General features: G+C 37.7%; 1 protein-coding gene across 2 annotated transcripts; it reads left to right on the forward strand.

The window, feature by feature from the left end:
* The first annotated feature begins 9,635 nt into the window (after positions 1 to 9,635).
* Positions 9,636 to 43,307, forward strand: GNAI1 (G protein subunit alpha i1). Of its 2 annotated transcripts, XM_053942845.1 has the most exons (9): positions 9,636 to 10,076; positions 29,242 to 29,284; positions 29,361 to 29,502; positions 33,917 to 34,074; positions 35,579 to 35,707; positions 38,742 to 38,871; positions 40,080 to 40,233; positions 41,194 to 41,408; positions 41,510 to 43,307. In XM_053942845.1, exons 1-8 carry the CDS (start codon positions 9,959 to 9,961, stop codon positions 41,382 to 41,384), a joined length of 1,065 nt encoding a protein of 354 aa, XP_053798820.1. In that variant the 5' UTR covers positions 9,636 to 9,958; the 3' UTR covers positions 41,385 to 41,408; positions 41,510 to 43,307. The 2 variants fall into 2 exon arrangements, with proteins under 2 accessions (XP_053798820.1, XP_053798818.1); XM_053942843.1 differs by having other exon boundaries at positions 9,637 to 10,076; positions 41,194 to 43,307.
* The last annotated feature ends 28,782 nt before the right edge of the window (positions 43,308 to 72,089 follow it).

Here is a 72,089-nt window from a genome sequence, read left to right on the forward strand (position 1 = left end):
TGCAGAAGACAAACCATTCTGAGTGCCAGCACTGTACCTGCTTGTATCTCCATTTGTATCTCCATTTGTACTGCTTGTATCTCCAGACCAGCTCTGGATTACTCTCTCTGTACTCGAACACTCAGCTCCAGCTGGAGCTCACTGCTTGTCTGGTTCCCTCAGTTTGCCTCTGACTTCTCTGACCTCAGCTACAAGACTGTGCTTTTTTAGCATGCCCGAGATCTTTTTTCTGGTCGTAATTCTTGTTTGCAGCTTGGTCCTGTTAATTTAGGGGATAGTTGGATGCCTGACTCCCTTGACTCTAATTCCATTTTAAGCTTTTTTAACCCATGAAGCACCTTGTGAACAACTTTGCACTATTGATCTGGACTGCCTATCCTTGGATAGAGTATCTGTCAAAGCTCTCATAGTCAGGGCAATGGTCATTCTGCACACAGCATTAGCATTCTGCAGTAACAAACAGTACTCAGCCTTTCCTGTTTAAATTCCTGATAGTTCTTTCTCATCTAAAAACATTTCCTGTTTTTGTTCCCTTAGACAGTTTTATCAATACATAGTTTTCTTAATCTGGGTTCTCCAAATTCTTTATGCAGAGGCTCACAACTCAATTTTATAGTTCTGGTCAGCCAGGGAAATATCTGGATCCTCCAAATATCCCTTGTGAGAGAAGCCTGAAAACATCATCTATTTTCTTGGAAATGAATCCTAGATGTATTAGCCAGAACTCAACATGATGGAGTAAACTGTGTGGAGTAGTTTGCCAGATTATTCAATCAGGTGATCTTGTGACAGACAAGGAAGAATTATTTTTGCATACTGGAGAGAAGAATCTATTTTGTTACAATTTATTTTATTTGTAGCTTCTTTTACCATTGTCTCCAACATTGTGTAATGCAAAGCTACAACCAAGTCTTATGGATCACTGATGTCAGTGATCCTTACAATAGACCTGGGATTTGATATTAATAATGTTGACAGTGTTTAGCTAATGCATTTTATTTCTATTGTTAATAATAATACTTTTAAGACAAAAAAATTCTGAACATATTTTAATGGTTTTTACATATAGATGTCATGACTGCTTTACCTTTGCGTTTTTATAAAAAAAAAATGCTTTTGTTTCTTGATTTCATTTTGTTCACACAATTGATTCTACAAACTTTACTCAAGAAAAGAAAACCTTCCTTCAGGATCCTCCTCTAGCACATTAAGGTTTTTTGGGGGGTGGAGGGGTGAGATTTAAACTGATAACAGAATACTCCAACGTAAATATTATGTTCAAACTGCAATTTGTAATACCAGGAACCATTAGACATAATGTATTATTCAGATGAACGGCATAATGGTATCCAATTCACAATAAAAATTAAAAATTAATAACTTTGCAACCATTGATTTTCTGTATTCAGCATAGATATGAGAAAAGTGAACTATAGTCTACTTGAGGAAAAAAAGTAACACCCCATGATTTCTACAAGCTTTAAGGACATTGGACATGTAAACAAACAATAGAACGAAAAACATTTCCCAGGCAACTTCTACTAATTTATATAAAAGCAAAGCAAATGCCAAAACAAACAAAGGGGCACTGGAATATAACCAAATATGTGCTGGGTTTACGTGTTCCTGTTTGCAAGACAAAGGAAGTAACATTTGAAACCGCTATTTCCTGCAGTAAGGCTCATACCTGCTTTGCTCTGAGAAATTACTTTCAGACAAATAAACAAGATATAACCAGTCTTGTCACTGCATTAGAGAATACCCTGCATATTTATTCAGGTCTTTGTGATGATATGAAGTGTTTTGCCTTTTTGAGGTCATTTAAGGAGAATTAAATGAGAAAATTACTCAGTCAACAAAACCACAACATTTTGAATGGAAATAAACTTAAATGTTACTATTTCAAGTTATAAACTTGAATTGCATCTTTCCTACCAAATAACCTGGGATTGAATTTTAGATAAAAAGTATAGTAACCTTTTTCATTCACCCAGTAAAAACAGTGTTTTTGCATCACAGTGTCAGCATAATTTTTGTAACTACAAAACCATTTCGAAAGATGCTGAAGAGTCTGGCTGTAGATCAGGAATGCACTTAAACACATGTGTAACTTGAAGCACTTGAGCAGCTCCAAGAGAGAAATTCTGGCTGTATTTACATACAGTAATTTACATAAAGTAATAGTAATAGTCACATTTCCATTGACTCCAGTGTACCCAGAACCACGAACTTCATTACTTCTAACAAAGTGCCTAAAACTAAGGCTTGTTGGTTTATTTAGATTAACTGGTGTAGCTAAGGAAAAAAGAAAATATTTGGGGTACACAAGCCCTTCTTCAAAAGCTGCAGAATTCAGAGCTAATTACAAGCTGAGAGTAAAAGAATGTATAGGTGTAAGTATAACTCTGGATTGAATCTAGGACTTGGTATGACTGAGAATGAAGAGGAATATTTTGAAGAGTCAGCAAACATGTAAACACAAAACCACAGCAAAGGCCTTCCTTCAGACCTGCTTCATGCCATTGCTTCACAAGAATCACAGAAGGTGGCAGGCAGTTTTAGCACTTTGCTTCTTCTTAATCTTTTGTAATCAGGAGACTCTTTTGGAGTTATAAAATAAAAATCTCAAGGTCCGGTATTAGGGTCTCTGTCATTGTGCCTAGGGAGAAGGACAAACCCACTTTGATAAATATTTCAAAGTTATTTTACTTAGTATTTATAGATCAGCACTCACAGTTGTTCAGCATTCTAAAATGGAAAGACTACTGTCATAGCCAACACATAAAGAGTTGCAAAAATAAAAAGGACTACATATTAAAAAAGCACTTCTCATTTCCATGTAAATATTGTTCAACTTTCATTTGAAACAAAACAAAAAATACTTATTGGATAACATGGTCAAAATCTATTCCTTTCAATCAATACACTTTACCTACAAATTATTTTAAAATTGCAATTATTGGAAAACTCTCTGAATTTCTGTAAGTAATGAGTCCTGTTCTTTGGTTTGTTGATATGCCTTGTCAGCAAAATCATTGCTGAATTTATACTATATTTATAACTGGAATTAAATGCTTGTATTAATACATTATAGAATTCATTTATCATAATAGGTAATATTTTCATATGCAGTAAAAGAAAACTGACTATTCAAGGTATCTACTGATATGAGCTACCTTTCAGAGCATGTGTGAAGGCACTTAGAAATGACAGTCAAAAAGGTGCTGTATTGTCTTATAGCTATGTTGTGCTTATGTGAGACAAAAATTTACCATTCCTGCAGCAATTTTCCTGAATATCTCATTTAGTATAACATCTTATGCAGTTGTTTCATTTACTGTACTTTTACGAATCTTAAATAAATATACATTATTGTAAAATCATTTAAAAAGACATGAATTTATGAAGATCTAGCATTGTAATAGGAAATATTATACTGGTTGATAGTTTTGCTTATATATGCTGATGTTTACTTCCTACAATTCAAAAATGATACAGGCACTATAAAAAGAGTTTACAGGAGTTAAATTATTTCAACGTCACAATTTTAATTTTTGCTGGTGTGACAATTGTGCATGAATGTACCTATTTATGTATCTAATTTTTATTAACATGCAATAACGTTCACAAATACAACACTTAGTGTTTCACTGCTGTTTCACACTAACTGGGAAATAATTTCAATTTACTAATACATACAAAGGAACAAAACATAACGTAACCTCCTGGATCACATCCCCAAAAGCCATGTATTTCATAATATTACAGGTTTACCTGATTTTTTGTGATTTAATTTATGTATAATCCATTTCTGCTATGGATAAACTAAAGACATTATGTCCTGAAATTTTAATTCTGGATTTTGTGCTGGCCTTTTAGCACTATGGAGACACATTATCAGTCTCTTTCTCTTATAGATTAATACAATCTTCATAATAAAGTGCTCAGTTTTTCAATGAGTTTTTCCTTTATTTATACTATGAAGTCTGTACCGTGATTAGTTCATTTGTAGGTCAGGGGTAGAACAGACAGTAGATTACGCAGTTTCTTCTGCTATAACTACTCAAAATTAAATCTAACACAGTAATATTTCAAAAACATGCTGACTGCACAAAAAGAAATCTCCTTTGCTGAGCATTTACTCCTGATTCTGTCATATTCTAGGAGAGGCCCTATCTACAGTGTTTTGAACATTGAAATCATGAACTTAGATACTTGCACAATTCATTGGAAACCTGGTCTCTTGGAAAGCTTAACATAAAATGAATGAAGAGTCAAATTCCTCTCTTCCCCATTGCTCAGCCTTCTCCTAGTAAAAGGACATGCAGTCCACCTCTAAGGACCTCTGGATTATACACAAAGCTGATTTTCTTCCTGTATCACTGTAATTACACTGCCTTCATTAAAATTAATAGAATTCTCACTGTTTATTTCAAGGCAACAGTGAGTACTAGGATGTGCATAGCACTCAGTGGCATACACAGCACACGTCTCATCTCCCTACCAACAGCACCTCCTGCACACAATATACACCTTGGAATCTCCCAAGGTGCTGACAATAATTATTTGCATCCATATTAACAAGCACTATGGGTGTTAGCATGCTACCGAGCTACAGCTTAATCAATTCAGTATTGCTCATCTACAGCATCAGGAAATGTTAAAGCCAAACTTGTTTTGTGGTTCCAAGAAAAATTTCATTTTGAACTAAGCGTATAAAAACTCTTAGTCAGAAAGGCCCTTCACAGAGGCGTTGCATGAGCTCTGCCCTGTCATTACTGACATTGCTGAACAGGGACATTATCCTAGCTAATTAATATCTAAAGTATCCACTATCCATTAATTAATCACAGTAACGTGAGAGAAGAATCAGCGTTGTGTATGCATACAGTGTAATCCAGAGGTTCTTGAAGGTGGACTGCAAGCACTGTGCCAGAAGACTCAGCAGTGGGGCAGAGGGGCCTTTGACATTTAATTCACATGGAGGGCTTGTATTTGCTCTGTTTAATTATTTTTTCACCTGTTTAAGTGTCAAATGGTGAAGTACAGCTGTTGTTTTAGATTCAGAAAGCCAGCCGTGTCCTGGGAGGCATTGGAGCACCACAGGCAGCAGGTCAGGAGGGAATTCTGCCCCACTGCGAGCACTGCATCCAGATCTGGGGTCCCCAGCACAGGAAGATCAATGCACCTGTTGGATCAATTTCAGAGGAGGAATACCAAGGTGATCGGATGGATGGAACACTGCTCCTATGAGGAAATGGTGAGAGAACTGGATTTGTTCAGCCAGGAAAAGGGAAGGCTTTGGGGTGAGCTCATTGTGGCCTTTCAGTAGCTGAAGGGAGCCTACAAGGAAGACAGAGAGGGACTTTCCTCAAGAGCGTGTAGTGACAGGACAAGGGTGAATGGATTCCAACTGACAGAGAGTAGGTTTAGATTAGATATTGGGAAGAAATTCTTTACTTTGAGGGTGGTGAAGCACTGGAGCAACATGCCCAGGGAACCTGTGAAGGTCCCATCCCTGGCAGTGTTCAAGGTCAGGCTGGATGGGACTTTGAGCAGCCCGGTCTAGTGGAAGCTGTCCCTGCCCATGGCAGAAGGGTTGGAATAAGCAGTATGGAAGAAGATACCTTGCATCATACTTTGGGAACATTTTATTTTCTTAGCACAAAAGGAAATTAAATAACTTAAGTAAAAAATATTGTAGTTCAGGTACTGAGATATAATTATGCATATAGTTACATGCTTTATTCAGAAAGAATTTTACCTTGCTCTATTTACTTTTTCAAAGGCATAAATTCAAATTCTTGCCCACTTTCCTCTATTTCTTTTGTAACAACTGTATTCAATTTCTCATATATGTTTTTGTGTACTGTCTCTGGTTAAAGACAAGAGCAAATAAGATTACTAAATTAGATAATTTAAATTAAAATCTGAAAAACAGCAAAATAGAAGGCTGAAGGCTGATCATTATCCCCATAAAACACTGTGCATTCCATACCAAACACAAGAAATTTATCTATTAAGCCCATGCTACAGCAGCTAAAGATAATCTTACAGAAAAATGAGCCCAGGAGCTGATGATGCAGACTCAAAAGGAGGTCATATCAAACAACAGCTATTTGTTGTTAAAGCAAAACAACAAAATCTCTTGAAATAATCGCCTCTCAGGAATGAGGCCATGAAACACACAGCTCCTGAGCGATCTCCCAACTTGTCAGATGAAGGTAAAAGCTGTACAGTTCTGAACTCCAGGGATGAAATACGCTGTCTCACATAACCATATTGCTGTGAGGCAATGCTAATCAATGAGTTAGAGCTTACACATTCCCTATGTTTTGGAATAAAATATAGGAATCAGTGGTGTACTGTCCAAATACAGACTAGATTTATCTACTTAACTATAGTTTCTTTCACTGTCTAGTAGACTATTTTATCTTAGAAGAAAATCCTTTCAGACATCAGGTACAGATTTGTGGTAGCTCCAGGTAGTGATTCAGGACTACACTGCTCCACAGCACCATGTAAGACATTTGTTATAAAGCACTGCACTGACAACCTTTGTTCTGAATATAGGGAGTTTCCTGGCCACAACAGAGTTAGCACAATCATTCCTCAGCCCTCTTGGGCATTGTAAAAAGAGTTTCTCCTATTCCATGATCCTGAGAGCTGCTATGTGTGTGAAGTAACTAGAATACAATAATTTATCCCCTGCACCATTATTGCATAAGTAGAAGTAAACAACTGACATTGCTGAACACTGTTGAAAAGATCTGTTATCATTTCAAAGAAGACTGCATAAGGAAATATTGGTGAACCTGTTCCACTTCTGAAAAATTAAAAATCTATACCAATTGGCTTCAAATTTCAAAGGAATGCACGTTAGAATTCTTAGGAGTTGCCCTGTTTTTTTGTAATACTGTCCATGTACAACCAGGTAAAATTTATCCATAGGGTTGTAATAGGAAAAGGTAGTAGAAAAGTCCTAATTATGAAATAAAGTGGGTTTGGGTTAAATAGAACTAAAAAGACCACTCAACCTTTATTTTTAAGACTAAGCTATATGTGCAAAAGAGGAGATACCATACAGTTGTGTTTTCCAGATACAGGGTGATAAAAAGAACAGGAACTTGGGTCTGTTTCATGCTTTTTGCCTATGAATATAGTGACAGTGTTAAAGGGGAAAAGGAGACAGAGAGAACAGCCTAACAAATACTCCTGGTGAAAAGTATAGAAAAGTGTGCTCTATACACATGATTAATTGAAACAAAATCCATGCAAAGTTGAGGCGTCCTACTTGTAGTATCTCCATTTCTGTAACATCTGCTGCTCTCATTATCACATTGTTTCCACCTACCATAATCTCTGTTTACTACTTTCTTATCCCTTAATCTGTACTTTCACTTACAAATATCCTAACCACGTGTTGCTTATCTCAGAAATCATCCTTTATCCTTGATTTCCAAATCAGAAAAGTATCCCTAAGCTTATTCATTTTCATCTCCGCTAACTCTGTTCTTTCCTGAGCAGCAGTTGACTTTGCTCCCTCTACCACAGGAGAGGTCAGGAACCCTAAAACAAGACTAGGTTTCCGTAAGTGAGAAGAATTGTTTTGTAAAAGCTTTTATCCCATGCAGTACCAGTGTGGAAGTCTGCCCAAAAGAACACAAAATGTACTACACACCTCAACAAGTCAGGAGGGCAGAGAAGCAACAAACACCTCTCAGGTGCCCTGGCATTCTCCATAGTAGTAGGACAATGAAGATGGCCAAATAAATTGTCTCAGAGGTCTTATAAAGTCTTGAGAACTGATGTACTTTGGGGCTTCTTTAAGAAAGAATCTATACCATCCTTTGCTAGGGGTGAGAGCATGCCTACCAATCAGAAGATGTGAGAAATATAGTTATAGTCTGAGTGTTATCTACTTCATTTTTTACACCATTACTTATGGTTTATTCATTGTCAGCATCCAAAGACCCCTGCAAATAAGAAAATCCAACACATCCAATAAAAATAGAACGTTTGATACTATAACTTTTCCATTGAGTATTACAGGAAAAAAGCTTTTTAATTTGCTAAGTATAGTAATAGCTGAATCTGAATTAAAGTCTTTGCACTCTAATGCTAAAACACCTTCTGTGCTGTAAAATGCTGCTCTTTTTGAGCTCATTCTGGGGGCAGAAGTTCTTGAGATTCTATAGAAACAAAAAATCCTAAGGACTCATTGGAATGATGAATCTTAATTTGATCAGATTTGCCTTGTCAGCTTTTGCGCCTTGTTTTGACTGAAGTTTTTCCTGACATTCACAAAGTTTTATCCGTTGTGCACAGTTCTATCCATGAATTTCAGTGAAATCACTGCTTCACCCTATCAGTGCTCACCAGATGGAGTTGTGGGTCCCAGTCACACTGCAGCTCAACTGGATTATCCCGAGATCCTTTCAACCCCATTTGTTCTGTGATCTTATTATTGGGTAACGGGATCTTTCTTTTGCAATCCAAACAGCGCAACATGTGCATGGTGGGGAAAGACTCGTAAACATTGCATAGTTTCCTTTGGGTTTATATAATAAAGAAAAAAACCAAGTCATTAAACAACCCCTGACAGGTCACAGAGGTGCAGACAGCCCCATGCCTGGACTCTGAGATAGGGCAGAGAATCACAGAGTGGGTCAGGCTGAGGGGACCACAGTGGGGCATCTGTTCCAACCTCCCTGCTCTAGCAGGGTCATCCCAGAACACATGGCCCGGGATTGCATCCAAATAGTTCTGGAGTATCTCCAGTGGGGAAGGCTCCACAGCCTCTCTGGGCAACCTGTTCCATCGCCCGGCCACTGCTCAGTGAAGCTCTCTCTCATGTTCAGGTAGAACTATGCGTGCGCTAATTTCTCTGTTACCTCTCGTCCTCCTGCTTGGTACCACCGGGAACAGCCCGGCTCCTCCTGGCACCCTCTCCCCCAGTTAAATATATACATGGATGAAGGAAGGTCCATCAGAAAAGAGAGCGGGATGAGCAGCTCTGAGCCGTGAGGTGGAACGGCTCGTTTGGCTTTGGGTTCGTGGGGTAAAGTACTGCTGACCGATGAGTCCAGGTAAGAGCCAGCCCTGCTACTGCTCCTCCCGAGGGCCGTCTGCCAGCGCCGAGCGCCGGCGGGGCTGGACCCCGAGGTGCTTCCCTGGATCCCGACAGCAGAAACAGCAGGACAGGGGGACAGGGCGGGACAGGGGGACAACGAGCTCGACTCCAGCACCCCCCCGGGGTACCCATTGGTACAGCCCAGCCCGGCGCTCCCCCGCCCCGCCGAGCAATGGAACCTCCAGCGCGCGAGCAGTTTAAATTCGAGCCCCTCCCCAGCAAATGCCTGGGGCACGCGCGCGGGGGCGTTGCGGGCCGCGCAGCTGCCAGCCCCGTTCCGCTCCCGCTGTTTCCCCGCTTCCAGCCCCGCTCGCGTTCCGCTCCCGCTGCGCTCCCCCCATCCCGCCCAAAACGCCTCGCCACCGCCGTGCGCACGCGCGGCCGCGCCCGCCCTCTTCCCGCCGTGCACGCGCGCCCCTCCTCTCTGCCCTCCCGGCGTGGGCGGTGCGCGCGCGGTCGCGCGCCTCCGGCGGGGCGGGGGCGGTGCCGCGCGCGCAGCAGCCCCAGGGCCGGCGGCGGGAGCGGCGGCCCCGGTGCGAGGCCTCGGTCCGCCCGTCCGCAGCCCCGCTGTCCTCGCTCCCCGCTCCCCCCTCCCCCGGCCGAGCCTCCCCACGCCCCTCCCGCTCGCTGCCTCCCGTCTTGGCCGTGAGCCGAACCCGGCGCGCGGTACCCGCGACGCCGCTGCGCCTCAGGTGAGGGAGCGGGGGAAGGAGAGAGCGAGCGGGGAGCACTCACTCCCCCTCCCTCCTCAGCGCCTCCCCGCCGCCGAACCCCGCCGCTCCCTGGTTCACTTCTCGCGGCGGAGCCACACAGCGCCTTGCCAAGATGGGCTGCACGCTGAGCGCCGAGGACAAGGCGGCGGTGGAGAGGAGCAAGATGATCGACAGGAACCTGCGGGAGGACGGCGAGAAGGCGGCCAGGGAGGTCAAGCTGCTCCTCTTAGGTAAGGGATGCCGTGAGGGGAGGCTCCTCTTGAGGCAGCCGCTCCCCGAAACTCCCTCGCCTACCGAGTGGTATAGTTTTATAGGAGCCCTCCGGGCTGGGCGGGGGGCGGTGCTGCCCTCGGACCCCGGGGTACGTGCTCGGGGCCCCTCAGAAGTTTTGGGGTCGCGGGAGGCACAGCAGCTTCTTGGAGCAGGTGGGCGCCTCGGCTGCCTGAAGGATTAGAGGCAGCGCCGCGGGGAAGCGGCACGGCGTGGGCTGCCCGGGCCCTGACTATCCTAGGAAAGGGATAACGCCTGAAACTTTTGACCTGGATTCTCTGTTCCTCTGTTGAAAGGAAGGAAACGTTACGTTGGGGGGATATTTACCCTTCATGTTTCTTTTAGACCCGAACGACTCCTAAACTGTTGCTACAGAGTAAAGTAGAGAAAAGTGCCAAAAGAACAAAAGGCAAAGCACCATTTAACTTTTGGGTGGATTTTTTTTTTTTTTTTTTTTTTTTTGTGGGGTTTTTTGTGTGGGTTTTTTTTTTTGTGTTTGTTTTTTAAATTTTGTGGAACTTGGTTGTGTTTCTGGGATCTTACAACGGGAAATACCACCTTGATGTAGGTACTTACGTGTGTAATATAATGACTTACAGCGTGCCATCGTGTGTTCTTCGGTTTTGCTCACAACTACTTGAAGCTTGCCTTTTTGTGTATTTTAAGATATTCTTGTGTGTAAATATAAGGTTATTTTTAAAATAACAAGAAAAAAGGAAGTGAGAATTTTAAATAGAGTAAATTTGTTCAGGACTAAAACTACTGGAGGTTGGGGACAACTGAATGCTGCAAGATTTGCATTGAATTAATGTTGTAGGAAGTTTCGCAGTATATTCTGTATAGCGAAACCAGACTGGATCTAATAGCAAGTTAAAATAGCTGTTGAGTTGCAGCTTCCCTCTCAGAGGTGACGTTTCAGGCAAACTTTTTAAATGATGCACAATATCTCACTCCCTTCGACGCTGATTTTGCTTTCCTGTAGTGCTCTATTCACTACAAACATAGTAGATCTCTTAAATAACTTTCCGTTGCTAAATTCTAAGATGGCTCCAGAAAGGGACAAAAGACTGAGCAAATTTTATTGTAGATGAAAAAATGAAACAAATCTAGAATAGGAAAAACAAAGATCCTAAAATTATTTTCTAGATTTAAAATATAACTTGTGAGATAAGCCAGAAACAAAAGCTTGAATTGTTCTCCAGGAAATGGAAGAGGAAGCCTATTGGTGGAAACCTAAATCTGTTAGGTTTTGGGCTGGTACTGTGCCTAGTCCTGAACACCTTTGGAATCCTCAGATTGCTGTGTGGAAAGGTTTTCCTGTATGTGATAATAGCAATACTGTAGATGTTACTGCCTTTTTAAAAAGTGGTAAGGTAACACTTTGTGTCATCTGGCAAGCCATTTGAAATTAATTTTCAGTTTTTTGCTGTTCTGTATGGAATTTGTAGTGCCTGTATTTGTTTTCCTATTTTGCATCATAATTCTTAGATATAGATGACGTCTGTTTAAAGATGCTTTAAACTTAAGAATGGATTTTGTCACTATTTTAATGCTGTTATGTACTAAGTCCTATGTTATGAGCTTAATTTTTTTAAATTCTCTGTTTCTAATGCTGGAAAGCCTTTCTGCTGGGCTCTCACAAGAGCTAAGAACATGGAACAAATGGTCAAATTACTTGTGGGTTCTCAGGGTGCTCTGAGCAGCAGTTCTCTTGGGTTAGCATTTCCCTCTCCCCTGTTTAAAAAGAGGTGTGAAGGCTGGCAGCCTGGCTTCTCCTGGGACTAGTGCTGGGATTGTTGTTTTAACAACGATTGCCTAAATGTTTAGTGAACTCTGGATGAGGCTTTGTGTATACGCCCATGGATGCGCATATGTATTTCACATGTTTAGGAATGAAAGTTTTTTCCCTGCCTCTTCCTTGCAAGTCTGTCAGGTGTCTTGAATGTGATGTGAATGCTTTATCTGGTGGCAAAAGTATTTAAAGTTATTTCCACTAGAGTCACTTTCTTCTCACCACTCACTTTCCCAATTGCTTGTTCAGCCCACATGTCATAGTTTATCATCCAGTCGGTTGTACTCCTACATCTATTTATGGGTTTGTTCTGCTAAAAAAGTACTAAAATAAAAGGAAAAGTAAAAACTGTGGTCTGCTGCCAGGAAAATGCAATGAGTGAGTGGCATCTGAAACACCTTGTTTATGTAGAAAAAGGTCATGTAGCTGTACACCTATTATTATTATAATTGACCTATTAAATTGGATTTATTCCAGCATATATAAAAAAAATATTTTTGCATGGTGATTAGAGAATCCTACTGAAGTTTGAACTAGAATGTTCAATTGAGGGAAGATGTGTTCATAAAATTAATCGATTTCTAGATTGGAAATTAATTTATTCCATCATATGCTTTTCTAAGTTTTTTTTTCTAAAACAGGAAATTGCAGGGATTTAATTGAGAGAGATGTGACATTGCTGTACTGAACTCTCACTGTGAACAATAACACTGATCCATGTTAAGTTTATATTTTGTTGTCCTGCCTCTAGGAATAAGCAGATATATTTAATCTACCCAAAATATTATTGAACTGGATTGTCAAAGTTTTTTGTAATATATGTAAATTGGTTCATCACTTCCTAAAATTTTGAATGCAGGTATTAGGAATAAAAATACTGGATTCTAAACATTATCCATTTATAGCTATTTTAACCTTGTAATTCTATGCACTTCAATGTGCTATCCCAAGAGCAGGAGAGCCTTTCCTGGAAAATTTCTGAGAACCATCGTTCTTAGAAGTAAGCTGAATTTGACCTTGTAGTTGGTAAGCCAGATGGAAAATGCTTGTTTATACATGAGATTTGATGATTTTATCTTTTGAAACCATTACATAAACAAGCTTATTTACTTTAATACTTTTTTCAATCGATGTGTAACAAATATGTAACTTAAATTTCATGAGAACTGAACAAAAAATATAATATTGGCTAATAGTTCAACATACAAAAATATATACTTTTTGTTAAGCAGTTTATTTATGACAGGTTGACAGTTCCTAAACTTCGTGTTCTAATTGAAATAATATCTTCTATTTTTTTTTAAGAGATAAACTCATATACTTGGTGTAAGGTTTTTGAAAAGCAGTTTAGATTTTGGCTGGCTTCCAGGCAGAGAAAGTAGTAGATCCAAGTTGTTTTTTTCTTCCACAGTTTCTCATCTTAACTTTCAATATTCAACAAATAAAAGTTCTAGTGATGCTTGCAGAATGAATGTAATTCTACTCATTTTGGGAGGTGGTGATTGCATGACCAGTCTGTGGGCTGCATTAATAGACATGTGATCCTGGTCAGGTGTGCATCCCTAAGCACATTTCTGTTGAATTAGAGCACAAAAGACTGAATTTATGCCAACTGCAGAACAGGCAGTACCTCATTTAGGAGAATGCCTTCTGGTATGAGGTTAAACTCATCAGGTTTTATGAATACATTCAAATTGGCACCATGAGTTTATAGGATTAGCACTTTGTCTTTTGAATTATCACATCCTTCACCTAGCATAGCAAATTGGCTGTTAAGGTTCTTTGTATCTTGGATGAAAAAGGCAATAGATATGTCCTAAACATTCTTTAGGAGTGGGTTCTGGGATCCAGGAAGTCACAGGCCATGTGTTTGACAGCTGTCATTGTGTGTCTCCTTTCTGGATAATCACAGTTGTAGATGTAAGTTCAGTGGATACCTTCATCCTCATGACTAGCAGAGCCACTTTTCTGTTCCTGAATAGATCATTGTGATTCATACTGGAATGTGTGCATATCGTGTTCTTAAAGATAAGTGACATTTAGCAGGCAGTGCTGCATTTAATCTTTTCCATTGCGGCTTCCTGATTCTTAAGATGGTAACTAGAACAATTCTAATTTTCTAGTTTTTCACATGTCAGGCATCTTTTTGTCTCCTTTTCTTTTGTTCCAGACCTATATCTTTGTCTGCTCAGCCAAACTGACTCCTGCTGCATACTCATCTTTTCAGCAGCATGATCCTCACAGTACTTGGCAGTGCCTGGTTTCTTCCAGACCCCATTGCACATTGGACTGAAAAAATACATTTATGCTGCTTGTACCATTACTTCTCTTGCCTTTCCTCCAGAAAATTTTTTCCACACTTGCAGACAAGAAAGACTTTAGGAGTCTGTACTTAAGGGAGCACTCAAAGAAGTCTTACTCTCACAAATAAGCATTGCACATTTCAGAGTTGTTGACCTTATCTTTGTAAATTATGCCAGCCTAGTCTAAAACATTTCTAACAAACTATTTCCTGTCATGCCTTCAGAGATAAGATCTACAGATGCTTACGAAGTTAATCTCTTATTTAAAAGCTGATTTCTGATACCTAAAAGTGTTTAGTGCTTGGGTTTGGTTTTTTGCTTCTTGGTCTTGTCTGTGTTAGTGTGAACACCTCTGCCCCCCCATTCCTGCCTGCCTCCTTAGATTTAGCAGGAGTTCTGAACTAGGCACTCTTGGATTTTAATATGGTACAATTGGACTCTGCCAGTCAGGATGTTACTTATGTGGAGTGACTAGATTTTCATAGTGTGATAATCCCTCTTGCTTTTGTGAAAGGAGACTCAGGGATGTGCAGAAAGCATACCCATTTAGTTATGGTTGTGTTTGTACTACTGCAGTGTGAGATCTTTTATGCTTGTCTCCATCTATTTGAATGTTGGTGTAAAAGTTCACAACATCATAATATCGGTCTTTAATGTGTATATAGATTTCAATACAAATTATCTTTAGTGATTTCAGGTCTTCTGTTGCGTTATTTCTTCTTTTTGGAAGTTACTTTATAAAATCACTGTTCATGATTATATTGTGATTTAAGTTCTTTAGTATTCTTAAGACAAAATTTACTTCAGTACCTATTATTTTAGAAAGGGTTATAGAGAAACTATGCATTATGTGCTATCTTGAGATACCAGTAGCAGTATACTTTGCTTTTATTAAATCTTGGTTAAAAAATCTAGTCATGTATACATAAAAATTAGTTGTATTGTACCAGGTATTAAGGATTTTTTAAAAATATTTTAAGAGTTAGAAAACGTTTTAAGCTTGAGAAATGTTTTTTTTTTTCAACTTTTTATTCAAAAACAGTGCTGCTGGTTGTTTATTTCTTTCTCAGTTGGAGGCTCTAATAAGGTACTTTTTGATAAGCTGTCCACTCCTAGCAGCAGTGGTACCTCAAGGCCACTCATAAATTTTGTAATACACTATGATGTAATTAGTGTCTCACTTTTTTCTGCAGCACACTTTATTGTATCGTCATTGTCATATATGACAGTTTATTCTATCCTGTGGATTATATTACCAAAGTTGTTGTGTATTTTAGCTAGCCCCCTTTTAAGTTATTTTTAACTCACATCAGAACTAGACTTTACAATGCAGCTCCCAGCATAGTTGTGTTGGCACAACTTGAACGTGGGTCTTTGTTCTGTAGTTAGGCTGTAGTGATTTATATACTCATACTGCCAAAGTAGGTTGTTCTTTTGCTGCCGTGTTTTACCCTTTAGTTGTTTTGGTCCTCTGAGAAGGAATAATTGAGTAGCCAGCACATCATAAAGTCTGGCTAAATAATTTGAAACCAAGCCATGAGTGTGGCTCAGAGGGCATAAAATTTTGAAGTCAGTTTTGCTGTTTAGCTGATGGATGTTTGCAGTGTTTCCTGTAACATGCTATCTGGCAAATGTTGTGGTACAGCAAAACTGGATGACGAAAATAGATATTTAAGATGTACTGTTAAGTGTGAGGGTGTTTTTTTTTTGGGGGGGGGGTTTCTTTTTTTTTTCTTTTTCTTTTTTTTTTTTTCTTTTTTGCCATGGAAACACTGAAGTAAAGATCATAACTGACATGATAATTTGCTATTAAAAGTTTGTGGTTTTTTTTTTCCCAAGACATGTATAGGAGAACCTGTATTAATAAAAACTTCCAATTCTGAATCTTAGTCATTGTCCAGCTTTTACCTAGGTTTGCTGTTCTATTTATTCCCCTTCTTTGCTTAGTGCCCTACTGTTACCTCAGGCTGTGTGTAAATTACACAATTATTCTGTAAATGGAACTCAGTTGGCTTTACCTGAGAGATTCTGTATCTGCAAAGTATAGAAGCTGGTAAGGTATATAGAGTAGTTGGAAAAATCAGAACTTTGGATTTTTCTCACTCAAAACTTTTCACTCTTAGAAGTCCAGTTTTTTTAAGTGACTTAATTTAGTGACATTTCTGAGTGGAAGGGTAACTCAGATTTTGAAATGAGACCATTAGGACAAAAATAAACTGGTTTTGCTGGGACACTTGTGTACCAGGACTGTATGCTTCTTCAGTAAGAGATTTGAACTCTTATTAATGCTAAACATTTTGTTCTTCTTGACCATTAAGTAGGAGCAGACAAGCTAAAATAAGATTTCTTAATAAGGATGGGAAGTAAAGGATTTTTTAGACTAATTACCCACATTTATGACTGCTTATAGTCTTTTTACAGTACAGGTGTAAGAAGTGTTTGAGTTGGGGTTTTGGAAGATACTTCCCATCATCACAGCTTAGCCCTTAGAGTTTGCAAAGCTATGGAGCCAGCTTCAAGGTCTCTGGAGTTATCTATAGCTTAAAGCTTATAGGCTGAAGTATCACCTCGAGTCACAGATGCCCATATGCACTAATCCATGATTTGAAAGTGTGTTACCTGTTGAGGTTAGATTTTGACTTTGTTTCAATTTGGTTCAGCTGCTGACTACCCCTTCCTTTGAAACATATTTCTGTTATTTTTTAAAGTTACTTTTGGTATAATTCTTTCAGCTGATGGGGCTAATTGACATAAAGCAGTTAAGAACCAGTTCTTTAAATAAAAGACTTGTTAAATATGTGATAAGCAAGTAAATTCCTGTTAAATATTTGATAGGCAAGTAAATTGAATTTCTGGCTTTGATAATTGAAGGGTCATTGAAGCTTGAAATAAGATCACCTCTTGTATGTTTTGGTAACAACTTGATAATCAAGTCATATAGATGTATGCTTATGTGCATACTTGGTATTTATACTTACCAATACATGTAAACTTCAATATTGTATGTACCTATAAAATTGATATTGATATTAGAATTTTTTTTTTTGTGAAGCAACTTATTTAAATGAATCAACACCATTCATGTATACTGTGCTTCAACTTCTGAAATAGACCGGACCTCATTACTTTTTCAAATATACTAATTAGAAATGTAGTGTTGCCTTTGTAGTGAGTAATGTACTTAGCAAAGGTAACTGATTAAATCTTTAGTGAAATATAACAATATCTGGTCAACCAGAATGAACGGGAAGTCATTACAATCATTGCTCTAAGCAGATTGTTTTTATAGAAGTAATCAATGTACTGTAATGAAAATTCCCGTGGATACTGTGAAGTGGGTTTATAATTAATAGTCTAGAATTTAATATAACCTGTTTCTTGAATTGACGTTATTGGTGCAATCAAATGGCTACCTGTAGTTCCATCTTCCTTTTGCTAAGTTGATAAAATAATTTTTTGCATATGACTTTGAGCTTTTTACATGGACGAAGCTGTTGTAGTTGTTTGAATCATACTACAAGTTTTTTTATTGATCGCTGTTGTAAGGACATTCTGAATCTCTGGGGGTTTTTAATAATTTCCAATAAAACTAAAGAAGTTCTTGCCTACTTTCTAAATCTGTATTGGAATGCCGGAAATAAGCAGTGGATGTTGCCTTACAAGCAGCAGAGCTATTCTTGAGGTTCTGCCTTGCTAAAAAGGAAAGCACTCTTGCAGCATCTGGCTGAATAGCTTTGCCCTCTCCCTGTCACTTTTAAATGTTTAATTCACTTTTTTTGCTGGTTGAGTAGTCAAACCGGCTGTCCTGATTAGACTTAGTTTGCTGCTAGAGTGGTCAATTCAACTGGTATTTCATAATGGCCTGATGAGGACCTGACTAAAAGCATAATGAGGAGCAGAGATGTGTGCTGAATCCAGATGGAGTGCTGGAAATGCAGAGTAGCAGGTGGAGGGGAAAATGGACGCAGAATAGGATGCTTTCAATTTCTGTATTTCTGTGTCACAGTTCACTGTAGAACGGGATTAGGAATAATATGAAATTTTCAGGAACCACAAGGTCCACTTGGTAGACATGTTAAACTCTAATCAAAACCGACTTTTTTAAGGCTTCTTTGCTACAATAGGAGCTAGAGACAGGCCCCGTTACGGAATGTGCTGATTGCCAGTTAGAGGTAGGAGTTTCTTTTCATTCCAAATCCAGGGATCATCAGATCTGTGCTTCTTCATACTTTTCTATTTTGTAGGTTGTAGGCTTGACTAGGAAGAATCCTCTTCTACCTAGCACTTCTTGGTGAAGAATGCAAGATGGTAGTGGGCAAGAAGTGAAGAAGTAGTGGTAGTGAAGAACTGCCAGCCCAGTTTCCAAACAGTAGAGAAGAGAATGGAGGCAACAGCGAAGTCGTAGTAATATTAAAATAGAATACAGTGTGAATGCAGTATTGGAATGTAATTTTACAACTTGCTATTACTGGAGATATGGGTCTTGTAATAAACAAATTAGGAGTAAGCCAGACAATTGTTTCTGAGTATTTATAGATTTTATTTAAAGAAATGTTATTTTGAATCTTGTTGATTTCATGTCTGCTAGTAATGTTTTATACAGTAATAATAAGTTGAAAGTGAAATAAGTTGTGAAGTCTCATTGAAGTCTTGACTGTATTCTTGATGCATTAAATTTTTCTTCAAGCCTTTTGAAAGTGGATTTCTCAGCTTTATGCAGATCCTTAATAAATCTGGTAAACTCTTGGCAAAACAGTTATATTCTTTCTAAAGCATATAAATGCTTAAGTGTAAAGCTCTTAAATCATTGACATGGATCCCTTCTAATATGCTTTAGGGCTGTAGTGTTGGCTGGCAAAGCTGTCATCTAATTCCTAGATGAGGGTCTATATAATTTTCTCTATCTGCTGTTCTGGAACATAGAAGCATTTGGGGTTAGGTTAGATCAGCCTTTGATTACGTACTTGTTTGAAGACTAACACCTATTTATGTAGGGGTCGGTCTTAGTCCTTGCTTCTGGGATTATTGGGTGCAACTTTGTCTTGGAGGGGGTTGAAATTTTTATGTACTTCAAAGCTGTCTGAGTTTAATATGAGACCGGTTAAATACAAATTCTGTTTAAACAACAACAAAACCCCAAAAAACCTGTATTTTGAAAGTATTGTTCACCCTACATCAGGGCAGTTTTATGTGCAAAATGCATGTGCATGTAACAAAAAATAAGGTGCACTGTGCTCCTGAATTTTCTTTCTTGCTTCAAAAATAAATAGGAGTTATGAAAATGTTTGTATTTGAGAGAAATTGTTCACTGATATCTAGGATGTTTTTGCATTTTAATCTCTGTCACTTCAAGTCCATCCAAGTGCTGGTGGAGTTGGTGACATTGAAGTGAATTTAGGTCAACTGTCAATATGCTTATTCTCCTTATTTTTGTACATCTTAGTCCTTGAGCTACAGGATGAAAAACTCCTTACTTAGGTGTGGGTGAATACTGAAAATTTACATGAACTGAAGTTTATTGCTTTGTTTCTACAATAATGGGACAGCTTTTAGTGTAATTGCATTATCCCTGGTATAAACTTTGACAGTACCCATTTATCACATTTGCAATGAATGCCTTGGTGTTATGTAACCAGTAGAGCTTTGAATAAAATCAGCTGAGATTTACGTGAGAGATCTTTTTCCTGTTTTGCTAGAAATGCACACAGTTTTCTGATTGTCCCAACTCTGTGAAGTTACATAGTTATATGAGGTAGCTGGGACAGTAGGTTCTGTCAAAACTGTAGATAGATCAGTAGTGTTATTTTGAATTGGAAGTGGGGCCTGCAATGAAAATATGTTGTTATTCCAAGTTCTTTTGTTGTATCTCTCTGTCAGAACAACCTCCATAAAGTATGCCTTGGTTGCAGAGGAGAATTTTTTATAAAGCATTTTTGGTTGTGATTAATGATAGCCTGTTTGGTAAGTTTGCTCTGGTGTCTCTGAACCTGCCATCTTTGCACACTGTATTTATAGCAGGGTGCACTGTAAAAGGCCATGAAAGCCAACCACACTGTGGAGAGCAATGTCAAGGCACTGTGGATTTTTGGAACGTTTATTAGATATATATCTGAAAGTCTGGATGAGGCATGCTGTACTCTGTTGACAGGAATTGATGGATTCTTGATCGACATTGTAAGAGTAAAGGACTTGGTTCTTTCTGTTGGAGCAGTCAGCATTTATCTCCTAGATTGGGCTTACATACAACAATCACTGAAGCTCATGTTCAAGAAGGTGTTTAATCATATTCTTTCATGCAGTGATTTTAAATCATGTATTAATTGTTTCTGAGCATACTACTTTGTATGGAAGAAGCCACTTGATTTTTTTTAAGTAGCAAATTTAAATGTTACTTCAGTTTTGTAGAGCAGATAGTTATTTGCTATATTGAAGTTCCATTCAAAATATTAACAAGTTTTTGGGCTTTGAATTTTGAAGAGATTTCCAAGTATTTTAGATGACAGTAGTGTGGATGCTGGCCTTTGATACATTTAAGTAGCCAACTGCAAATCTTACCAAGCTGGTGTCAGTATTGACATCTTATATAAACCTGATGCCACAAATGTTTAGCTGCTGGTGATATGCCATGTAGTTGTCAGGCAGCAAGCATGATTACCAAGTGGTTTTCACCACCAAAGGTGCATTAGCACCTGTATTTAATTTCTGGCATAAGTGAGAAGTTTATTTCCAAGCCTTTGATTCTCAGCTTGTTGTGGTCCTGCTGGGTTTGGCACTTCGTACGAAGGAAGCTATGCCTCTGTCTTAAGCGAAGGAAAAACGTCAATGGCACTGTCCCTGTCTAAGGCGGTGATACTGGTGTTTAAGAGATCTCCTGTACATTCTGAGCAGATACATCTTTTTAAAGTAGCTTCAATTCCAAGGTACCACATTTCCTTTTGAATGTTTCACAAAGTTTCTGAAATATGACACTTGGCATTGTAGTAGTGCTCTCCTTTAGAGTGAGATGACTCCCCAGTGCAGTTATAAGTGATGCACATAATGATAAAAGGGTTCCTACTATGTAGCAGTAGCTACTAATTTGAAACAGCTAAGTAATATAGAAATGTTTTTGAAGAGCTAGGTAGAATTTGTATTCAAAAGCTGTACACATTTAATTTTGTATGGTACATAAAATTGCATGTAATTTCTGCTAGATGTCTGCTTATCACATGATTGAATTTTAAGCAAAAAGAACACTTCATAACACTTTGTCATAAAAAGATATGAAGCACTAATTGAAGATTGCAAGTAGCTCAAAACTCAATTCATACTTCTAAAGGTGTGAATAGACGTTACCTTAAGGTTTGCAAAATGGAGTCTGTGCCCTCCTTGTTTCACCATAAGATTTATTTTTAGAATCCATTGAGTTCCAGGGGTTATATTGAATGTAAACCCATATTCTTTCCTTGTTGTTTCAATACTAAACTAATTAACACTGTCTTTATCATTTGCTTATGTGTTTGCTCTAGTAACAGTCTAAATACCAATTTAAGAAATTCAGAGCAATCTATTAGATATCTAGACCTGAATAAACATACGGGATGCTACCATGAGTTTATTTCTTCTTGAGATGACATTTTATCTTAACAGTTTTCTTAAATTATGTTTTATGTATAATAGATTGGTTATTTTATTATATACAGTTGATTTTGAACATCTAATAAGAGCAATACTGAAGACCTAGGAAAGAAATAATTAGTTGTAATTAATTTTTGATTTCTTAGGAATTTACAGAAGTGACAGTGGCGTATGGGTGTAAATGGTATTGCTTCTGTAGGACTAAGCATGCAGCTACTGAAACCTTGAGAATTATCTCAGTTCTTTTATCTGAGTCAGTGCCATAATTTTAGAATCTGGTTTAAATCAGTGATGTAATCTGGGATTCACTCTATTATTACGTGGCTAATTTACTGAAATATTTTCTGCCAGATACTAATCATACAGATTCTTAATTCATTGAAAGATTCCTGGCATGTTCAAATTACAGTAGCTGTGGAAATTCCAAGACTAATTCCACCTTAGAAGTAATGAGTACTATCTACCTTTGGTTGATTGTATGAAAACAGTTGGGAAGGGGAAAAGAGACATAAACTGTGAGGGCTAGCTGGTAGATACCTGTTGCTGTTGGGTGACTTCAAAAAGGGAGAGTGGACAAAATAGGAAAAATCAGGCAGAGCAGTGTGGGTTTTGGAGAATGTTTCATTTGGTGTTCGACCTGTCCAGAGTGTGTTGTAGCAAAGTTTCCACTGTGGGTTTCTTGTACTAGCATTGATATATTTTGAGTATAGTAACACTGATTAGCAGCTTGCATTCTAATTTTGATCTCATGTCTGATGATGTGTCATGAAGTGATAAGTTTAAGAGATTATACTTCCAAGCTACAAAGGCACATGATTTTGTAAGAGATTACTGACCCCATAGCAGGAAGAGTAGAAATCACTGGGTATTTAGCAGGCAGCTGAGTGGCAGCTGAGAAACAGGCGCCATTCAGCTTGTGCTTTCTACTATGAAATTCAAGTGTCTGACAGAATTGGATAGGAAAGTTGTGGAGAGAGAACTTTGCAGAACCTGAATCCAAAAATTTACAAGTCTGTGTATTTTATTTTAAATTTCACATGTTTCTTTATTCTTAAGTCAATCTGGTCTGAGTGTCCTATTCTACAGGCTGAAAAGCTGGCAAACATCTGTTGAAAGTTTTAAATTAATTGCTCTTGTCCATACTTGAACTTTCTTCTGGCAACATACAAGGCTGTTCTACTTTTTTTTGTGGGTTCTGCTCCCTAGTCTGACTTATTTGGTGTTATTTCAAAGCTGGCCCAATTTTTCTCTTTAGTTTTTATCTAATGCTTAAGTTATTTTAATTTAGTCTGCATTTTTTTCTCTGTTAGTATTATGAGGACTATATTTATTCTATTAGAAATGGTTGTACTTGAGAGTTGATTTTGTTCAAAGAGGGATACTGTGAGCTTGAAGTTTACCTTGCTTTTTACTTTTCTTCAGCAACCAATTAGCAAATGTGTCGCAAGTTAGAAATGTTACTGTTAAGATTTCAGCCCCTCCTTTTGGTACACGGGTGCATAAAACATTTGTTCCAGAAATTAGTAGTTCTGGAATGCTTCCTATGTAGGCAGTGTGTGGGATAATAAGTCATGAGACATTCTAAGTAGTTTAAAGTAACATTTTTGCTTACCTGTTATTTTTAATCAAATTATTAAATGTTTCAATTCATTTTAAACACAGATTTGCTCCATTTGGAAAGAATATTCAATTTAAGATGGTGTTTGCTACAATTTCATAGTAATGAGTCATAGGGTGATAAAATCATTTAGGTTGGAAAAGAACCTTAAGATCAAGTCCAACCCAGTCTTTTTAATTTTTTTTTTTAATTCTTTTTGGAATTGACCAATTCACAGCTTGGAGAATCAAATAATGCTTTAGCTATTTCTTAAATTTGTTTGAGCTCTGCTTGTCTTACTTGGTTCCTTCAAGGGGAAGATTCATTGAGACTGATCTGTTAAATGGTTTTTTGATTGTTTGGGTTTTTTTTTTTTAACATGAAGATGCTTTGATTTTTTTCCATTTCCAAAGTACAGAGCTGGCCTTAAAAAAAAAATCATAATATGAGCTTAGTCCCTCTTCTTTAGCTGAGTGTCAGCTTCCCTGTACTGCAGGTGGTACGGTAGGGTTGGTCACAGGCCTGGGTTTATGTGCTGGCTCTGAATTCATGGAGTGCTATCAGAATTCATGCTGGATCCAGGCACATACTGCTTTGGATAGCACAGTACCAGCTGGGAAATAATGGCATGTGAAGGTAGAGCCTGAGTATTAAACTTTGATGCAGATGACCCTTCAGATTACAGTAGAATCTATGGGGATAATGTGAAATTTTGCTATTTAAGTTGCATGTGCTTTGCTCCCATACTTTGGCAGTCTGCATAATGAAACATAAGGATCTACCTGCTTTCTGGCAAGCAGGTGTAAGAAGAGTATTAGGTTTAATTCAAGTTATATTCTTACTCAAATATATGAACAAAAGTTTTAAAATTCTTTAAATTAGATTTTTGTAGATTGTATTGCCCTCTTTTTGAGGAGTGCATGAAGGACATAAAGTGTGCAAGAGGAAGAAAGGACTAATCAGTTATTAAAACTTTCATTAATGTAATGACCTAACAGTTAACTTAAATTTCCATTCGAAAGTAAACAAACACAAAATGCCCACTACTCTTTTAAATTCAGCAATAGCGTGCTGCTGTTCTTCTAGTCTAAGCAGAACTGTCATGTCTTTTAAATAATATTTTTGTTATAAATAAATAGTAACAGAGCCAGTAAGACTGTTCAAATTATTGACAGTAGTGATCTAAAATCAAGTATCACACTTAAATAGCAAGCAATAAATAGCACCATTTACTAGATGCTTGAGGAATATTCAATCAAGTCTGTCTAAATTTAGGTAGTGTTTTGTTGTGACAGTATAGCTAGCTCTGACATTTTACACGCAGCTGTCACATGTAATATTTAATACTGCTTGCTTCTGTCTAAAACTTTCTAAACCAGAGTTAGTTCTCATTTTGCTGTATGGGCAACTTATTTATGCTGAGATAAAGGGGGGAATTTTACAAAGTATATCTGTCAGAAAACCTGGCTGAGTTCTGCATTCAGGAGTGCAAAAATAATTAATTTCCTTTCAGTACGGTACAATGAGTAAGGTGAAATTTTCCTGTCTACTTTGCAAAGATTATTAGGAATGCTGCAGTCATTTCATTGTGCAGTTAAAGGAAAAACCCAAACCAAACAACCATTTCTGTTTCCCATTAAATAGCATAGAGGAATGCACCTTCCGGGAACTCACTGCTGATGTTAGGTACTCTGTAATAAATGACTTAATTATTCTTTACATGTATTATGGATATTTGTGGTTATTTTACTGAGAAAGCTTTTATGATAATTGTAGGTATTTGGTACATGTGAATTCTAACACCATAGAGAAACATACATATCTGACTCAAAAAATGGAGTACAAAGAGTATGACAAAAATGGAGTACAAAGTGTATGACAAAAATAATTTTTTATACTGTAACTAGCCCTGATACTGACATTCTTGGTTAGTCAAGTGTGATACATTTTTAACAAAACATTTTATGAGGTTCTGTAAATTAAATGCTGTAGTATATTTCTTAGTATCTCCAATTGCTTTTGAATGTAAGGAATATACCATCTTCAAATTATTTGAATAAAAATATTAATCCAAAGCAAATGATAGTAATTTCATTAATAAAGCTAATCTTGGAACTTGTCACCTTTTGTGCTTAAGTACATAATTAGCTATTTTGAGATTATTTGGCTTATAAATGCTTCAGATGTCTAAATAACAGCTGACTTTTGTACTGGTGTCTGATTTCGGTTTATATTAATGTACTTCCATGACCAGATTCTCATATTCTTGAGAACTATTGCTGCTTTATAAAGCAACTTGCAGATTTATAAAGAACTAAGTCTTTTGCTTTGACATGAGCTAAAGATGGCATTAAGCAATCTAGATTGATGCTGACAGGCCTGCTCTATTCCTCTGAGCTCAATGTCTCCTCTAGGTTCCAGCACTCATTCTGTGGTATTGGAGGCAGAGAGGTGTAACTACATCAGTAGCAGTGGGAGAAGGTGGGACGACCTTTGGCAGCCAATCTTGAATTGGGCTGAGCCAGTCCTGAAGCTACATATTTGGTTTAATAAGAGGAATATCCTAAAAGGATCAATTTATAGTATTTAAGCATAGAAATACTCTGTTCTACAGCAATGAAATACTTGAGTTGGAAGAAACCTCTTAGAGGCCATTTAGTTTAAGCCTTGGTCATCTAGTTTAGACCTATCAAAATAGATAAGGTTGCTCAGAGCCTTGTCCAGTTGAATCTTGAAGATCTCCAAGGCTGAGTTTCTACTTCTTCTGTGGACAGTACAACCTCTTCATTGAACAGGTTCCCTCCACCTCCTTCTCCTATCTCTGAAATTGGCTGTGCTAAAGGTTCTTAATTGCCTCACATCTCTTTGTTGTGTAGATCTGACAGGTTTACTTCTGCTTTAAGCTGTCTTAAGTGGGTGTTATGGAAAGGACAGAAATACACAGACATCCAGCCTTCTTCTCCCCACACCAATCTTTCTAGGATTAAAATGCCCAGTTCCTTGTAGTTTTTCCTTGAATGTCATGTGCCCTCTAAAAATCGAAGTGACCTTCAACTGTTTTTTTTTTTTTTTTTTTGTCTATCTCCTTTATTGAGTGCTGAGGGGGAGAATTGTATACAGTACTTGGATACAGTGTAACAAATGCTGACTGCTGGGGAAGAACAGCATGCTTTGACTTGTCTACACAGCAGTGCGAGCTGTTAGGAAGGGTCAACCCAAACACCCACACAGCTGTGTGATCACTCTCCTCTCCCTTGGGATAAGGAAAAAATAGAAGATACATGGATCAAAATGATGTTTTAAGAGGGAAGGCAATGGCTTGTACACACTAGCAGAGGAAAGAGCAGAATGAATTCCTTCCTTCTCACTGGGAGGCAGGTGTTCGGCAGCTTCCTGGAAAGCAGGGCCTTGGCATACATAATGGTTGTGTGGAAAGAATTATAGAATCGTTTAGTTTGGAAAAAGCTTATAATGTCATCATGTCCAGCCATTAACCCAGCACTGCCAAGCCCACCACTAAACCATGTCCCCAGGTTCCTGAGATAGCTTTTGAATACCTCCAGGGGTGGTGACTCCACCACTTCCTTGGGCAGCCTGTTTCAATGCTTGATAATTCTTCTGATGAAGACATTTTTCTTAATAGCCAGTCTTAGCCTCTCCTTGTGCAACCTGAGGCCATTTACTATTGTCCTATCACTTGTTACCTGTGAGAAGAGACTGACCCTACCTGGCTAAAACCTCCTTTAAGGTGGTTATAGAGAGTGTTGAGGTCTCCCCTGAGCCTCTTGTTCTGCAGGCTAAAAAAGCCCAGTTCCCTCAGCTGCTTCTTGTATGAATTATGTCCCAGACCCTTTGCTATAACCACACTTGCAAAGGTTATAACAAAAAAAGCTTCAGACAAACACTGTAACAAGAAATTACTATCCTTCTTCCTTCCTTCTCTGAGTTTTTACTGCTGAACATGGCATTCTTGTATGGAATATGCCTTTGGTTGATTCAGGTCAGCTGTCCTGGCTGTGTCTCTTGTCAAGGTCTTGTCCACACCCAGCCAACTCACTAAGGCTGGGGACATGGTGGAAAAGAGAAGATGCCTTAGTGCTGTGCATGCATTTTTCAGCTATAAGAGAACCATCACTTTCTCGTACTAATGAGTGTTACCAGAACTGGTTTAGTTACAAACCTGAAGTGCAGCACCATAAGGACTGTTGTGAAGAGAATTTGTCCCAGACAGACCCAGTGCAGCAGCCTGGAATGCGATTGACCTTAACCCTAACCCACAAGGCCCCACTGCTGACTCTTCAATTTCTTGAGCCCCACAGTTTCCCAACACATTAGTCCCAAATCCAATGTGTTATGCTGTGCCACTTGCAGGACTCCACAATTGTCTATGTTCTGAGATTCCTCAGCTCAGTCCTCTAGTGTGTTGAGGAGACCCTCTGAGTAGCACTTCTGTTATCTAACACTGACAATCACTTCCTGGCCTCCTGGGCTCATGTCAGCTGCAACCTTGATGTCAATGCATTTACTTTTGGGTAATTGGTGAAGATGCTAAAACTGTGCTAGCCCAGTGTTGTCTCCTGGAGACTGCCTAAACACCTTCCAGTTAGATTTTTGAACCAATGAACAAGCCTTTAAGTGTGCCTGTCTAGGCAGATTTTCAGACACCCTGGAGTTGGTGCTTGTCCAGCTTGGTACAAGGGCTGCCATGGAAGGTGGCATTGGAAGCCTTAATAGAGTCAAAGTAAATTACCTTTGTTAGTGTCCTTCACCCTGAAACCCACCTGTTTACTCATGAAAACTTACTAAGGGCAGTTTGTACTTTGGAAACCTGTGTTGGCAGGGCTCAATAACCTTTACTTTGTCTAAGATGAGGTTGATTGTCATGCATCAGGTTCTTGCCCTTCTTTTGGAGACAAATAAGTACAGCCTTTATCAGTACCTTTCTGTGGTCAGAGTTTTCTTTGGTTATACTGGAATTGGACAGTGGGTGATCTCTTTGCATTAGAAATACCTGTAGACTGTATGAAGATTGTACTCACTTCTGCAAAGCTATATTGAGAAGAGAGGGAGAATTCAGCACAAATCACAGAAAAACTGGGAGTTTGCTATGTAAGGGGATTAGACTGCAGCTGTAAGAGTTCCATATATTTTTTAGAGTAAGAAGCAGGCTAAAGATAGATTGTTGAGACAGCAAAAACTGCATCTTTTTCCCTGTCTGTTGACAGATACTGTTTTTCTAAGCTTTGCATTTTAACATAGCTTTTTGTTTTGTTGTTGTTAAGCACTTAAAATGATATCAGGTTGACTGGCAAACCTCATGCCATCTGTTCTAACAAAAAGTAGGCTGATGGTTGGTTTATTCATGCAAGGGTCAAAAGACAGTTACAAGGACTAAAGCCTTGAAGAATTTTAAGGTGTTCATTTGCAACTTTGGAAGACCACTAATACAGTGTGAAGGATGGATTTTGATTAAGTTTTGATTGAAAAGATGGAGGAATTAAGCTTTAGATCCCTTTGAAGTTGAGCAACTTACTGCCTGTTTGCATTAGAAGGACCAGCAAACTGTGTAAAGATTATGCTCACTTCTGTAAAAGAAAAGACTTTTTAGAACTGAGATTTTGTACTTAAAATGGCTTGATTTTGAAATTTCCAGATGAAGGTGCATTTTGTATTAAAAATCAATTTGTAACATGTTCAGCATGTTGTAACCTGTTGGAGGTTTTTATATTGGTTAGATACATGAAGCGTAGAATCAAAATGTATTTTCAAAGATTAGTAAAAGCCTAATGGTGAATTTTCACACATTTATTTTTCAGGAGCTGGTGAATCGGGGAAAAGCACAATTGTCAAGCAAATGAAGTAAGTGTGGTGAAATACTGTGATAGAGAAATATTTTTTAATTTGAATAGAGAATTTATTTTTTTTTCTTCCATAGGATTATCCATGAAGCTGGTTATTCAGAAGAAGAATGTAAACAGTACAAAGCTGTTGTCTACAGTAACACCATTCAGTCCATTATTGCTATCATTAGAGCAATGGGGAGGTTGAAGATAGACTTTGGTGATCCAATCAGGGCTGTGAGTATTGAAGTACACACACAGACATACAGCTGAAATATCCATACTATTTCCTTCAGAAAGCTTTGTGAGATACAGTGTTTGATAACTAAATGCCTTTGGTCTTTACACACAAGGTGACCTGTAGAGCAGTCAGCACTGGGTTGATTCAAAACAACTATTTGGTTTAGATACTATTTTCTGAATTCTGTCTAAATTTGGAGAACTAAACATCTGAATCGTAAGGAGTCCACAGTCATGTCTCTATTTGTATAGACTGGTGTGCTACTAGGTAATTTAAGTTAGCTTAAAAAATACTGCTTAAATAGGGAGGCATCTAGCTACTTCTGCACTGTACTGCCTACACTGTACTGCCTGCACTTCTCTATTAGATCATAGACATAGCAGTGCCTGAAACATTGCCAGCCTCTGAGCTGGACCCTGTTTCATTCTGATTTCCAGTGTTGAGGGTCTTTATTTTGCTCAAAGAAATGTGGGTATGGACCTGCTGCTGGAATCCTATTTTTTAATGATACTAATACTAGGATTTTTCCCAAGAAACAAGACCTTTTCTGGTCTCAGCTTTTTCAAATGTACAGCTTTTCTGTACATTTTCCATCTTATTTCATCTAATGTCCCACATGCAAATCTCTGATGAGTTTATTTGCCATCCCACCTATTGGTATCTCCAGTCCTGATCTTGTGCTCTTACCTATGGTGACCCTGATTACATCCACATCTGGTCAGGCAGGAAGATGTTGGTAATATCTCTGTAAAGTGCTCAGTTTATGGTTTTTTGCTTGTCTTCTCATTACAAGACTCTATACAGTCTGTTCTGCAGTGCTGAAATTGATCCCCAGAGTTGTTAGTCTGAACAGTAGTTAAAGTTGGTTCAGGATGTATGCTTTTATCTCCTCTCCACGGAAATCAGTCACAGTGCAGAATGCTCTCCAGTACTGCTTTGGAAGCCAGAACTTGCCACATTGTGGCTGTCTCACAGGAAAGGTGGAGGAAGGATTTTGTTGCTCATGAATATGTTCATAAGTATATGTAATGTAGTCAGGAATATTTTGTCATAAGTTCTTTCCATCACTTTAAGGTGGAATTACAGTTTGGGAGGAAAGGAGGGTTTTTAAAAGTAAGAAACAGTATGCAGATACTTCATTCTCAACAGTCTTCAAGATTTTATTGGTTGTTTGAAAATCAATTTATAAATGTTAGATACTATTCATTCAGTAACCTTGTGAAATGCTGTATGCATGGTTGTTATAAGAAAGATGTTTGTAAAATTATGTATAGTGAGTCATAAAGTTGTATCTGAAGTCTAAATCTGATTGACAGCCAATTATGGCCATTATTTTATGTACATATGTTAAATTCTACCTGATGTCTCTTCAGTTGTAAGCATAACTAGTAAAAGCTTCCATTTCTCTCGTTATTCCTCTCTACACTTGCTCTCATGTTTGCTGTAGTCTGCCCTTGAGACCTAAGTTTTCCAAAGCGACACTATTTCAGTACTTGTTAGTTCAGTGTTTGTGCAGTCTTCTCTGGAGTCTGGCAGTTGATGCTGGAAAGAGGCAGATGGTAGACTTATGTTACTGAATGCGTAGTAAGAGAAAACGGAGGAGGAGTAAATTTAGGTGTTAGCACATAAAATGACTAACAAGAAGATTTTGAGGGCTATGTTATATGTGATGTCAGTTTTAAGTCATCTGAGTTTCTCGACTTCAGAGAGCTGTATAAATGATGAGGCAAACTTGTGTCAGGATCAATCTTAAAATAGCTGTCCATCCCTTTGTACTTAGTCAAGTCTTGGTGATCTAAATATTTTTTTTTTCAGAGGAACATTGCTGAGGAACATTAGCATTAGATGTTAGTAGTAGTATGTTCATACCTTAATTCTTTCAATTTTGTTTTAATTTTGTGGTCTTTTGCAGAAAAATAGCTCAAAATTGTAACTCTTGGTGTAAACTTTACATTCAGATTATTTTTCTTAAATTTCTGAGTCGAATTTCTGATGGTTTTGCTATAAATGGGGTAAGGTTCCTTTGAAAATTACATACTCTTATTTCTGTCATAAGACTAATGGTAGAGCAGTGAGTTGAATGTTCTCTTTTTTCAAGTTATTGAATCAAGGGAGCACAGATAACACCACCAAATAATTTGTAAATCTGATCTATCTTCCTTTGTGCTGCAGAACAGTTTAAGTAGAAACTGTGTTTTGAGAAGCATTTAGTGAATGTGCTTCAAATGACTGGACCACTTTCTGAATGTGAGATTTGCACTAGTTATTAAATTATTAAAGAGATTATTAAATTGGTTATTTTACATTACCTTATCTATGGAATCTGGTTAAAAAAGTGACACCTGTAGAGGAAGTTGCCCTATTTCAGTATAACTAAAGGAAAGTATCTAGCATTGATGAATAATTAAAATAGAACTTGATCATTGCATACTGCCTCACTTGTGGTGTCTCTGGTAGTTGCCATTTTAGCAAAAGGAAGATGGGGTAACAGAGACCATTTTTCATTTTAATGTTTGGCCTTTTAAAAAGCTGAAATCAATTCTCTTATTCTACCTTCCCTTTCCCCACTCCCCTGTTTGAGAGCATATAGAGATACATGACAGTCAAACCATCTTAGGTATAAAATGTCATCATCTTTTGTGACAAAACTATCAGTTTCTAAGCTGTTTCCATCATGTGTCTTAATAGATTGTCTCTTCTTAAAGATTGACTGCTTTTGTGAGTTGTAGGTCCTTGCATTTGCATCCACAAACAGTATTCAAGATCAGAACTGTCATTCAGGTTTCTTTTATGCAGGCATAGTGTTCAAATTAAAGCCCCTGAAATCCAACCCTTTGATCTTTACAGCTCTGGGTTTTATATGTAATTATTGGTACAACGTGTTAAATGTTTATTGTTTGTCCACAGTTTGTTCTTTTTATGTATAGTAACCAGTATTTTTGTTTGACAAATGCTCTTTTAAATTTCTACCTACTCTAGCTTTTAAAAGACACTTTCAACTATACATCAACAACCTGTTCTTCATATGTATACCTAAAAATCTTTTCAAGTTTGGCTTGAGTTCACTGAACTGCCAGCCTTTCATTTTCAGCCTCTGAAATTCAGTATTACCCAATCCATCCAAACAATTTCCCTGTTAGCTCACACAATCTTTGATTATTTAAGTACCTTTAGAACAATCACTACTTTCTGTGCTTATCCTGCAAATAGGTTTTTTTTTTCCTACAGCTTTGTGTTGGAACAGCAAAGTGACAGATTTTTCTACAGATTTGCATATGTGTCTTCACTTACATTTTGTAAGAATAACCTTATATGTTGCCTTTTTAAATCCTCCTCTTTCTTGAAACACTTTCAGTTCCCAGCTGACATGTCTGAGTCTCCCTTTTCTCCTTCCTCCTTTCCAGATTCATTGTTCTCTTTCTTTTAATTACTGGACAAACAGTACCTGCTGTGGGTAGTTGTTACAAGCTGATTTTCCTGGCTGACGTACCTTGGCATTGGATCATGTTCTGCTAATAACCAAGGTCAAGCAGCTACTCCAGGAGAGTACTAATGTGGATCTTCCCTATACCCAACTGCTGTCTTTCCTTCAGTGCCTTACAGGTCTAAATATAATAGAAATCCTTCAGAAAATAAAATATTAAGTTTTGTTGCTCAGTCAAAGTTGGATGTCACTGGTCAACTGGTCAAATGCTGGTAAAAGGGGAATGGTGGATTTACATCCTGTACTCCATTAGCCTCACTCTCAAATCCAGTTATTATATATAGTTTTAAAATCCAGTATTTACTCTTAAAAATCTTGATATTTGCTTGATATTGCATTACCAAGAGAACCTGGTCTCTGTAGAATAATTGAGGCAATGGATATTTGTAGCTGATTTATCTGGAAACATTTTTAAAAGTGTTTTTCGAATTCCTGATGCATGATTTGGGAAGAAGTGATTTTTTGTCACTTTCAAAGTAGTGTAATTAATTAAAATTAAGCATTTAATGTGTTTTCTTCAGTTGTTCGAGATACAGCTACCCTTCTGAATAGTCTAGTTTGTATTGTAACCATTTTACCCAGTATGTGGTAAATGAGTATGAATATGAGTAAATATGGTTTACTATAGGTTTGAGCACAAAATATGTTACTACTCCTGTTTATAAAAACTTCGCTCAACTTATAAACAGAAGCTTTGTCAGCTAATGATAAATTCAATTACTAGTCTTTTTCTGTTGTTGAAAAATGTGAGAATTAATATCCAATGCAGAACACTAAAATAAATTATTTTCTTTTACATTTTTTGTTTGGTTACATTTGCATTTACCAGGTTAAGTAATGCATTTGCTGAATCTAGTTCTTAAGTGATAATACTTCTGTTGTATTTCTCAATATTTCTCTCTTCACCCTGTGTTTACATCCGAAAGGATGATGCTCGTCAACTCTTTGTGTTGGCTGGAGCAGCAGAAGAAGGATTTATGACTTCAGAGCTTGCAGGAGTTATCAAGAGACTGTGGAAAGACACTGGGGTTCAAGCCTGTTTCAACAGATCTCGAGAGTACCAGCTCAATGACTCTGCTGCCTAGTAAGTGCACTGTGACAGACAAGATTCTCTTTCCCATCTAACTAGTAGCTAAAGCAGTATGAGGTGTCATGTTTTGACAAATTCTGCTCCCACACAGATGGAAACCACAGAAGTAACTGGACATAGAGTGTATCTGCTTGGGTCAAAGTGCTGCAGCAAAACTTTGAGGTTGGAAAGGAAAAGGCATAGTGTAATTATGAACTTGTGTGTTCTGACCACATGTTTAATTCCCTTAAAGAAGACAAAGATTGATTTAAGGTGCTTTAATAGGTTTTCTATTACAAAAGCATGACTAAAGTACCTTTTTAGTATCTGAATGTGTCCAGAAAATGTGATTGCATGATCTATATCTGTATTACCAAGGATACTACTTTCTTTTTTAATAGAGTTTTTTCCTATTTCAACATTACTATGTTTTCATTGTTAATTAATGGTCTCTATTGGAAATGTGTTGAGCCAAGAAACAATTAGAATGTATCCTTTATGCTAGGGCACTTAAGTAAGAGAATAAAACATTAAGGAACTAGGAAGGCAAAAATAAAATGCTGTGGCAATAAGTAACAGTAAGTCAGTAAAGGAAAAGAGTCCACTGAAGAAAATACAAAATCGTAAAGAGTGGCAATAGCAGTGATAAAGCCTTGTAGTGCAATTTTTTTATGATTCTGAAGTATTTTGTAGTGTTTGAAGTTGTTTCTCAGTTGTATGAACTTTTTTCTATATGGAACACTTCATTTGGAGATTCACATACTATCTTGTGCTAACCTTCTGTGGACTATTTTGTTGTTTTAGACAACTGTGACTAAAGTTTCATAAGAAAACTGTTCTTCTGGCCATATAAATGTATCTGTAAAATTGTTAACTTCTTGTTACACAGAAAATAGGACACAATGCCTTCCCTGTTTCCTATGAGAAAAGTACAAGTAAGAGCTGTATAGTTTTTTGGAAACACTGGACATGGCCTACATTGCAAGGAGTTTGGCAATGAAAGCATACTAATTGTAAAAAAATACGTGCAATTAGAAATTCTCAGTAGAAAGTTAATTGTTATGTATTAGGCATTTTCTTAGACACATTAATTCTAGCCAAAACACTGAATTATTCTTTTCTTGTCTGTTATCAAGTAGAGTGATTTCAAGCTTTGTTTATTGTTCAAAGTAACCTGCAGTTCAGTAGGTTGCAAAGATGAAGAAGTTATAATTAGTGTCAATAACATGGATGTTTATGGAACCATGTTTGCATTTTGGAATTTCTAAAGAAGAATGCTTTATAATGGAATAAATTGCTTAAGTTTCCTTTCATCTAAGATGAAATATCATGTCTCAAAAGCTTATTTTGAAAAAACTTGGGAATTTGAATAGAATACTGTGTCTTGTGTCTCAGAGAAAACTATCTTATAAAATTCAAGCACAGTGTAATGAATGGACTTAAAACTTCTATAATTCTTTGTAATTATTTTGCTGCTGTTTTGTGAATAACTGAAAGCAGTGTTTATTTTTACCTTTAGTTACTTGAATGACTTGGACAGGATAGCACAAACCAGCTACATTCCAACTCAACAGGATGTTCTCAGGACAAGAGTGAAAACTACAGGAATAGTGGAAACTCACTTTACTTTCAAGGATCTTCATTTTAAGTATGTAAATAATGCTACATGGTTATATGTCCATCAAAGTTCCTGTAAAATTATGGAATATGGCATTCAATGGTGTAATTTAACAAATTTGTCTAACCACAAGTTTGATTATTTCCCCCCACTTTTATGAAAAAAAAAAAAATTATTGCGCTTGACTCAGTTTTCTGAAGGTATGTGAGAGTTGTTGGAGCTCCAATAAATGTTTTTGTTATATTGAAAATGTTTTGTAAGGATACTTTTGATATAAATTAAATCTCAAAACAAAATACTGCATTTTCAGCCATGTTAAATAGCTGTTCTATTGGATTCTTGTTTTAATTCTGGAGAACAGGACACTTATAAGAATTTACTGGTGTTGTATGGGTTTACTATCCATTTTCCCAAAGAGGTGGATTCAGAAATGTCCTATACTTCAAGGTAGTATTTTAGAGATGAAAGAATGTAACTTACATTTCTGTGGTATGAGATTTAGAAAATAATTATAATATTCTGAGCATTTTATGTCTAAAGACATAGAATCAGAGAATGGTTTGGGTTGGAAGGGACCTTAAAGATCATCTAGTTCTAACCCCACTGCAGTGGGCAGGGACACCCTCCACTTAACCCATTTACTCAAAGTTCCATCCAACCTGGCCTTGAACACTTGCAGGGATGGGGTATCCATAACTTCCCTAGATAACTTGTTCCAGTGCCTCACCATCCTTACAATAAAGGATTTCTTCCTAATACCTAATCTAAACCTACTCTCTTTCACTTTGAACTCATTCCCCCTTGTCTTCTCACAATATGCTCTTGTAAAAGTTTGCCCTGATGCACATGCAGCATTCAATGTGAAAACACAAGATAGTGTTAGCCATCAGCATACTCTACCTCCTACTGGTGAGGAAGAATGTGAAGAAAACTCAGTAAAACACACTTTAAATATGGATTTAGATTCTGCAGAAATTCTTCAGCATGTCTGTATTATATATCTGCTTAGTATCTTTGTGGAAAATATTTTTTATCATGGAAATGCCTGGCAAATACTGAAATATGGATACTTCAGGACAATCAATACTGTGGAAATCTGTTTTGTTTCCTTGTTTTATAGTTTAAGAATACAAAATTTGTATTAATCCACAAAAGAATAGCTGATAAAAGGTTTGCAAGAGATTCATTACCAAAGAAGAGTAGTCCTTAGCCCAACCTGAATAGAAAACTTCAGTATTCTCAGGAGCCCTCCATCTTCTCACTTACTTTCCAATGTTTCTTGTTCCCTACTGTAGATGGATCCAGTCTCTATGGATTATTGGGACTGTTACAAGGACCATATGGTTACACTTCTGTAAAATGTATCTTTGAGCCAGGCCTGTGGAATTGTTTAGCTGTAATGTTGTACATTCAAACACCTGTACCTGTGCCTTAGGCAATAGACTTAATGAGTTATTGTGAGGGCTTGAAGTACACTCGTACATAACCTTGAAATGAACTTTTAAGATCAGCCAAACACCTGAAAGGCTTGATTATACTAAGACAAGGGTACATAAGTATGACTAGCTGCACAGGATCAGTTTCTTTAATTTTCTTTTCTTTCCAGTTCTGCTGCATGTGTTTAGATTCCTTCAGGCCTCAATTCAGCCTTCTCTATAAAGCAATTAACATGGCTTTGATTATTGATTCAATCCAAATTGCAAATAGCGAGTCATCTTCACCCTGTTTCTATAGCCTAGTGCAAAAATTGAGTGTGATTATTTACTACCTTTATGTTCAAAGAACACTTTTTTTGTAGAAGTGTTAATTCTTATGGAAAATGAGGTCTCAGTATAAAGGTACAAAACATAGCATTAGAATTGACAGAAGTAATTACTAAAATTTAAGGGATTAATTATTAAGATACAATACAAAGTACATTATTAAGTACAAAATATATTCTATGGGTACAGCCATTGCTAATTGTTTGAGAACTAAATAGTAGGTGGCTGGCTCATATTTGTATAGAGTGATATCCAAAGACTTCCCTTCAAAGATTTTTCTGAAGGTGAGGAGCACCTCTAAGGAATCCTTTTTTTCAGCAGGAATTATCTTTCAAGTGTTTTTGACATGGCATTATCTCAATGTAGAACATTAAAAGGGCAGTGAGCATTGTCACTTCTGCAGTAGTTTGCCCAAGTAGAAGACCTTGTTAAAGGTTACAGTGTTTCTGACAATTTTCCATGAGAAAGCAAAGAGACTTTCTTTTTCTTCTAATTTGTTTCCTTCTCTACTTACTTTTACTGTGGGTTTTTTTTCAAATTAAAACCTAGCAACTTGGAACACTTGAAGAGATCTAAAAATAACAATTGTAATTGAATCCCTTCAAGTGCAATTTAGAGTGTTTGTGTAGTGTACTAAGATTAAATCGGTAGTTTTTTACCTGCCCCATACTTGCAACCTTACAACTCATGGAAAACAGGAAAGGGGGCTAATAAAAAACACTAGTCAGCTTCAGTAAGTGTCATATGTGAAACTTAATTGCATTTCAAAAAATGCATTTATTGGAGGGAAAGTGAGGGTTATTTTTACTATATAATGCTTATTTTGTCTTCTATGATAATCTCGTAAAAACATCCCATTTAAACATGGCCAATTGAAGAACAGATTTAAGTTGTAATTTGACTTAGAAAAGAGAGGAGCTAAAACTCACCAGGACTGACAGTCCACATTGTTGATCAGTATCTTTTATTATGGTAGACTTTTTAGTAAAGCTAACTGTATGTTTTTATTTTATACAGATTACAATTAACTTTGTTAATGAAGTATAATATTGTAAATAGTTGATTTTGTTTCTCTTTCATCTCAGACTGTCTCATGTTCTCTAAAATGTATAGGAAGACTTTCAAAGCTTTATTAAAATTGCAGTGTATATTGAGAAACTACAAGATACAGAGTTTTTTGCCTTCTTTTTAAGATGTTGTTCTCAGACTTACACAGCTGCTAATTCCAGATTTTGTTGATTAATATTCAGAAAGCTACAGATTCCAAAGTTCATTCACTGCTTTTTACTTCCGTTTTGCAGAATGTTTGATGTTGGAGGCCAAAGATCAGAGCGGAAGAAGTGGATTCATTGTTTTGAGGGTGTTACAGCAATTATTTTTTGTGTGGCACTGAGTGATTATGATTTGGTCTTGGCTGAAGACGAGGAAATGGCAAGTACCATAATGTTGAAGAAGGGAATAGTGGTTGGACAGAAGCTAAGCTTTGAATAAAAGCTATAAATGGGTCTTTTGAAGTATTACTGTTTTATAAGGTGTATGGGGTTTGTGCAAAAGGTCTCAGTGAAATGGTGATAGAATTCATGCTTTTGGGTTCCAAAGTATTTCCTTGTATTCTCATAAGGAATACTAAGAGATAAGTATTCTTTTAGCTACGCTTTTCATGTTTTAAAGGAAGCATAAATTAACGAGGATACATTGTCAGTAATACACATTTTAGTCTCTTTATGGATGCTAGAAGTACATAGTAAGAAATTTTTTTACTTACCTGTATCTACTACATTTTGTTTTCCTTTCCTTCCTCAGTCTTCAGTTTTTGTTTCTTTCTAACTGTGTTTCTCCAATCTCTTGTCTTAGTTGCAGAAATGTTTCTCTTCTTTTTCCTTTCCAACACCCTCGGCTCCTTACTCCTCTTTCAAGAGTTTACTCCTTCTGTGTCACTGTGCACAGGCTGCATTTTACTATCTTGAGTGGTCTGAAGTGATGCTTACCCTTTGTATGTGAATCATTAACAGACTCTTATGCTCTTCCTTGTGTTCTGCAACTTTCTATAAAATATAATTTGGGGAGGAAAGAGAAATAAGAAAACCTTTCAAGTCAAATATAGTGTCAAAGAAGGTCGTAGCTAGCATCCTGCTACTTTAATGACCGGAACTTGGCCAAAGTACTTACATGTTGGATAATTTTTCTACAAAGTTAAATATTATGGTAAGAGTTAAAATACCTGCTTACTTGATTCTCTAGCTTTGTAGAACTTTCTTCCTTATTCTGGAATATCAGCTAGGTGCAGAATTTATTTTCAATTTCCAGAAGATCTAATCAGTGTTAAGACAAATTCAGGTAACTCAGCAATTCTTGTAGAATATCTCTACTGCAAAATGTCGAAAGACACAAAAAATTTCTGAAATATTGAAAATTTAAACCTGGAAATGAGAAAAAAGTAGTTTCTTAAACCCTGCTTGTGGAAGTGATCTTTGTGGTAGTCTTGGCCTCTCTGTATTTCCCTGCAGTAAAATGTGATTTTGTTTGCTAAAAACATAGTTTTGTAACTGGTTCATTTGTAAGTAATTAAAAATATGTATCCTTATTTCACTATTGAAGTCTGATAAAATAGAAAGTGATGGTTTCTTTTTCAATTACAGAATCGGATGCATGAGAGCATGAAATTGTTTGACAGTATCTGTAACAATAAATGGTTCACAGACACTTCTATTATTCTATTCCTGAACAAGAAAGATCTTTTTGAAGAAAAAATCAAAAGAAGTCCTCTCACTATTTGCTATCCTGAATATGCAGGTATTGGAGGGATGCAGATGTCAAGGGTGTTTTTTTTTGGTGGCTTGGTTTTTTTTTTTTTTTGTTTTGTTTTGTTTTTTTGGTTTTTTGGGTTTTTTTTTGTTAAAATACCTGCTTTTCGATGCAAAGATCATGAGGAGTTGTATAACTTCAGACATCTAAAATATTTATATGACCTAAAATTTAAGGTGGGGGTTGTTCTGATGGGTCACAAAACAGACAAAACAGTGCTTAAGTGTTTTTAACCAGGTGAAATAATGCTGGTCCACTGATAGCATTTACATGTTACTGCTGCAACTGTTCAGGCTTATTTATTTAGTCCTTTCTTATTTCTAAGAAAAAAGAAACTACTTTTGTACTTTGATATAAGTAGGAATTCCTGAGATACATGAGAGGTTTTTGAACAGGGAGTGTACATACATTTTGACATTGTGGCTTATTGAGGAAATATACAGCAAAAGAGCATTAATTCATTTAACAAGTCTTAGTGTTTTTATGTATCATTTTCATTGTAACTTCAAACAGAAAATATCATGTTGGAGGTAAAAAGCTTGAGAGAAATGTGTATGCCAAGTGTCTTTAACTGAGTGTGGGAAAACCTCAAAGCTTTTAAAAACATTAAAATTTAAAGCAAGTAACTTAAATGAAGGAAACAATAGATCCTAAACTAGGAAAGTGAAGGGTCATTAATGATTTTTTCCTCTGGCACTGGAGTAAATGGAGAGACTATTCCTGCACCTGGAACTGAATTGAGTGCTAAGTTTTTAATATTACAAATGCATTCAAAAGGTCTCCTTCCAAGGTTTTTTTAATGGTATCTTAAAGCAGTGGTGTGGAATTTCTCTCTTCAGGTTTAGGTTAACTGTTTCCAAAGAACCCCTTCCTTCAAAGATAGCTCTTTGGAAGGAACTCGTTCTTCTCTGTTGGAAACCTTCTTACTGAGCAATTTTCTTCTTCTAGGGTCAAACACTTATGAAGAAGCAGCTGCTTACATTCAGTGTCAGTTTGAAGATCTGAACAAGAGGAAAGACACAAAGGAAATCTACACTCACTTCACATGTGCCACAGACACAAAAAATGTGCAGTTTGTTTTTGATGCTGTAACTGATGTCATTATTAAAAATAACCTTAAGGACTGTGGCCTCTTCTGAGAACAGACAAAAGGTTGTTCAATGGTAAATTACATGCCTGAAAACAGGACTTAAACATTTGGAATATGCCCACGCTGTGTAAAACCTGCATAGATATACTTAATTCTCTTTTATTTTATTTTTAGGTTTGGAGATAGACTTCGCACAATTCTAATCTGATTCTTTTCAAGGTGAAAGAAGTACAAAATGCATTGTGCTCAATGATAGATCAGTACTGTACTTGCCTGTTTTAACAGCTTTATTTATGTTTGTCTTGTAAATTTAAGTAATTAGTTAACACTGAGATGTCAGTTGATTGTATGTAAACTTACAGTTGTAGTAATGTATTTGTATAAACGTTGAATGGAATATTTTAGTAACTTGATGTCCTCTAAAACATTCCTCTAAAATTTCCATGTTTTATGAAGATACTCTTAGAGGAGACAGACACTTTTTGCCTTTGGATTATTTAAACATCTTGTAAAATTAAATTTTCTTTTCATCTTAAGGGTGCATGCTGCCTTATTCTTTATTTTTGTTGGTAATACTGTATATGGCGTTAGCATTTTTGATATTTAAACAGCCTCATTCACCTTCTCAGACTTAAAGAAAACATAACCAATAAACTTATTTTTTGCCTTAGGTTTTGAAAAAAAAATCTTTTTATAAATTTAGGATAAACGCAAAGATTATTTTAAAATTTAAATTAAATCCACAGTTTATGAAATCCAGGATTGCAGTCTTTGCAGTGGAAATGTGGTAACACTGGGAAATTGTTGTTTAAGGATCAGCTACGACTGAAACTGAAATGCAAAAAGGAAGTTGTTAAAACTATTCATATCAATAAAAAAAATCGATGCTGTGGTCTTTACTCAGTGAATGGAATGGAACAATTACCTTTGGGGTGTTTTAAATAGACAGCAAAGGATGAACTTCAGAGTAATGTTTTTTCTGCTTACTTAAAACATAAATTCATGTTCTCCTTAAACTTTTTGCTATTTTCTGGTAATAAAACTAGTTGGATAACTTAACCATAGAAAGACTGGGTTCCCCCACAAGACAAGGGGGCTTCACAGATTAAAGCAAATTCCTGTTGCATATAGCAAGAGTCTTCAATGTTTTGAGTAGGGTGTTTTAGTGACTTAGAAGTGCTGATTTTTTAATTTCCTCTTTAATTATAGCTTCACAGTTTCTTATAAGTTAAACATTATTTTCTTCTGGTTATGCTTTCATTATGTGATTTGCTGTCTTAGGTACCTATCATCCATTGCCTTAGGGATAGTGCCAAAACTGATTTTTTTCATACAGTTTTTAAAAGGAATAAGCTTGTAACTGTAAATAAGTTGATGGTTGTCTTAAATGTATGTTGTCATCTAGAAAACACGAACGTACCAAACCTGGAGATACAATTTTCTATAATTGTTAAAATATTTCAGGCAGCTACAGTACACCATAAGTTCTTTGAGAAGTAAATAAGTCTTGGAGCCTGTGGCTATTTTTCTATATTATCTTAGCATTTATGTTCTTCGAAATGTTCAAAATATTGAAGTCATTGTTCTGTTGTTTAAATTTTGATTGTGTATGTGTTTAAGTTAGGCCTCTGCTTGAGTAAAACTTACCTGCCTTTCTCATTCTTTAAAGCTTTCTTTGTTAGGTACAGAATTGCTAAATGCATTTTAAATGAAAGATTAGTAAGGAGATAAGTTATTGCTGGAGGTTGTTAAATATGTTGATACATTATGAGCTCTTTCAGCAGTTATGGTAAGCAATCTGTATATCCTGGGCTGCTTTTAAGTGTGCTTTACGGTTCTGGATATGATTTTAAATCTCACTGAGCTACTTTGTGGAATTGTATTTACACCTACGTTCCAGCTGGTTTTTGTACTTAATGTAAAACAAAAATTGGGATTAATCAAATTAAATAAATCTAAATTTTGTGCCTTGCTTGAAAGAAATGTTTTTCATTAAATGTGCTGATGGAAATCTTTGCATCCATTCTGTGGCGGTAACTAGGTAGTAAAAATGAGAAGATAGGAAGTCAAGAGTAAATGTGAAAACTTTGTGCTAGAAGCATTAGATTTCTTTATTAATTAATTAATACATTTCTTAGCACCTTCCATTGGAGAATTTTTGGAATTTTGTAACTAGTGGTTTATGAAGTATTCGTACATTAACACAGAACAAAATTGTGAACTAATTTGCCTGGCTAATCAACAGATAATCTTGTTTTTTCTGACCTGATGCATAGCCAGCAGAGGTGTTTCCTTGTAGAGGTGCTGCACTGGTAGATCAATCTTTGTCCAGAGATAAAGTTGTCAGCTTAGGCCACTTCTCTAGGAAAAGCTCCAAGAAGATTTCCATGCAGTAGTTGTGGGAGCCATACACTTAGTTTCACTGCAGCTGTAATAAGGCTCCACATCTCTCTTCCATCAGGAACCTGCTTCTCTGTCAGAGCACTGCAGAAAATGGAGGATATGCTGCAGGTACACTACTGTCTAAGGGGGACAGTCTTGGCCCTCAGCAGCCTGAGCTCTGTTCTCTTCCAGTTTCCCATTCCTCTGCTTTCTTCTTGCAGAGTGTGCAGGCAAACTGCTTTCTCTAGCATGACACAAAGAAGCTCTATTACCTAAGAAATTCCTTCAGGATATTGTTAATGTACCAAATGTAAAAAAAACCACACCTTTGTGGAGACTTCTCCAGTCCTGTGGTCTTGTGCACATCTGTGGTTGAAGTCTCTCAGTAAAATGCAGCCGTCATTAAACATGTAGTTATTTTAAGAGGCTTAACACTGTGGAAGCGTGGTTTGGAAAATGTGCTATTTGGCTTCATTATGCCACCTATGGGATCTGGAGGTTAATTTGATGTTAAATGTAGTAATCTCTCATTAACTAAAACAAGGTCCAGGATCACAGTATGGGAACAATGTAGATTTGCTGGATTGCTGTTTCTGGTTCCATGTAGGCGATTAGCAGCTTCATGATTTAAAGTGTACATTCAACCTTAGGGAGCAAAAGAGATCCATCTACAGCATACTGAACAGCATGGTGGCTGGTGTGCATTCAGAATTGGGGAAAATTAAAGGATAATTGTCTGTTTCAAATCAAGCAAAAAGGGAACCCTGCCAGGATGCTGGCTATCCTACTGTGTGAATGTGCCTTGAAGTTGTTATAGTTCATATTAGTAACTAAGATCCTGTGGGTCAAAGAGTAATGCCAGGGTTGTAAGCTTCAAAACCTTGACTATATGTCATTTTTTAAAAAGTGTAGAAGGTGCAACAAGAGTCTTTAAGCACCTCATCCTTGAATAATTCATAGCCTGTGGAAATGCTGTCACGGTCCATGAATGCGGAACATGAGACTGGTAAAAGAGGAACTTAATCAGTCATGGACTATAAGCAGTGCTTGTAGTTTTTGCAAAAATTGTCGAGTTTTTGGACTCTGATGAACAGTAATATTGAAATTTCAGTTGCATAGCTGCAAGAAAACCATTTTTTGGTTTTGTCTCTGGAGTTCTTGCAAAGAAGCTGGTTTGACATCGAGGGAACTAAGACCGGAGTTTTACTTAGTTATATTTCTCAGTTATGAAAATATGCTGTACTTAAAAATGGCTGTTAAAATGCATTTATCAAGCTTTTTGTCCCTAGTGTATTTAGAAGCAGTGCTTTTCAAAGTTGGTCATGATTCCAGACAAGGTGCTTCTGGCTGGGTTGCTCTGCTTGTGTCTTCTTTTTTGTGGTAGTGAGAAGACTTTGACTATTACCTGACACAACAGAGATCAGGATTATTGAGCAGTTTGTTGTAGGAGTAATTTATTTGATCTAAGGCTTAGTTAGGCTTATTTTTAAAAGTCAGTAGGGTGAGATCTATACAGGGCAGTGTAATGCTATACCATTTTTGGTCATACTCCCTTCTGGGTATTAGGACAGGAAAAATTGAGCCCACCGTGTAGAAATACAGGTCTGTAGAACTGTACTTCTCTTGTGCTATATGTCAATTCTGAAAGGAATGTCAGAGCATCTGTTACAAAAGAAAGATTTATGCATGCAAGGATGTACTGATAAGAATGTGCTATCTGAAAATTGACTCTTTTTAATTGCAGTGGAACAAAAGGCATTTAAAACCGAATACATTGTCACTGGAAGTCACTGCAGCTTCACAGAACTAGTTGTTCCCAGCTACCTTAGTCTTCCTCCTTTTCCATCCTCCCACTAAGAGAAGTTTGGGGAGAGGTGGTGTCACTGTGCTTTCCCTCACAGGTTGTGCTATTTGTGTCAACATATGAGTAATGGGTACCTTGAATCCTGCAGAATATGCTGATCTGTACTTTCTTTTGCAGTTAAAGAATATGCAGATGCCTGATTTAAGATTATTATTAATATGGTAATGTAAGAATATGCAGATTGATTAGAAAATAAGTGTACTTAAAACTGCATGTGTTTGTATAGAAAAGTATGAAGTCTAGGAAACAAGGAACTTGAGCAGGTGAAGCTTTTTAGTTCTGTAGTTTACGGTTCCACAGTGATCCACACATCCCAAATACCTCTTAAAAGTGTCCTCCTGCCTACAGAATCAGAAGGCACTGTGAGAGAGTACAGTACAAGTGACTGAGAGTGAACACATTGCAAATAGAAATATACTTCTAGGTTTTCTCCATTTGTCAAGAAAAAATGAACAGCTTTCTAGACTAAATCAAAAGAATAAACCATCTATTTTGTACATAGTTTCATAATAATTTGTCTCAGGAACTATAAAATCTTCCTGTGGAAAAAATACGGGGAGGTACGGTCACAAATTTTCACTCTTCCTCTGTTCCAGTGTCGTGATTCTCTTGAATTATGATTAAAAAAAAACCCAACCCACAAAATCTATTCTAAAAATGCTATGAAACTGTCATCCTGAGAATGTTAAATAGTTCTGATTAAAAAATGTTAATACTTGTCCTGTAAGTCAGGATATTTTTTTATAGATTAAAACAAAGATGAAGCTATTCCTCTTTTTATTCTATAAATCACAAACTTATAATACCTTGTCTAACTTTCAAGAGCTTTATGAAAACTCAGATTTTTTTGTGAGAGTACTATTAACTTTGACTTGATGTGAATTGCCAAAACTTATATTTCTATTCCTATTAATGAGAATTAAAGGTGAATTTATTAAAAAAAAAAAAAAAAAACGAACTGTAGCTATCAACTGCATAAGTTAGAATGTAAAACTGAACACAACAACCAGAAAAAAAATTACATTGTGATTTTATTGCTGCAAACATTAGAACATATCTTGAAGATGTGAATTTTCTGGGCAGATGATTGAAAAAAAAATTGAATTTGTTAGGGACTGCACATGAACATGAGTATGTTTGATCAAAATCTGAAGTTGTTGCTTATAGATTCTGCCTATATCTTTCATAGCCAAATTATGTTGGTTTGGCTTAGAAGTCCTTAGTTTGCCTTGTTTTTCTACCTATTAACTTAATTATTTGTCGAGTTCTCAGTCTTTGGCCCTCTGATTCAATTTAAGGAATGGAAGAAAGTAATAAATTTTATCATCTACTGAGACAAAAAAAAAAAACATTTTCAAGATATTTGTAGTCACTTGGGCATATATGAGATTAATGTTCTGGGAAAGCATTAAAGAAAATATTCAGCAATGATCTTCACAGCTCTGTCCAACATTTGAAGAAAGCAGCTTTGAGAGAGTGTTGTGGTATAAAGTTGTTTTTTGGTATATTCTTGCCTGCTTTTGTTGTCTGGAGCTCTAGTGAGACAATAACAGTGAGGTGTGTGCAGTCGCTCAGCTACTTATCCCTTTTCCAGGTGAGGCTGTTAATGTCTGTGTTTTAAAGGCCCACGGAGCCTGATCTTCCATATATTGAGGGATGTCACTCTTGCTCCAAGTATGACGCAAGAACAGATGAGAGACCAAATTGCAGGAGGAAAAAAGAAGCTTTAATACAAAGGATTCTCCAGCTTATATAGACCGATAGGATACATTCTACTTGACTGGCTAGTTAATAAAAATATCTTTCTCACACACCATCCTTGAGAAGAACAGAAAAACAAGGTGGAAAAACACCACCTGCAGATTGTTTATACTAACAAGTTAACACATACCTACAGCTCCCTAAAAATTCTCACAAGCCACTGTGAGAAATGATTGCCGTTTCTCTCTCCCTGACCAGGCTGGCATCCACAGAGGGAAAGGGTTCTTAGCTACCCAGCAAAAAGAAATGGGCAGGAGGCACCCTCATCCTCCTGGAGAGGAGAGAGGGAGCACCCTTCAGTAGGGAAGAGAAGTGGAAGAGGAGGAGGGACACAGGTGCACTTATGATGTCTATTAAGCTTGTATTTGAATGGCATCAGGGCTTAATACAGTTTTGCAAGTAGAGATAATGTATTTGGGTGCTAATAGGAGACAGTTGTTGGTATGTTGTACACTTAAACTTGGAGCATCTTGTCCTATCCACATTCTCAGTGCTTCAAGATCTTTCTTCCTCTACTTAAAAGTTATGCCAGAAGGAAATGCTAGTAGAGCTGCAGAGTTTGTTAGTCTTGAATGAGTTTTGTCTTCACCACCAGAAATTTTAGTGTTGCAGCATTTCAAAGATGATCTGAAAGATAAATCGTGAGGTTAAGTGAGTTTTATAGTGTTTTAAATATTAAAGTGCAGAGACAGGAACAAGCTATTTTATATCACTTCATTTTCCCCCCTTAACTCTGTGAAATGAAGATGAATAGAGAACTCCAAGTGCTCTGTGTGAGTCTTCCCAAGACCAATGTTGAAATATGATGCTCCCTTAGGCTGTAAGAGAAACAGAATGAAGCATTTGTATCTCCTGTGGAATTACAGCAAAGAACTGATAGCACTTCCTGATAGCACTGGTGTTTTTAATCCAGTACGCTGATAGTTGACATGCTTGGCCAAGAGGAAAGAAATACTGGAATTGTATGAAATATGTAAGACCCTAAATTACAGGAGTACAAATGTTGAGGTCATTTGAGGCCAAACTATGATGGCTGCTGCAGATGGGTTGTTTACATAAACTGACTTTCAGAAAAGGCTTTGAAAGGAGCTACCTGTTCCATCACCTTAAAAGGACTGCAGAAAGCAATGAGCAGTCCTGCTAGAAATGCATAATTTGCTCCACTTTAATGTTCAGCTTTTCAAGTGAGTTAAAAGAGTTTCTCAAGTGATTGCCTGTCAGCTGACATGGAGTAATATATTTTCTGAACCTTTACCAAATGTGTTGTTCACGTTATTTAAAACAACAAAACTTATACTTCTGAGAAGTAAGGAAGGCATGATCACTAAAGAAATAATTTGAAAAGTTAAAATTGCATATTAGGTAACTAAGACTTGCATTCTTCCAATAACACACACATCATCATGTTATGCCAGCATTTCAGAAACTCAATTTTTGAAATAGATCTATGCCAAGTAGCATTTCTCATTGCCATACTTTCTATAAAAGTGAGGGGATGATACTAATAGTATTTTCTGTAGTCCAGTTGCAAGGATGTTCAGCTGGCAGTTGGCATGCTAAGACCCAAACTCAGTCTGATTTTTGAATTACATTTGGCCTGCTGAAATCTGAGTGACATGGTGGGTAAGTAAATACTCTAAAATTATTTTTTTACCTTGTCCTGTTGATTTGATTTCATTTATATGATACTGACTTCCTGCAAGGACTAGAATCTAGGTCCCAGTTACCAATCCTAATCATTCGTTCCTTTGCAACAAATATATGTATCTTTTACTAAGTAAAATAAGTTCAGTAGAAGGTCTCAGAGTGAGACCCTTACTCAGCTCCTTGCTCTGAACTGAAGCTGAACTCTGTCAGTATCCTGAGGGGGGGACCTGAACCAGTGGTGCTCTGGTGTGTGAGAATATTGCTGTCCCTCTTCAGCTTTGGATCATAACAAAATCATCCTTACAGACTTTCTTCCCCCCACAGATAACATCTTATTTGTAATAGTTCACAATGTCTAATTCAATTTGAGATTAATACATTTTTGAGCTACCAGCTGACTTGGTCATCCTTCAGCTGTTTCTCTTTTGAGCTGGATGGATTTGGCCTGAGAAGACTTTCTGTACAATGCGTTTTTTAGTCCATTCATTCTCGCAGTTTTTGCTTTAATCAGTTTCCATTTCTCCTTGTGTATCTTGAATTGTGAAGTTATTTATAAATGAAAGGGGTTTAAAAGTGGAAAGCTGGTTTTTTTAAATTTCCTTTTGGTAAGATGGATGGGGATGGAATATGAAATCAGTGTCTTACTAAAAAAAATACCAGTTTGAATCATCTCAACAAGCTTCAAAATTTTCCATTCCTAAAGATTAGACATTATTTGAGAGGCTTGTAGATTACTAAACAATTTAATACACTTAAAAAAATCTGATTGAAAAGAAGACTGATAAATTACTAAAACCCCTTTTTGCCTCTGTCCTACTTCTGGTCAGACAAGGATAGTTATTTGATGGCTTCATGAACTCATGATGCCATTAGACTAGGGAAAGACAGACAAAATCAGAATGCTGTGTTCATTCCAGAAGAATTCAGGTGGCACACTGAGTAAAGGCTGAATGATGAAACAGGACTGCAGGAGTTTAACTGGATAATGGAACACTTTTAAATTGCTGAATGAAGGCATGCAGCTTCCTTGCAAGGTGTTTGTCCCTTGCCTGAATTGGCTCTAACTAAAGGTTGCTATAAAAGCATTTCTTCGCCTCATTGCCAACCACTATTCTGCTTTAGAGCCATTAATCTTTGCTGTGTTCAAAAGAGACTCTTAGGAAGTCAATTTTCCAATGGCCCAGGAGGTATAAGCTGGGCTTCTAAGGCAGATCTTTCTTATGAGCTTTGTTCTGGAACATAAAATTGTTGAGTTAATGTGTCTACACAGGCTTCTGTGCTTTAAGCACAGCAAAGTGATGTTTATAGCATTTCATTATACCAAAGTAAAGTACTCTGTTAGCCATTCTATCAGCACACCTCTTCACTTGCATTCTTTGTTAGGTGCCCAGTGGGGCTGAATTCTTTGAAGGAGAAATGCCATGAGAAGTATGATGAAAAAGTACAATCATTTATCCTCCTATATTGATTAATCTTTAATATCTGATTTGTTTTTTTATTGCTGTCAAACAACCTGGAAGTCATACCACAGAGAATGATAATCCTGGAACAGCATAATCAGAATGTATTTTTTCACCAGGATGATATTTGCTTCTGATGCCCAAGACTATAGGTAATGGAAGAGCTAGAGCCAAGTGACAGAACTCAGTAGTTCTGTGGGATATTTGAACAGTTTTGTTCAATGGATCTTTGCTTTAGGTCTGAGCTGTTCCCTGAAGGCTCTTCAGCTCAAGAGGCAGGTGGGTGGTTTTGTGGCCATGGTAGCTTGTAATGCTTAAAAAAAAAATTGTACTGTCTTTGTTGGAAAGTTTTCCCTCATCACTATCCGTCTTCTAGAGCTATAATCTTACACAATATGTGGAAAATACCTCAAATAACTATACTAAGCTTTCTCATTGTCCTGCTATGTGTTTAAATATTTAATGGGTCTAACTTAGAGGTCTTTTTTTTATTTTTTTCTGTTGCACTCTTTACTATGTTCTATAGTTCTGCAGCTGTGTTAAAAATACTTTTAAAAAAGCCCACAAGTACTTATAGTCTTGCTGATACATCAATTATTATGGAGAGCAAGAATTGTTTCCTCTGCAGTTTAGAAACGTCATGCATGTTTTCTTTTTCTGTTTTAGTATGCACTTGAAGCCTTGTGCTTTTGAAAATTACTTTTTAGTTCAAGCTGCCTGAAATCTCTCTGTAGTTTAATTTGGGCCATTAGCTCACAAAACTCACTTTGAGAAAAGCTGAGTAGTGCCATGAAACTGTGACCAGTGTACCTTTCTATTTACAGGGCTTTTTTGCCCTCTCTTTTATTATTTATCTGCAGCTACTATAAATGCCCTTGCCAAGTGATGAATTGATTTAGGGGGATTTTTATTAGGAGAGGGAGGTAACAGGAAATGTAGTGAGTGGATCTTGGGGAAGAGGAAGCAGCTGAGGATGCCGGTGGCTGTGGGATGTGTTATAGCTGAAAAATAAGATTTTAACATCTGTCTTGTGAATGCCATATTTAGTGTTTTGGAGAGGAAGCAGAGGGAAAGAGGCTGTCAGATCTGCACACTGTGGAAAGATAAAGAATAAGCCCATTTAAAGCAATATAGAATCCTTACGTGTTTCCTCTTCTGTAACAGCTTCCAAATTATGGTCATATACACAGCCTCTAGCTGTCCTCCATGCAACTCCTAAGCTATATGTTTTATGTATGATCAAAGAAGATTTCAGTACCTGTTTCTGACCACTTACTGTGTTGTGTTCTTAAATGCTTTATGTCCCACTATAAACTAATCATTTGGCTTTATTGGGGTTGGTACTTTTAAAAGTGTTGTTTTCAGTCACTCTTACACTGCTGATGGAACAAAAACTCCTGGCTGTTTTATGGTGGGAGACACAGCAGGTCAGCCTGACCCAAGGCAGTGGAATGCCAATTGTGAAACCATGCTAAATCAGAGATGAAGCAGTGATGGTCCAAGATGAGCTAGAGGACTACCAAAACCAGACTTTCTAGATCTTTGCCATGTAAAGTGAACAAACTCATCCTGAGTTGGAAGTTGCCTCATTTCCTACGCAAATATCTGCTCTGACCACATATGCAAACGTCTTTTTGCTTTGCTCCCATAAATGATGTCTGGAATACCATTTAATGAATAAGACATGGGTAGTATTCAATTCCCCACAGTTATTCAGGAGATGTAAGAAGTGATTCCACAAAGTGAACCACAGCCAAAGGAGTCTGCAGCATCTGCAAGGGGCATTATGGTTTAACAGACAGGGTTTCACTGCTGTAAATAAGCTTGAGGTGTTAGCTTGCTCTGGAGAGGGTTTTGAAAAAAACCTCACAAACATCAAAACACATCACATTTCATCCCTCAAAACCAGCATCAGAGGTTGAGAATTTCTCTCAAGACCCAAGCAAAAGGTACTGTAATTAAAATACAATGCTAAAACATACTTGACAGTGCTTCCCATTGCTTTGCTGGCAACATAGATGGGAGTTTTGTGTTCAGCGTTGTCTGTCCCACACAGCTGAATTCTGCTTCCACTAAGGTTAGAGGACAACCATCTAATCCAGTGCTGACTTACCTGTGATGACCACAAAACCCCATGCTGACCAGTAAGTCAAGTGAGCATCCACCTTTTAACATGGCAGGACTTATAATGGATGCTGGCTGATGTGTAATGATTTAATAGCAGAACTTTTTAGCATGGTATTTAGTATCCAGTGAGCATTTAAGATAGTCTCTGTTTAGTCTGATGCAATAAAATCCAAATGCTGTCATAAACAATAACATCATGTAATGCTAGCAACTGGATGTTTCTTCTGTATATTTTAAAATCCCCCTTTCATTCTGAGTTCAGTTGTTTTTATTACAAATGATTATATAAACAATACCATGTCCAGTATAGGTGAGAAGGGTTCTTCTACCTGTAAAACAGTCCCTTTTCATGCTATAATGTGCTATCGTGTGTTAAAGATATTTTCTGTAAGAACAAACTGGAACTTCTTTTCCACTGATGGAAATGGCATGAAGTGTTACTCTGTTACTGAAAACAGAAGCCAACTGACTTCTGTAGAATCTCTGAAAGACCATTTCCTGGCATACCTCACTCATTAGAATACATTTCTTACATGTGAAGTCTGCATCAGAGCAAGTGAGTGTGAGATAATCATATTCAGCCTTACTCTTTAGATATCTCTAAAACTGCACTATTATCCCTTAGCTATTTCTGAGATCTGGCTCTCTGATCTCCAGTGATGTAGTACAGATCATTTGTTTAGTATTTAATTACCCTCATGTCCTGGAAAGGTACTCAGCCTTTCTTTAAAGGCATAGGTTAGAAAAGCAGTCTAAACTTTCCAAAGAGACAGGGTGAAATACTACTTTAGAAACTAGATCTACAACCTTTTTCTTGGAAAATGTGTGCTTATCTCCTTCTAGAAAACATGTTTATATGAACCTTATGTTAAATTAGTTGGTTTTATCATATTTTCTCTCTGATTAAAAATAGCTGACTTCAGAGTGGTATTAACTTCTCCATAGAAAATAGATTTCATAGCTTCTCTTTAGATATAGTGTTCTCAAGCCCAGATGCAAGGTAGTAAATGTTATGTATTAACACTTTACAATATGATCTGTCAGCAATCCTGTTAAAGCAAAATTGAACATCTTTGAAAGGATTCATAAAAGCTGGTACTAAAACCAGCTGGTAGCTGAAACTCAAATTGCCAGACCTGTTCCAGCATGACATGCTTTTTATATCCATTAGAGGAAAACAGAACACTTGTATCACACCTTGCAAATAGAAAGAACCTGTGGAGAATTGTGTCTCTGCTACCTTTTATAAGGATCATCGGGGGGACATTTAAGTCCTCCTTCCAAGTATATGCAGACTGGCTTTTTACCATGCTGTTCTTGCTTGTGCTCTGCAGTGGCTTCCTTGGGCTGTGCAGTGGTTCAGCTGCAATACCAACTCTAGCTTTTCTTTGGAGTGTGTCTCTCGTTCACCTGTGCTTGTGGATCACTTGTTTCACACTCACCTTGGCTATAGCTGATAGCAAGCAGCACAGACTGCAAGAAGCAGATTTATTCAAGTAAAATGCCTGTTGCTAACTACTTAAAAACCAAAATAGTCCCATGCGTCTCTCAATCCTAACACAAAACTATTAATAAGAAGTTTTCCTCCATCAAGGGAGCCTCAGAGGCCCTGAGGGGCTGCACAACTGGTGCCCTGGTGTTAGTGTAGCTCAACTAAGAAAAGATTGTGACAGGAGTCCTTTAAGGCAGAGCCAGAAGCAAGCAAAGTCCTCTGGAGGTGAACAACTCGACTATTAGATATCCAGAGAAGGGTGTTTACTGAAATAATTTACTAACTACTGCTAAGCATCCTTCAGTGCGGACAGGGAGAGGATGGCAGTGTCCTGTGTGCAGTCTGAATGATCTCCCTGTTTTCATAATAGGCTAGGGATGGGAACCTGGAATGGGTTTTTCTGTGGGAAAAGCAGTTAAGTTGGGAGTGTTGGGCTGGGTCTGTTGTGGGAAGGGTTTGATACTACTGGTCCATTCCTGTTTTTTCCTTGTTGCATGCTTGGAAGGGATTGGATTGCTGCCTTGTCACTGGTGTAAGGATTCCCTCTGTCATTAATCACAGTAGCCACATCATCCTTTGAGCAAACATGCCCTTCTGCTGGGAGTTGCTCTTCTCAGCCACATCTGGGATTATGGGATCTGCTGCTCTTCCTGGTGGCAGCAAAATACTGCAGGAAAATCTACTGGTATTCCTTCTTCTGGGGAAGTCAATATTTGGGATCCATACCAGGGCTGGGCTGTCCTGGTAGAGGATAAGCAGTCTTAGAAGCTTGGAGTGGTTTTGTGGGAAGAAGGTGGAGTGGGTATGCCAGGGAAGATGCCAGTGGGATAGTAATTAGGTGCTCCATACTGGATGACTCATGTTTTGTGGTGTCCCTCTCCCACAGCTGCTTGCTTTGATCCCATGCCATGTGTCCCCAGCAGCTAGCTGCTGTTGGCACATCCTCCTGCCCACACAAACACAAACCAAGCCATGCAGGGATGCTCCTGCTCCTTGCCTTACCATCATGGGGCTGGGGTGGGCTGTTTGTGACTGAGGCAGGAAAGTGATGATGATGTGTTTGAGTCCTTCAAATGCCTCAGAGGCACTGAGTCCATGCAGTTATATCATATGGAATACTTTAGATTTCCCAAAGCAGAGGAAAGCTACCACAGAGATGTGAATTCTGAGCTGCCAAATGGCAAATCTGAGAATCTGCAACTTCTGTCTTTGTCTCAATTCAGGAAATACTGGTTCTGAACTGAGGGGTGAAGAAAACTCTGGGGAAATAGAATGGAATTCCTTTCAGGAATCTTATGGCAGAACAGATGCTGTTGGTGTGGGAAGAGAAGGAAAAGTGCAGGTTTGCTGCTGGAGGTTTCTGAAGTCAAATCTTCTGAATCTGGTCTGCATTACCATAGGATTTGATTGCATAGTCAGAATTTTTTAATGTTTTCATAACTGTAGATGTGAATCATACCATTTGGAAAAATAAGTTGTGACCTCAATTTGTTTTCTTATTTTTTTTTTTAATAAAAAGGTAATAAAAAGAACATAAGATGATTATATATTTTTTTTTCCCAATCATTGATGCTTGATTGTACTATATAAATCTACCATTGTATTCTATTTAACTTTATTCCTCAGTAACAAAAAAAAACCCAGAGCACTGAGATTTAGCAATTGTCCTGTTTGCTTCTATATCTGCACACTGGTCGAAACACTCAAGGATGTTGCTAAAAATAAGCATCTTTTTCCTGCAAGGCAATGAACTTGGACTGTAAAGTACATCTTTCAGGGAGGTACACAAAGTAACAGGAAATCAGCTTGGTCTTATTTCAGTTTACTGGTGCTTGGCAATGATGTCACCCTTCTAGAGCAAGGGTTAGGCCCTGAGAGCAGGAGTAGTAATTGTGTTCCACAATCCTGTGTTTCAGAGAAATGACCTCTGATTAGCAATGAGGCTGAGCCAATATGCAGTTAAAATGGGAAGGCAGGGTCATTTGGCTTTTCTTCAGGGATATCTGTTGTAATTTGGAAAGGGAAAAAAAATAAAGTATTTCTACTCATGTAGGTTTTTTTCTTAAGTGATAAAGCTGGTGGTAAATCCCAGGTATTTTATGTTGTGTTCCTTATGTCTACAGAGCTAGTAATATTTATTTCAGGCCCTTATTCCCTTCATTTCTTCATTTAATAAAATCACATGATAATGTAAGAGACAAATTTTGGGCTTTTAGAACTATTGTTTTTAAAAAATGCAAAACCAAGTAAACAACAAAAAGAATAAAAATAAAAACTACTCTATTGTCCCAATAAGGGGAGTTCAGTGTCTTTTTATTTAATCACCTATTTTCTAGAAAATAATGATAATTTAAATTTTAACAGATGAAAAATTATCTTTTCAAGTGCCTTGACTTAAGCTAAAGCTATTTGTTTCAAATGAAATACCCGTGAACCTGTTTAAGGAGATTACTTTAACAGCAATAATATTTTTGTGTTAGCACAAAGATTACAAATTATATTCCAAATTCCAGTAAGTTTTCTTCCTTTTTCTGGTTTGTTGGAGTTTTTGTTTTTTTTTCCCCTCCTTTGAACAGGTTGGTACGGTCTGCTTAAGAGTGTAGTGGTTGCACATGAGACTCCAAACAGAAGTCTAACCTCAGAAATTATTAATTTCAGCCCTGACACATTCAATTTATTTTCTTAATCCCTTTTTTTCCAAGCAATAGACATTTTTGATACTGTTTGAAGTGTTTGACATTCATGTGTACTTGGCTTAAGAGGAAGGATTGTCCTCAGTGCATTGAAAATTTTCAGCTACCTTTTGTGCTGTGCATTGTGAAGTGTTTTACCTTAATGCAGACATTTAATCAAGATTCATATGAATCTTATTAATCCTTAAATTCTTCATAAATCAATATGCTGTGATACTTATGTAACAGAAATTATTGGTAGTGCAGTGTTGCAGAGTTTATTCATACTACAGAATTTATTCATATAAATATATTAATATTCACTCAAAGGATTTTATTAAAAGACATAAATAGTTAGTCTCTTCCTATGAGTGAAAAACTGAAGGAGAATGAAAACAGTCACTGGGGCAATGCATCAGCTTACTGTAAAAATCAGAAAGATTGTCCTGTTTTCAGAATTCAGTTTCAATGTATCCCATATCATCCATACAGGTGGTATATGTACCCATCATACAGGAGGGATCTAGAATCCATAGATAAAAAAAAAATACATTCAGAAATTTAGGGTTATCACTGTCCTACAAAAAAGACAAAAATCCTGTAGATTATGGCAAATTTGCTGAGCAAAGAGCTAAAACCTGTATGAGTATGACTCCCTCTTCAGGAGGCCTTTTTTCTATATTTCATATTTTGTATAATTGTTCTGTTCATATGAGATATCTCTGTCCTGTCACGTTGAATATGGTCAGATGAAGCTCTGACTTGGTTCTTCCTAACACCAGGACTCTCAGAGTTTCTGCATGTCTGATGGCAACTCTATTCATCTTGTTTAATAAGCTACAATGGCTCTGAGTTTCAAAAGCAAAGGAAGATCTGCTCCTTTAGAAGTTGCAAGAACGACAGGGAAGAAGTTCCCAGGGTTTCAGCATCCAAGTGTTAGAGTGCAATAATGACTAACCAGGGAAAGCCCCTTTCTGCTGGTAGATCTGAGTTTCACTTGCTGTTAACTCAGGATGCTTTCAGGGTGATTGAGACTCATTCAATATTGGTGATTTGGGATCCAATAACTCCAAAGTGAAGATTGCACCTGGTCTGTTAGAAACTCTCTTCAGTCTTTGCAGTCTAATACTTTCAACTACATTTAAAAGTTATGCAAATCACATGCACTGCACTGCCAGCATCATTACTACTTCAGGGTAGGTCTGCTTAAAATTCTGTCCTCAAAATATTATATTGTTGCTTTCAGATGAGTCCAAGAGGGAATATTGCATTATTAAATCAAGAAATTAAATAAGCAGCACAGCTGAAGTCTAGCAGGAAGGGTTCCCAACAATGTATTTCTGTTACTTGAACACTACAAGCTGATGGTCTGCTGACTGTGTCTTTCCTAAAGAAAACAGTATCTTGAAATTGGTATGAAGACACTGTTGAGAGAGAGGAAAAAAAAGTTGTTGTTTTTTTCTTTTGTCTCTAGGGTAATTAAAAACCTTCCAAACTTTTTAAAATATTGTGAAACTTTCAGTGAAGGGGGGGGATTCTAGTTAAACAACCTCTACATTGCTTTGCTGATTGTCATTGAGATCTGCAAGGTGTTACATTTTTTAAAAGGTGAGTGTATTAAATCACTGAGTTTTAAGAACTTTTCATCTTCTACCTCCTGTGAAAACGTAGATTATCCAGCAGAGAGAGAAAGACAAGTAAACAGCTCTTGGTCTGGCTGAGCCAATACCCAGACAGCTCCATTAACAGCTCAGGAAAAGTGCTGCAAACTAAAAAGAAAACAACTGAATAACACACATATCTTGTGTGTACTCCCCCAGATTGCTGCATATAGACCTGACAGTGTCTTTGGCTGCAATGTGTAACAGTAAGGGAGGTGAGGAGAAAATGATGAAGTGGCCATCCAAGATGTCTCGGATTGTATCTGAAGTTGAAAGCACAACAAATTATGTTTAAATCATCAACTTATTCACAATGAACAAGTTCAACAGCTTTCAATCTAAAAATCCAGGCATACAGGGACATCTTTGTTCTCCCATAAATGACTTTAAGGCCTGATGTTCAGTCTACTAATGTTATTCAGAGGACTTGAATTGACTTTTGTGTGCTTTGGATGTAACACTTTATAAACAGAGTAATTCAGACAAGATGAATCCCATTTCTCTTAGCAAATAAATACAGAAGTCTCTTTTGAACTTTTCACATATGTGACCAGGGACTTAAATATTCCTCATTATTTGATTTCTCTCAGGAAATAGAGAGAAATAGACACTGAACAGACAAAGCCATCACAGGAATCATTCCTCTGGTGCTTAAGCTCAATCATCAGCAGATTTGGAAATGTGGTAAAAGTAACCTTTAAAAAAATTGAACTACAATCATACTGTGTATTTTTTAAGATGTATCTCAATGTTATATCAAAGATGGAAATTATGTCAGAAGTAAAGATGCACATTTTCCATTTAAAGCTTAACATTTTAGGATGGCAAATTTCCTATTACGAGTAGAAATAGATTTTTATTTCCACCCTGACTGATATATTCTTGCTGATATTTTTTTTTTCATTCTGTCCATATAAAGCCAGTGTAATCAGGCATTCTTCAGCAGAGTTTATGGCCGCTTTTCTTCTTTGGGCTAGAATAAAACAAGTACAGTATGTTAATGAATTTGGACCTCTACTTGAACAAAGAAAAAGCAAATATGAGCAAATATGCTACATACCTGATAATCAGAAATAAGAGACATAAAGCATCTTCTAAAATTAATATTTTTCTTTTTGCAAATAAACCCTTGTTTTTCCAGACCTAGATTTACAGCTGTGAGTGAGAGTGAAAAGAAAATAAAGCAAAGATCAAATGCTCTTTGGAGTATTCTAGACTAGATATTTCCTAAAATTGACATACTTAAGCAATTTTGATATTTCAGGGTTTTTTGGGTTCGTTGTTTCTACTCTCTCCAATCAATGTCCTATTTCACAGCAGCAAGAAACATATTGCTGAAGCAAAGCAGCACACCTGCACCAGTGAAGGAATATAACATCTTTTCTTTTCTCTCTCTTTTCTGATCTACTTTAATTTTTCACAGCAGCCTTCCCTTCTGTTTTCATTACTCTACACACCTGTAGAAGAAAATCTGTTTTAAAAAATCTTCAAACCAACAAAGTGCTCGCTTTGCTGCTCATTATTAAATGCCACTGAAGATGAGTGGGATAGTTGCAAGCTGCAAAGGTTGTCCTGTAGGTCTACCCATAACACTCGTGTAGGTCTAAACTCCTGATTTCTCAATGCTCTTGAGACAACACAGGCTCTTGTGATAAGCCAAGCTTACTCCATAATGTGGGTGATGTTACAGAAGAAATATTTTCTGCCCTCATCCTCTGTCTTGTAGAACAGGAGGTGGCATTCAATCCCCTTTCTGGCTTTCTGGTCATTTTATTACGTAGAGTCTCCAAGAAACAGAGCTGCTGCAGAGAGACACAAGCTGCCTTTGGCCCTGCTGTGTGGCCATACTTGGACATGTCAGAGCTTTGGAAAGCGGAGGGAAGATATTGCATGGAGTGTAGTAGGGTGCTCTGAAAGCACCTCAGGGCCATGAATCTGTGCTTCTTCCTCCCTCTGGGCTCTTTCAAGCTGGATTTAACATAATGGAGAGTCTTTCCTTCCCCTCTGTCAGCAGTTCTCACAGATGATTATCCACAGACAATAACATTATTGTTATGACTTGCTATGAATTACAGAAGCCTAGTGTGGCTGCTCTAGCTGAAGAACAGCATGGACAGCAGTAGCACATTTAATTGGCATTGTAACAGCTGTTACAGGGTGCACATAGAAAGTTTGGAATGGAAAGCTTAGTGTTTCCTACCTAGAAAGGCTGAAAGGAAAAACTCATTCCACAATGCTAATGCAGAAGTGGCAGACAGTGAAGATGAGTGAGTTGCTATATCTTTCTTTGGTTTAAACCAATTTGATCTCAGAAATAATATTTAAATGTGGTCATTATGTTGACAGTTTTCCTCCTAGGGAGGCATGCACAAATGTGCACAATTATTAGTGTATATTGCAGCAAGGGAATAAAAATTATAAATTTAAACTTCTTGTTAATTATTGTGGCTCTTTTAAGGCCACATGGTGGCCTAAATTGTTCAGCCATGTAATTTGGCCTGCTTACATTAAATGAATGCATGTTTATTTGGTACAGTAAGATGGGAATTTTCTGAAAATCTGTTATTGCATTGGGTCCTGCAGTGTATTTTCTACATGCTGTCATTTGAAATAACACACAGTGGAAGAAAGGCAGTGGAGAGGGCGTTGTCACAAATAAATAGTCAAAAAAAAAAATCTGTCTATAGTGAGTTTAATGGTTCTCAGTTCTTGCCTGCCTTTTGCCCTTTCTTGGCATACGATTTTCTTGCTTTTGCAGTATCTCTCAGAGTCAGCTCTGGAGCACTTCAAATGTAGCACACTGAAGTGTGGTTTACAAGATTTACTGCTCTGCTTCAGAAGGAGCAACATTAAACTTCTTTTTGGCCTTGTGAAATGATGCTGTAAAGTATAGACTGCAGACAGCTAAAATTCTCTTCTGGATCTCAATCTTCCTTTCATGTGAAAAATGCAGCCTGCTCTGAAGGCACAGAGGAATTGACATGTTAAAGCATATGAAAAGATTGTAATTAAGTGAATTAGTCAGAAACAGAAGTACTGGGTCTTTTTGCAAAATAATAATGGGTCAAGGAGTTGCCTGAGACAAAATAGGAACTGGCTTTTCACACATGACCATGCAGCCAGTGGAGCAGCGTAGCTGACATGAATTAGTACTGTCAGCTGAGCTGTGGGATTAACCATGTGTGTGCTCACAGTCAAGGGTAAATGCAAAGTCAACTTTCAAGGTATTTTCTGTTCATAAGCTTTGCTTTATAGCAGCAGAGCGGCACAAAGCCATCGTGCCTGGCTCTGCAGACAAGTGATGACACACTAAAATCCCATTGTTACAGTGTTTGTCCAGGTAGCACATGTTACAAGTTCCTTAAAATCCCACCTAAATTTCTCACTTTTATCTGAAAATTTATATATAAAAATTTTGAACTGGAGGTATGAACATCCACCCAGGGACCTCTTTATATTAGGAAAGAATATTTGAAAGCCTCTTCAATGTTTTCTTAATTTTTCTTCTTTCTAAATGTTAATGTACAAAAAGTTTCAGTTACTTTTAAATTTGTTTGGGGGCCCTTCTTTCTCCTATGGTTTTTATGATTCAGAGTGCAATTTTATCATGAGTGTTCTTGAAGCATTTTGAAAGCTTCCTTCTGGCCTTCTGGTATTTTGAGAAGCATCATATTTTGCAACTGAAATACTTTTAGCACTATTTTTGTCACATCTGATTTTCCAAAATCATAGGGAGTCTCTCTTGACACAGATGGAAAAGTGATAAACACCTGAAGGGGAGACTGGAAATAAAAGGGACAAGTTATGAGTGATATTCTGTGCTGGTTCCCCATCTATTAATTTAGTTTCTTTTGATCTCAGATTCAGTCTGTGCAGAAAACTTGGAGCCTTTTTTTATGTTTTCCTTTTTTTTTTTGTTGGGAGGGAATGTGGACTGAAGAGGGGAGGGAACATCCTTTGGGACCTACCAGGCATTCATCTTCAGCAGCTGAAGGCAGAAATAAAAATCTCTTCTGACTTGGTTATTTCATAATTTAGCATTATCATAAGTTTTTTCCAACCTCCTCTAAAATATTAAATACTCTTGCTGTAGTCCTGGCAATGTGATTCTCTGTATGACTATCTTTGGGTCTTCCCCTACTTACAGCTGCTATCAAATGTGTTTAATGACAGTAATTTGCTGAAACTGACTCACTAAATTTGTCCAGGAGGGAAAAAATACCATTCTAGATTCCCTGTTCCCCTAAAACACAAATCAGGGGTGAATCTGAGCCCTCTTCCCCCAACTAACCATGAGCTCTAACTTGTACATCAGGTAGCCATTGTTGGGTTTCCCCCTCTGAAAGGATTTCTGCCTCTTGTGTTTATTTCCTCAGCACCTGGAAATAGCTGTGCTGCCTGGGCTGTGGGAGTGGGGCTTTGCACAGCCTGGCAGAGTCCTGGAGCATCCCCTGGGCTGGGTACCAGCTGCTGCCCATCCAATGGGCAACACTGGGGGAATTTGCACTTCAGTCTTCCCAAAAGATGCTTCAGGATTAAAATTCCAGTCCTGTAATTTCTTTCTCATGGTGTTTTTATTCCCACTGATGTAAGTGAAAACAGGATCTGTCCAGACAACAATAATTATTTCCCAATGATGGTAATGGGCACAGTGGGAAAGTACTCTTGCAACAAAGATTGTAATGCATGAAGAAGCCAATGGTTTTGGTTGCTGAGGGACTGCTTTAGTCCTTAGACCCCCTTCAGGGCTGGGGCTATCTGTCATGCTCTGTCACTGCAGACAGCTGGTGCACAGCAGGCAACGAGTGTGTTGCTGTAGGCTTTTGTGTTGCTTTAAGATTTTTATAATTAAATATGAAGCAGCAGTTAAGTATAATACAAACTCAACAGGATGTTTTCTCAGTAAATCAGCACAGTTCCATTGGCTCAGTTTATAATAGTCAGCCCTGATGTACTGGGATCCTGGCTAGTCATGCTGCTCTACATTGTTTCACTGCTTTCTCTACACCAGTGTATGTGTAATCTCTTGATTCTTGCTTTGTGCTGAGGCTACAGAACTTAGTGAAGGTTATGGGGTATCTTGCTCTGTGTTTTCAAAGTAGTGCTCTTCATGGTGTTTCATGGTGTTATGATAACCCAAATAATAATAATAAAAGTTCCAGGGTAAATGATAAGTTGGAGAGGCACGATGTAGCGATTGAAGTCTGGTGTTTGTCAGGCTTCCATGAGTGAGGCTTGAGCTCAGCTGGGGAGCTGACAGTTCCAGGGTCTCCTGCTGTGATCTCAGTCCTTTAGAAGGGGCTGTAGCCTGATTTGCTCCATACAGAAGTAAAGATTTAGCAGCGTTTGCTTTATCTGATCCTACCAGTTTGAGCAGGTTTGCCTGAAATTTGCCCTTAAAATACCATTCTGCTTTTTCTTATTGGCTTTCATTTTAGTGAACACGCATAAATGTATATCCAAAACCCAAGTATTAAAAAAATGTTCTAATATTTGGTATAGTGGGCGGCTCAATGGTTCCTGCCAATATAACCACAGAAATTAGTGTCACGAATAAAATCGTGTCACTAGAACTGAGCTTTGCATAAGTCTGATGTTTGACTGTAGTATTTTCCAAAGAAAGCTGTTATACAACCCTTCCAGGTTCTTCTAGCATATATATACAATATTTTAACTAAATGTAGGACAAAATGTGTCCTAAGAATTTTCAGATTTCATTTACTTGACTGGTTTTTATATAGTTTTTGGCAGGGAGGGCTATAGGAAAAGCATTTGGTGTGTTGTACATTTTTTGGTTAGTTTTGCTGATTATATAACTTTTCTCTGAAAGTATAAGACTGTTGTCTATCTTTATCCCAAGCCCATGTTTGATCTCCCATGCTAGGGTGCTATTCTTACTGTGGCAAAGCACACAGAGGTTTAAGCAATACAGCAAATATCTCCAGGGCTCACACTCCTCCTTAGCAACTCTTACCCCACATTAGGCAGCCACTGCCAGAAATAGATACTGCAATATTCACTAAGTTATGCTCAAAAATTGTGTCACTGGGACAATTTCACATCTGCTATTGTTGCCTAAAAAAAACCCCAAAAACAAAACTTGCAACAGTGTTAAAATAGTAAGATAAAAAGCAGGTCTTTAATGGAAGCTTCCAGGTGCCTCCATGACTATGGGTACACCTGGCATCAGATTTCTACAATTTTTATAAGTTTAACAAATTTTCATTAGTCTAACAAATATTGTCCAATTAGAAGAGCAGTTGGTTAGGCAATTTCCCCCCAGGTTCTGCTCCATTGGAGTTTTTCCAGAGGTTTTCTTGTTATGTCTTCTGAGTTCTAGTGGAAAAAAAAATGTCTTTGTCAGGCTTCTTCTTCTTAAGAATAAGAGTAAACAGAATTCCAAGTATGCATTAGAAGGATTAGCTTATTATTCTAAAATCCAAGAGAAAGTGCAGGAAAAATACAAGGAGCTATATAACCACACATTGACACTCTATGAAGCTACAAAATATGAAAAATGTATAAAAACCTAAAATCCTTAGGTATCACTATAAGCATGGTGACAGTAGGAATTAATTAAAAGGCAATTTTTGGTCTATTCCCCTGAGTGGTGTCACATAATTGCACAGAGACTGTCTTCTATGGTTTTGACTTTGTGCCCAAGACAAGCTCATGGCGGAGCCAATGTTGGAGCTGGGGAAAAGAGGCAAAGATGCTAGAGAATTCTCTTGAATTCCATGTCCATTGCTGAGGTCAGTGTCCAGGCTTTCAGCTGGATGAATGCTGTGGTCAGGACCAGCCACCTGGCACCACAGCACCTGTCTCCTCCTGTGCTGGAAATGGCTCTGGAGGCAGAGCATCCCCTGCCACCAGAGCTGTGCTCCACCATCTGCTTAGAGTGTGAGAGACAAACCTAGGGCAGGGTTATTCTGGCAATGTGTTAGAGTGACTGTCTGGCACTGAAATGTGCTGATGTCAGTCATAAATTCTGAGTGTGCTGTGTTTCTTCTGGAGTACCTGGTAAGACTGAACTAGTTGGAAGAACCATAAGTGTGTCCAATCAGGAAACAGTCAAGCTGGTTAAGTTTTGGACTTTTGAATTTGATTTTAATGGATCAAGGACTACTCTGTTTATTTTCTTTTTTTTTTTTTCTCTATATGCAGCTTTTTATGAAAATAGGCAGGAATATTGAAGCTCTTACATGCTTTTAAGGTTTTTTTTTTTTTTTTTTGGATGAGGACTTTCAACCATTGCACAAAGTGTATGACACTATCCAGTACATCCATCTTCAGTAACAGGGCAACAAAAGTTAAGTAACTGCTACCTTGAACCTCTACCCCAGATTTTACTAGGGGCAGGACACTTACCACTTTATTTTCACTATTTCTTGTTTCAAAACTCCTCGTTTTCTCTCTAATAAACCTGAGGTACTTTGATGCTTTCATTTCCTATTGAAATGAGTGGAAGAATGTACATTTGAATCCCAGCCTGGTTTCAATTTGGAAGGAAGTGTAACAAGACTATAAAAAGCAGAGGACTGCAGTGTAGCAATCCACATGGGGTGTTTTTCTAGAAGTGAGGCATCATTACTAAAGCCTGCTTATGTAATTTTTATTTTTCTGAATACATTATGAAAAGAATAACATTGTCATGACACAGTGTCTGGTGGCCTTTATATTACTTTTCTGAGCAATACTTTATGGCTGCTATTCAGGTTTGTACATTATGTAGTTTCCCATATTATTCTCAGAGTGATCCAGATTATTTGTTCACTGAAAACACTGTGCTAACACTATTGAAATGTAAAAGATGTGTCCTACCTCAGCTCCCGATTAAGCAAGGTGTCTGGTGGATGTAGCCATGATTGGTTTTGACATGTTGAATATTTCAATTTTTATAAGACTTTGATCACCTACTTTGTGCAGACTTTTTCTTTTTTTTTCTTCCCTTGTACCACTTTCTGCCTTTAAACAATAATCATGTCAATTTAGAGCATACATTTATATAGAAAAAGAACCAGACTGCCATGGCTATGCTTTGGTCAGATACACATTAGAAACAAATTTACAGTAGCCTTTAGGAAAAAGAGATGTTGAAGAAATGTTTGAATCCTTGTAAAAAGGATGTATTTTAGATTAAAACAGCCTTCCTGCAAGCTGTAGATGTGTTTCTTTTCCTTCAGAAGATGTTCCATAGTTGTAAAGGTGTATAATTTCAGAGGATGTCACAGTTGTCATGGTGATTGCATTAATATTGCATGGGCATAGAGTGTGCAATAACATTGTGTCAGTTCCTCCTGTCCTCAGGCTGCTACAAGTTACTCATTTTTTTTCCTTCAAAATTGTGCTAATTTTCCTCTATGAACCTTCCTTTTACAAATATCAGCTCTTTAATTGTTCACTTTTAATTTGCATAGCTAAATTGCCACTCTGTGAGCAGTCTGTGACAGTGAGAGCAGCCCTGAGGAGAAAGACTTGGGGGTGTTGGTTGATTAGAAGATTGACAAGACCCAGCCACGTGCACTTGCAGCCTAGAAAGCCAAACATGTCCTGGGCAGAGAGGGCAGCAGGATGAGGGAGGTGATTCTGCCCCTCTGCTCTGCTCTGGAGTTCTGCATTCAGGTCAGGGATCTCAACTTAAGAAGGATGTGATCTGTTGAATTGAGTCCAGAGGAGGCCACTAAGATGATCAGAGGACTGGAGTACCTCTCCTATGAAGACAGGCTGAAAAAACTGGGATTGTTCAGCCTTGAGGAGACGCTGGGGAGACTTAAGAGCACCTTCCAGTACCTAAAGTACCTACAGGAAAAAAGGAGAGGGACTTTTTACAAGGGCATGTGATAACAAGGCAAAGAGAAATAGCTTCAAATTAAAATAGGGTAGATTTAGATTAAATATCATGAAGAAATTCTTCCCTATGAGGGTGGTGAGGCACTGTAACAATGCTGCCCAGGGAAGCTGTGGCTGACAAGCCCAGGAAGTGTTCAAGGCCAGGCTGGATGGGGCCCTGAGAAATCTGGTCTAGTGAAAGGTGTCCCTGCCTATGGCAGAGCGTTTTGAATTAGATGTTGCTTATGGTCCCTTGCAACCCATCCATTCTATGATTCTACAGTTTGCTGTAAGGAAGGGACTTCTAAAAATGCAAATTCATGGTTTAGTTGCATTGCTCAGCTAAGACTGGGAGGAAGAAAGAATTGTGGATGTGGTAACTTAAAGTTAGGACATTATTATTCTCTCTTTTATCTGCTATATTTATGTCCTTTCCCCTCATATTTTGGTCATTTTTCTGTCTCAGGTTTGAACTTGCCCCTTTTTGAGTCAATGAAATCTTGGCCAATGGCAATCAGGTGAACCTCTACATTATCTTTTAGGATAAAACAATAATAAGAACCAGAAAAACACAGAAATTCCCATTGATTCAAGCTGTCTTGCAATTGTGAATATTTTGCTAGCTCTGCTCTTCAATACAAGTTGAAGTTTGTGGGATAGGGAAGGTCATGGGTGTACCTGGCTCCTTCCTTCCCTTCAGTTAACTTCAGTGGGCTTTGCTAAAGCTCCTAAGGATGCAAGAGGTGTCCTTCCTTCTGCTTCCTGCATATATTGGGTCTCATCAAAAGTGGAAAATGCTGTGTTAACAGCTGATCTCAAAGGCATGTCCCCTGCTTGTGTACACCTGCACTGCCTGCATGTGCTTTGTTGTGTTTTGATAAAACCCATTTTGAAAGGGCAGCTGCTGCAGCACTGAGCTCCCTGCTTGTCAGGCACTGTTGTCTGAGTCAATAACCTTCTGCTCCTCTGTCTGTACTAGCTGTCTTTGACTTGGATGTTTAGTTTAGGACTTCAAAGCCCTATGTAAACCCTGTCTGCCCAAGCATATGTTCATTAAGTGGCTCAGAAAGATTAATTTCTTTCCTGTTTCTGTATGGTGACTACTCTGGCACCTTCAGTGCCTGTAGCAGAGTCCACAGAGCGAGTGGGAGAGGAAATCTCCTGCAATACATTTACACTTTATATATGAGCAGTGCATGTCTGCTCTCCTTCACATAAAAAGTGTGTTGATCAGATTTCCTGCCTGTGTGATGGCCAGGCTGATACACTCAGTGTCTCAGAGGGGTTTGTTAGTTGTGCCTTTTCAATATTCAGAAACTTAAGGCTGAGTTTCTGCATGCAGCATGCTGTCCATATTGCATAAACTTGTTTTCACCTTTTCCTTACACTCTGGCTGCCTTCTGCACAGCTTCAGCTCTGCTGGTAGGGAAGTGAGTGTGCCTGGCTGGAACCTTTCCAGCCAGCACCCTTGAACTTGTCTCCTCCTCCCTCTGCACATTCTGGGCTTTGCTCTCCTGCTGGCTCTGTTTGTCCTCAGCTTGTGGAGAAGTTGGCAGCTCTCTGTGCCTGGTAGCTTTATAGTCCATTACACTCCTACTTTTTGGTTTGAGTAACCTTGCCTGGAGTTTGGCATAGACAACTCTCTGTTGGATAGTCATAAATACTTCAGTTAGAGCTGCAGGTGTAATGCCTTAGATGATGAATAATCGGAGATCTCAATCAATTCACTTCTAAGAGCCTCATAACTAACACTCATAAGGCAAGGCATTTTTCCTCCAACTGTTTGGAGCATTAAATCCAAAGCTCAGCATTAAGACCTAGGAGGGCCCATCAGCAAAGTGTCACATGCATTAAGCCCAGAGTAGAAAGCCTTTGCACAGCAAGCACTACAGTATTTAGGAAGATGCAATAGCTGTGCTCCAGATCACTTACTCAGTATTAAAATTCAGCTCCTCAGCCTTCTTTTTCAGCACCTGAGATATTTCAGCTGCCTTTATTTTCTGTTCTCTTTCTATTTAAAGTAAATCAGGTTTATTTTTTAAGCGCTGGCTTATGAGTCACTGTTAATGGGAAGGTGGAGAAGGGCCAATAACGTATTTGATTGAGAAGGTCTGTTCTGCTGGTGGTTTTTGTGAGGAAATGAAAACCACAAATTGCAATAAATTTACTTATTAAATAAGCATTAAAGTTTTTGCTGTAAAATAGGATTCTTCATGATTTTTTCCTGAGTCAGCGAAGTCTTGTATTTCTAGAAATAAGAAAGTGACTCATTACAATTAGTGAAGGGTTTTTAACTGGTAATACTACAAAACAAAAGGAACACATGGTCTACCAACACAGGTCAATTTCACTGGTTCAAGAGGCATCACCACAGTTATGCACAGAATTTCCCTTATCCTTTGTAAGGGCTGTGGAGTTTTCAATAGCTCTGTAGAACCAGAAAAATGAAAAACCCTTAAGTCTTTTAGTGAGTTTCTGGCAGTACTAGAAGTGGAAAACATCAGAAATCAGGAAAGATGGTGTCCAAGAAAAGACACCATTCTGCTATACAGAATTATGCCTTGCTGACATCTTTCATAGGAAATTACTCCATCAAAATGAAATAAGAAGAGGTATTGCTGCCACTCTGGCATGGACCAGTAGAGCTTTTGTTAAGCACACACACAATATATGGAGAGCTTCATTGCAAATGGTGCTCCCAAGCACGTTTCCTGGAGGAAAGTGTATCTATACAATATATATATATAAAGGTAAACCAGAGCCACCTTCTTCATTACAAATTCCTCTAGATATTTCTTGCTGTTGAATGGTGGACACAAACTGCAGCATGGCCTGTAGCCTGAAGGCTGTGAAAATTCAACCTTGACATCCTGTAACAATCATTTGTGCATTGTACAAGTCACATAAATCTCTTTTAAAAGTATGACAGTGCTGCTGGTTTTAAAGCATGCTTATTTCCATTCAATGTAGTTTTGGTACTGCTGTGTTCATGTTCAGTATAAAATAACCCACACTTTTTAAGATGCTGTCAGCTATTTCTTGCTCTTAGAGGTCAATAACCTTCCAGGTTAGCTGAGCTTAGCTGTAATCTTGGTGGGTTTTATTCCTGATATCATCCCTTTGTGCCCTCCTGGTATGGATTTACAATAACCATTTTATCAAGATCAAGCATATTAAGCACAGACAACTCCATAGTTTGAAAAAGGAGGCACTTTTCATACTGATGTAGAAGTCTCTATTTGTGTAATGGGCACCTCTCCCTTGTCACTCTCACCGTTGGTGTGTCCAAGATCCTATTTGGTTTTCCTGTAGTCAACAGTAAATGCCCTACTTGCTATGAACAGATTTAAAACACTGGCTGTAATTACTTTACCCTGTCCTGTAGATAAAGTCAATGTGTCTTAATCTAAACACTTCCTGCTTTCTCTGTATATTCCCTACTTGACACTTTATCCACCTACATAACTTTGCCTCAAAATGCCTCTCTTTGATTGTCTGATCAGCAAAAGGGCTGACACTGCTTTAATTTGTCTCCACAAAACCAGTGCTTTCATTGCATGGGCAGGTGGCCTGTGATGTGTCAGTCTAGGGCAGTCTGAAGTAGCAGAGTCCTGGTAACAGCACTATGGATGAAGTTTAAAATGTACATAAATCTAGAAACATTAAAATGTCTTTGCTTTCCATGCTATGTAGTTGTAAGTACAGCTGGAAAAGGATATTTTCCTCTTTGTCTCAGTATAAATATAAGCTGATGACAAATTTATAACAGATTCTTAATCTGTGACAAAAACCCTGTGGTGTATTGATGAATAAATTGATTTAATTTCCCCAAAGGGAACCATAGGCTTAACATTATCAGCTGGGGCAGCACTGCAGCAGAAGGTGATGTTGTATAGTAGTATATTTGGAATGAAATATTTTAGCACACTGTTTTATTGCTTACTATCCTGAATTATGGTTCCCACACCATGACCCTGGATCAAGGTAATCCACAAAAATCATGAGAGGTCTGCCAGTGTTCCCCAACCTGCTCTGCACTAGGGCACAGCAGACCTGAGGAGCCTCTGCCTGCTGCCCTGTGCTGCAGTGAAAGACAGAGTCCCTCACCCTTTGGGCTTCCTCCTGGCTGCAATGGGATTTACATCAGGCCCTGCTGCTGGAGCGGTGGCCCAGCTGGGAGGAGGGAGTTGGAAAGCCACCGACAGTGACAGTCCGGCCGTACCGACTCACGGGACCACATCCAGGGGTTGCTCTATTAAATCCCCTCATTTGTCTGTTCTGTGAATTGCTATCATTCTTCCCATGGAGAAAAGACACATCATCAAACTTGGCAGAGGGTGAAAACCTTACTCATACATGCTTGCTTTGGCTCTGATATCCAGCACGTGGAAAGGGTCAAAGTCCTGGAGCAATGGCCCAGTGGGCTGAGCTGATAGAAGGCAAAGATGCAAATCCTGCTTTTTTCCTGAACAGGGAGCCTGCAATATAGTTTGCAAGTAAAACTGTGCAAAGTCCCTCCCACAAAGCATTTTCCAAGATAGCAACTGGGATATCTGGAGCTTGAAGGGGTGCCTGTGATGCAGGTTTCTGGAAGTGGTGGGATAGCCGAGCTTTGAGGAGAGATACTGTGCTAGAAGTGAACAGAGGAAGCAATGTTCTGCTTTGCACTCCAGCCAGCAATAATCTCTTTTCCTGCTGAATGCTGCATTTTTCCATTATAAAAACATTAATCTGTGGGGTATTGGGACATGGTCAGATCCTGCCAAGAACAAATTGTTAAGTAGTTGCTGTGCTCATTCCCTCTTAAAGCTGTAACTGTTGGTTTTCATTTTGCAAAATAAGTATCATGGGGCAAAAAT

This window comes from Vidua chalybeata, chromosome 5 (genome assembly GCF_026979565.1).
Source record: "Vidua chalybeata isolate OUT-0048 chromosome 5, bVidCha1 merged haplotype, whole genome shotgun sequence".
In the NCBI taxonomy this organism is placed as follows: Eukaryota; Metazoa; Chordata; class Aves; order Passeriformes; family Viduidae; genus Vidua; species Vidua chalybeata.

Excerpts from the sequence above, each read along its gene's own strand:
- GNAI1 (XM_053942845.1), top strand. The coding sequence starts at position 9,959 with ATGGGCTGCACGCTGAGCGCCGAGGACAAGGCGGCGGTGGAGAGGAGC. Across the intron at positions 10,077-29,241 it reads GGTCAAGCTGCTCCTCTTAG|GAGCTGGTGAATCGGGGAAA; the intron begins GTAAGGGATGCC and ends TTTATTTTTCAG. Across the intron at positions 29,285-29,360 it reads ACAATTGTCAAGCAAATGAA|GATTATCCATGAAGCTGGTT; the intron begins GTAAGTGTGGTG and ends TTTCTTCCATAG.